Here is a 72089-nt window from a genome sequence, read left to right as displayed (position 1 = left end):
TTCTGCAGTGGTTTTGAGCTTCAATAACAATTCATTTATAAAACTTATTACATGGGTTATTTGCGTAACAAGTTCAGGCAGTGTTTTCGAGTCACTGCAGCTATTCCAGGTTAGAGCAGCTAAATTTCAGGGGGGTGATGATATCTCCAGCAAGATAGACTCCTCCTGACCTTACCGAGCCGGGACTGTGCCCTCAGCCCTAACACTTTGCTGTTTGAAGGGGCTGGTGTGCATCTTCGCTGCAGACATTACAACACTGGGCTTAGGAGATTAATTTTGCGGTACGTTACAGCTTAGCTTCCTGCAAGAAGAAGCAAAGACCAGAAAAATCAGGGGAGCAGACACGTTTAGGAGAAGCCCAGATCTGAGTAGAGAGCATTTTGGTCGTGGGAGCTGACTTCTTACCCAGCCGATGCTGAAGAATTTCAGTAGTTACTCCAGCATCACCTGCATAGGGGTTTTTTTTGAGCAAGCAAAAAAGTAAAGGCTGCTCTCTGCCCACTTCATAATGCTCAGCTGGGAAATCCCAAGGTTGTGAAGCAGAAATAATTGGATATAAAATGACAAAGCGGCATTATTATATATTATAGACTTTTTGCTGAATCGATACATGTCAGAAAGTATCTTGCAGCCCAGAACTACCAACAAAGAAAGTTCTCCGTGGTATTCCTCTACATTTAGTGTTTTTTTTTCCTTTCTGCGTAGACTGCATCTGTCGAAGGAGCCCACACCTCCTGGAGCAGCAGCCACAAAAGAGCAGTATGTTATAGAGGAAGGCGATAACACCCTTCCCTGCTAAAATTTAGTCTGCTTAACCAGTGTGCAAAGTACTTGGCCAGCTTTTTTTCCCCACAAAAACTCAAGAGAAAAGCTTTAAAGCTTTAGTGTGAACCTGACGGATGAGCAGATGTGCTCACCAGTGGTATTTTAAACCCACATTATTTGGATAATCTGGGAAAACACCGCTGTTTGTGCCTAGGTCCCCTCTCCTCAGTAAATTTCCACCCTGATTAACAAATAGCTTTACTTAAAATAGCATTCTTCCTCCGAGCTCCTCTCCGCACTGCTGTTTTGCATCTAAGCCCTCAATTAAGCAGGGCAGTGGAGCTGGTAGGTAAAAAAGAACCCGGCAGAACCACTTGCACACCCGTGACACGCTCAGCACGGTGGTCTCATCCTGCCGGGCACCAGGGGACCCTCTGAAAAATAACTAAAGGCGAACGTCCCCACTTCCCCCCTCGGCTGGACGCTGCATCAGAGCAGAAGTTGCTTTAATTACTGTTTGACGGCCCAAGGCACAGCTCAACCCCGACGAAGCTGACGAACTGGCAGAGCAGGCGCGTTGCCGCAACGGCTCTCCAAACTTTTCCTCTCCTGCCTGTACCGTTCACTGAGACTCACCTATCTGCTCCTGAACAACCCTCACTTTACAACCGGGAGCAAAGCCAGCCCTGTTTCACTACTCGGAGCCTCCGCAGAAGCTCCCCGCGGTCGGGGGAGAGGGGTCTCGCCTCAGCGCATCTCATTACCAGCAGATAACGAAATGCAGCAGCCCTATCAACGGTACAGAATTATTATAAGAAATAAAGTTTCTTTAGTGCTAGGTATTACATCAAACGCAACCTCAGCCTCTGTGAGCAAAGGTCCCCGGAGTGGTGCAGGCAGGAGGGAAGGCAGGATACCCAGCACTGGAGCTGAGCACCCACTCTGTTATTTAATACATACAGGTGACAAATGACCTGACTGTTAATTAAAAGCTGATTATGTTCTGCAAGAAATTGCTACCAGGTGTTCTGGGTAAATAAAAGGAGAGGCTGGGCTAGTGCTTACATTTAGAGAGCTGGGGGGAGAGGAGGGGGGGACAGCTGAGTGTAGCTGTTAGGCAATGGGTTCTGTGGGTAGATCTCTGCCTTTGATTTTAAGCAAATCATATTTATTTTATTAGAGCTTTCTTGCTTGTATCTTGGGTGCAGTGTTGTCTCCTGGTTGCTACTGCAGGCAGATGTCCTTTTCTTTTTCCTCTGGGATTCTCTTATTTGAGCAGATCTGAACATCCTCCGGTGTGTCTGTCTTCCGGAAAAAAAAATCCAAGAAATCAGGGAAAAAATTAACCTTAAAATAAACCTTAAAAAAAGCTGGCGATGCTTAATGCTTGCCTCTGGTTACCTGTCAGGTGTAACACAGCCAGTGGGTTGGAGCTGTTTTGCACCCTGGGGCAGCAGCGGGAGCATAGGAGGAAACCCTCTACCACTCAAATCTGGGGTGGTAAAAATGCCTCTGTGCTCTAGGTGAGGTTAAAAATTGCATTTCTGCTCTGTGTGAGCTGAAATGACCCTTCTCCATAGGGTGCAAAACCTAATCCTGCTCTAAATCCTCTGAGTCGTCAGAGCCCCCAAAACCTGGGCAAGGAAACTTTTTAGGGGCAGCGGTGGGGGAAATAAATCATGGGGGCTCTGGGGCATGGGGGAAATGGCAAATATCCCCCCAAGTGGCAAAACAGCCCCCAAACTATCCCTGGCTGGCAGAGAGGGGTCATCGCACCCACCTTGGCAGCTCCTGTTTTCAGGACCACAATCCACGGGGCTGCCGCCTGCAGAAGTGCAGCTGCTCCAAGCAGGTCCATGTACCAGAAAATTAACTATTTCTGGCAAAAATAGCCAGAATTTTGGAAACACTGGCTGTTACAGACATTTGGTTGTGATTCATTAACGGATGGGCGGCTGTGTCCTCTTGGCTTTCCTGCTTTGGCGATGGTAGAAGTGTGACAGATCTGAGCCATTCCTGGGTGAACGACACCTCGCGAGTGGAGTTTCTCACAAGCACCTGAAGTGGGTCTGAATAATACCTACAAAAAAAGAGCAATGTGAGTATAAAGTGGCACGTGTGTCTTGGTGTTTGTGCAGACATGGCACTATATATGGGCACATTTAATTTTATAAATAATATAAAAGAAAAATGAGGTTATCAGGAAGAAAAGGCAACTAGCTGGACTTATAATAATATCCCAGGGCAAATTTCCTTCAATATAGGCAATTCCCCTGCTCTCTGCCTTGTGCAAGCCAGGAGCCGCACGTACGGAGGAGAGGCTTTTGGGGAGCGGGGGGGTCGGGGTGGCTGTGGTCCTGGTTCCCGCGGCCCCTCCTGGGGGGGGACACGGCCACTCGCACCCTTCCCCTGCCTCCTCCGTGACCGCTCGTGGGAGTTTTCCCTCCGCCTCCAGCCGGAGCAGGCAGCTGTGACTTGGCAAGAAAGCACGCAGGTCCGCTGCTTTCCACTGGGTTTCATAAATCGCATTATTTATTGCGACAGGTCTGGTTCACTGTTACTCCCCTGTAATGAAAGTCCACTGTATTCATTTTACTTCCCCCTCGGCACAAGTAACTATTTATGTGGGGAGTGTAGGACTCTCTCATCATAAATGTTGTGTGTTACCCCAACTATAAGAAGTTTGTATACTTTTATGATCCTTAAAATGTGCAGCAAGGGGAAAAAGGGGGACTGGGAAAAATCACGCTGGTATTCATAGCCCAGGTGGCAGAGTTGGGTTTAGCTGTGAGGAGAGCCAAGGATGAACTAAATTTGGGGACAGATGAGAGGCAGGTGTGGTAGACACCTCCTGGGTGCCATTCAGCATCCCTACCTGTGTGTTTTGCTCCCCCCATGGCATCTGAATGCCAGAACAGAGTGTCTAGAATAACATGAAAAGTCAACAAGGACACTTTTATCTCTCACAGCCAAAAGTAACTGCCTGTCAGCCTGACCTGGCATGCCATGATGCCCCAAGGTATTAAGAAGTTATCTTGTGCAGCTTTTTACATCAAATACTTATTTGTCATTCAAATGCTTAATATCTGCTCAGGTGATTTGCACAGCAATATTACATTATTGTGTTCATTTATCTGTGACATTTCAAGGAAACCAATAGAGCTTTTAAACAAGTCTCTGAGCAGCATTCATGATGCTGATAGTCTAGTTTTCTCCCATTCAGAGTGAATTTGTATACAGCTCAGAGCTGGGAAAGATGTTACATTTTTAGCTCATTTTAGGAGAAATCTTTGTTCTAGCACCCAGTTACTGTAGGTGCATATTTCTTTTATTCAAGTCCCATATCAACCACTGACTGTACCAGCCAGAGCAGAAGCTGCCCTGGGAAGGGAACACCCGGACCATGCCATACCTCAGACGGTGCCGTAGCTGTGGGTGCTCACAGGATTACTCTTCCAGGCTTGGCACAATTTTATTTGCCCTTTTTGAAGGGCTGTGGGAAAGACGCCATCCTCAGCAGCAGCCACGCACATGTTTGAATCGTTCATGTGATATGAGCCCCTTTTCTTTCCACCCCTAAAAGTATTTCTTGTTGAGACTTAAAATGGATAATTGACTGGAACTAGCAAAGCTCCTCTGACGAAAAACAAGCTGCAAGATCTAAATCAATAATATATAATTCCCCATCTTTCTTTATCTCAACAAGATGTTCCTCTAAGGAGAGGGGAGGTAGCCATGGGGTGGATATAAGTGCTCTTTCATTGCCAAACCTTGGGTACCTTACACAGTGATGTAAATTTTGATCCCAATAAAGCTGATGGGGGAATATTATTTCCTTGATAACATGTTATTACCTGCTCAAGATATATGTATTGCCTTAGTCTAGCAAGAGATTGTATTAAAAGAGATTGGTATTAGTCGCTGCAGTTACATTTCCAGATATTTTTTTCTGTCCCTGTGCTGTTACAGCACAGGTCACACTGGGTTGTACTTCCCTGGCTCTATTTTGGGGAAGGGAGGACTTATGAAATACCTTTTATTTTGCTTTGCATATAAAATTATAAAATTTAAAACTGCTTTATAGGGAAACTGCTTGGGCACTTCCAGCTCATGGCATGTCATCTCCAGCTCAGCCCGTGCTCCCCTTCATGCCTGCTGCCAGCCTGAATCACGAACAGCTCGTTTGAAAACTTCCAGCTGGAATTTGTCCCCTCCCGTGCCTACACCCCTTCTCCAGGGATGCTCCAGCGCCAACACGCTTATGCAATTATTTCATGTCCCTTCTCCATGCGTGAAACGAAGCCTGGTGAAGTGCAGCGAGTTCAAGCTCTGCTGAAGAGTGTTTCTATTTCTGGTCGGTGCTGCCGAGCCTCTGCCCTGCTCGGCATGGGCTCACAGCTACCCAGGCGCTCGCCAGCGAGAAATACTCGTACGGTCATTTTTGGTTAGTGTTTAGCCTGGAAGGGAGATGTGCAAGCTCTTAAAGTTTGGGTAAGGAATATATTGCTCTGTCCTTGAAAAGTGAGAGGTGATGCTTGTGCTAGCACACATCTGCTTTGCCCTCTTCCAAGAGAGAAAAACACCTGAATCATTCATGCATCACCTATGCCCTGTGGCTCGCGCCTTGAATGTAATTCTCGGGATGCCTTAAAGTGGGATGTCCATTAAAACCGGCAGAGTTCCTCCTGTGCTTTAAGCAAAAGCAGCCTCGAGTTTGTCTTTCCATGCATTAATGTCATGTGCCATTAGCATGTACATGCCAGTCCTTGCCTGACCCCGTAATGGATCAAGAAAAGGTTGATAAGATTTCAGTTTACACAATTTATTTGTAATTTCAGATGCCTTTAAGCAACAAATTAACTAAATTCTTCATTATTCTGACTTAAACAGAAACCAGCAATCATTTCTTTCCTTTGAGTCTGGGAGCATGAAGTTATTTGCTTTTAAAATTCAGTGCATGCTTGTGGGTGTTTTTCCCAAGGTGTCTCTACTTGGTGACTGAGCACCCCAAATATTTACCGACTCACAGATGATAAAGTGGGAAAGGCCAACTTCATTTATTTAGCCTAAATCCCTAGGCAGTACACATGATGGGCTGCTCTGTTGCCATTTAAATATTTATATAGAGCTATCAGCTGCTTGACCCATTTCCTTCTATATTAAATGTCCCCCCCCTTGCTAAATCAATGTGACTTCTTCCATTTCTGTCGCGATTTAAAGCCAAATCCAAGAGTTTGCTGTGATTTGGGGGGGATGGCATATTTTGCGATAAGTAATCCTCTGGTTTTGAACTTTTCTCACCATCTGATGTATTGGTATTCCAACAAGCATTGCCTTTTCGGAGTGAGAGCCCACACTCCTCGCCTCTCTGCGCTGCCTTGCTTTAATAGGCCTTTTGGGAAGCCTGCATGGGAAGATGAAAATTGTAATATTCTGAATTTCTTAGCCCTCATTATATTTTAATGGATTTTTTCATAGCTTTCCTGATTGGTTTTGAGTTGGTTTTTTTAATACGCTTCCCCTCTGTCATTTTTTACATCTGTCTGAAGGAACCAGACGCATTCTGCAGCCTCTGCCCCTGCTCTGCCCTCGGCCGTTTTTCATTCAGCTCCTCAAACTGATTGACGGATCTTTCCACTTCAGGGTTATTAATCACTTGGCAGGATCCAAGTTAGCATCTCCACACAAACTCATAACAAATCTCTAAGCAGAGCTCACCATACTTTTTTTTTTTTTTCTTTTATATCCTCTATTATCCTCTATTATATTACATCTTCACACCTTGACAAAAGGTGGGAATTTCTTTTTCCAGTGGCGATGCGCGGCTGCTCCACAGGCGGGTTTGTTCCCACAGTCTGTTGCCCCCAACTCTTGCCGCGTGCTGCCTCCTGCTCCCGATAAACCCATCGGTGGGGATGTTCGCACAAGACCACGCGTCTCTTTTTTACTACCACGAAGCCGTTAGCTGCTGCCTGGACGGGTGTGCTGGGGGGGGGGCATTTTCACCCGTTTGCACAACCTGCTTCAGCTTCCACTTGCCTTCCCCACCTGCTCAAGTGTTTTCCACTATGTTGAGACCCAGTGCCCAGTGACTCATTAGGTCAAGTTTTCATTAATTTGCTAGGAAAAATGTCCTCGGCTCTGTATGTGTGGGTTTATAAAGCCCTCTGGACTCCTGTACCTGTTCTTTGGGCTTTTTTTTGGCAGTTTGTTTTATTTTTCAAATATTTTTTTTTGTTTTGCTTTAGGTTTCAAAACCCAGCTAAAAAAAAAAAAAAATTTTCAAACTGTTTTAAATATATCTGATCTGAAAAAAAAATAAAAAAAGGAGGCAAAAAAGGAGATGAAAGCGGTGACAGTTTTATTTCAGGAGACTTGCCTTCATGTGCTGCCCTGGCTCGCAGGTGAGATGCTTTCCCATCCGCTTCTCTGTGGCTCCAGCCGTGCGGGCAGCTCTCCTTAACCTCGCTGGGAACCGCACACCACCTCCGGCTGGACCTCCGAGGCGGACCTGCCTCTCCAGAGGCTATCAGCTGATGTTTCTTTGGATGTTGACTCAATACAGCTCTTCACGGCCATTTAAAGCTCCTCCACGTGGAGTGTGAAGGTTTGAAGAAGACTCGCCAGCAATCACAGAGGTGCTCCTCACCGGCGGGGAGAAATAGTTTGGTTTTAGAGGAATGAAGGCTTCTGGATCCTAATAAAAAGATGCAGCAAGGGCTGGTTTTGGACAACAAACTTTGCTGAATAGTGTAACTCAGGACAGGGAGGAAAAAATTGTATCTTACCAAGCAGGAGCTTGGAACTAAAAGGGCTTGGGTTAACGATGGCTCTGAGAACAGGCTCCTGCTTGTACTGAATTTTCCATGGATGGTGAGGGGCAGTGAGAATTAATGGCAGAAAAATATTGACAGTCCATTAACAGCTCTGTGGCACAACCCAGACGGCGTAAAAGGCGGATGGTCTTTCCCCATTTCAGCTCTCTGGCTCTCTCCTCGCTCAGCCGGGGTTCCCCGGAGCTGCCTGCCGTGAGCTGCTGCATCGCCCCACGCAGGGGTCGGCCACCTCCTCTTCCCCTGCCCAGGGGGGCTCTGGCAGTGTCTTCTGCACTTTTGGGGTTGACCTTGGGCATTTGACCCGGGGGAGCACTGGGACACCCCGAAGGTGTTGGCTCGGTAATGCTCATGGGACCATTTTAGCACCCCAGCTCCAAGAGTGAGCTGGATTTCAAGTATCATTTTCCTAGCTCGACAGTGGACTCTAGCATGAAAATCCTAAGAAAACGGGTAAGTACACACACCTATGTTCATTACACAGCCATTAACTAAAAATAGCCACTTCGTAACCTTCATAACCCGACTTTGGGAAGAAACAGTAATACATACCTGTAATAGAAGTGCATTGCACTGAGCTGCAACTCAGCTACGTCATGATCAGAGGGAAAAGTTCCATTTTATTAATTTTGCAGAAAATGTATGGTAGTCTCTGCCTAATGAATACTAATAGAACCTTTAAAGCTCATTTACCAAATACATACAATTAAAGGACAATGAGAGGCATTACTTACAGAGCACATTCAAGCATTACTGAAATATCCCATTTGTTTATCGCAATAATTGCAAAATAAAATACATTGATTGCTCCGTATTTATAAATTCAAGAGCTATTTGGGTCTGCGTGCGCTCTTCCTAATCTGTAATGAAGGTTATAAAAGGAACAAGCATCTTAATGCAAAATACAAGGAAAACTCTAAAACTGCATGAAATTTGAGAAATAAGGCATTGTGAGTCAGTCATTTACTCATGTTCTCTCCCACCAAAGTACATGGGCGATGATGCAAACAGGATGTGGGAGGATTTGTGGATATTTATGAGCAGGTGCTCTTCAGCTGGAGTCAATTCTGAAATAATTGACACCTGGGGCAGAGTCTGCCTGGGGGATTGTGGTGGGCAGCAGAGATGCTTCTGCAAAGCATCTGTGGATTTACACCGCCCTCAGGGCCAAATTTATCTTCTAGCCTTTTTTTTTTTCTTTTTAATACCCCCAAGAAAGGTGCTGGCTGTGTTGCATCTATGCCAGTGTCACTCTGGGTACGGCGCTGAGGCGTACGTGGAGGACGACAACAACGAACGGGTTCTGCTGGGGTGTTGGAGACCTTCAGCCTTACCTTCCCCCAAGGTCTTCCTTACGGAAAGCTGGGGGAAGAGCCCAAAACAATGCTGCTGCATGGGGTGACAGTGCCCAACCTCCCCTCCTGCTGGCTTTCTCAGGGCTGGGGCAGAAAGGGACGGCATCAGTGTAGGAACAGATGCCCTCAAGCCCCAACCTTGCAAAAAAAGGTTTCCAGTCAAGAGCCACTTGCTTGCTTTTATTTGCAGGCTTGAGTCATTTTGACATTGTTTCATCCACACAGACAGAAAGAGAGATCGTTTTGCCAATTTTTTTTTTTTTTTTTTTTTTTTTTTTACTTTAGACCAAGAAACAGCAGCAGCACAGATCAGTTAGAAGAACCTCGAGGACTTCAGGGGTTGTAAAGGGGTGTCAGAGGTGTGTGCGTGGCTGGATCTGGGGACATCCCATGTGGGGTGACAAGCGATAGACAGAGGAGATAAATATAAGCATTGTCAAAAGAGTGAAAAATCCCGTTGCATTTAAACCATGGAGCTGAACCCCTAATCCCCAGAAGAACGATCCAAAATTATACTATTTGTCTTCTGCTCAAAAACATCCACTGGGCAATTTGATTTATTCTTGGGGCTTTGGGCTCATCTCCATAACATCTATCTCCCCGTTAGTTTACATATTCCCCCATCTAAAGCTATGCTATCCCACCGTGGCAGCCCCCAGCCATGCTGGATGTGTTGGTTATCATCTGCTAGTGAAGCGATTCATCTCTCCCAGGCAGGGGAAACCAGACACAGATGTGGTTTTCAGTGGCAGTTTAGTCATTTTCTTTATTTTTTTAACTGATATCTCTGGTTCCACAAATACACCATTTTCAGGTTTCTGCTTTAGAAACCCAGCTCGCCCACCTCACCCCACACCTTATTTCTCCTATTTGAGAAACTGCTGCCTGCCACCTGCCACTCTGCGGGAGGATCAGCCTCTCGAAACGCTCGTATCACCCCAAAACCGCTGCCAGCCGCAGCCAGGCCGTGGTGACAGCATCTCTGTGAAATAGTTGGATCTTGATGAACAGCCTGAGACCCACCAGCCCATCCGTAACGGCTGCTCCTGGAACAAAATGGCTTTGATAAGTCTGCAGAGCTGATGTGTGCAGCCTTCAGGACAGGGATTTAATAACTTAGTATTATTTTTCTTTCAAGGATCATTTATTAGCTCATTACAGAGCTGTTTGCTTCTCACTCAGAAACTAAAGCCGACATTCTTCATGTGTGTGTGCGGCCATAATGCCATTCAACTTCGTGAAAACACATCAGCAATGATTTGGCCCCAGGTACATACAACTGAGGAGGAAAAAGAAGCAGCGTTTTCTCGTTCGCCTGTGGACTTCAGGAGGCTGGTGGGCTCTTGTTGCTGCGTGTCCTGGCTGGCCGTGTCTCTTGGACCTGGTCACATCCCCCATGGAGCCAGGGGCTTATGCCAGGTGATGAATGGTTTGGACACCCACCAAAATCTCCTCCAAGCCATTCTGAAATTTTAAAATTTTGATTGACGTTGCTCAGACCGATTCCGAAGTCCTGGGTAAAGAGGGAGGAAAGCTTTCACTTTGCTCTTGGGTATTTCTTTTTTTTTTTTTCTTTTAATGAATTCTTTTGCTTCCGTAGATTTTGAAACGGGAGCACTGTTGAGAAACGAGAGGCTGAAGTACCGCACATAGGGATGGCAGCGTGAAATGTTTCAGGGCAGAGCGTTTAAAAAATTTGACTGAATCCATGAGTGGTTTCTTGTCCACCAAATAGTATTTTTTAGCAAATGCAGAACTTAGATTAGCCAGCAAACCTGCCCCGGGAGGAGCGGCAGAAAGCTGTGACACCTCACCATGGTCCTGGTACATCTTGTGCTCATCCCCACCGAGGTGCGGAGCCGGGTTATTCCCATGGCAACGTTGCCAGCACTGGACCAGGGAAGGTATATGCCAGTTGTTAAGTGGTACTGACACTAATGATATAATTAGCTGTGTTAAAAGTCATGTCTGGTAGCATCTACTTTGTTTCCAGGGTGACTAAAACGCCATAAATAATGATGTCCAGCAGCGTTTCCACAGAGCCACTGTCCCTGGCAGGAGCGGGGCAGAGGGTCCGTCTTCATGGTCAACAGGCAGGAGATGGACGTGGTAAAAGTTTCCGTTCTGCTTCCCAAACCAGCAAAGCCGAGATTGCCAAATCTCGCCCTGACAAACGGAGCAGCTCCAGGCTGGGATCCTTCTTCCTTGGCTTTCCACAGATAGGTGGTGTGTAAATACATCGAGAGTTCGGTCACCAGGAACTCATGAGCAGGAGCCCAAACCTCAGTTCTTGCCTCCAGCCCTCCCCGAAGCTGACAGAGGAGAGGGAGATTCGCCAGTGAAAACCATTGATTTGTCAAAATGGGGAAGAACGTGGTTTTAACCTGCTTCAGCAAAAGGTTTTTGGTGGAGAACCACTTCTTTGGCAGCTTGCTGCGTGGGCAGGGGAGCTCAGACATCCAGATCGATGGGTATCATCAGCCCGGCATGTTCCCTGGCCCCTGGGAATCACTGACCTGGGAAAATCCTTGTGGCTCCTCAACTCTTCACACCTTTGCCATGCACTCACCCCTGGCTGCCGTCTATCTTCCCGGCTGTAGTTTTCATTTTAAATTGCAGGTTTGTTTCAGAAATGTGGAGTTTATCATGGATCTGATGTCCTGATGGTCCTTGTCTGGGGGATGCCCGTGCTTGAAATAAGCCAGGGTTTGGGAAGGAATCTGTCCACAGGAAAAAAATCACTCACGCATTCTCATTTTGCTGTGTTTCTAAGAGGTTGTGGTTTGCAATTTCAATTATTTTGACTTTTTGCTGAAGCAGAGGGCTCGATTCGGTTCAGCTGCTCCGCCACCTCCATTAACGCTGCGTACTTCATTTTCAGGTTGATTAAATGCACATATTGCCCTTCTCATTTTAGCAGCCGAGCAAACCAATTCACGCCAAGGGGTAAAAGCAGGTGACTGCCAGCCACGAGCTGCGGCAGCCGGGGTTGAGTCGTGCCCCTGGTGTTTGCACAAGGCTGAGCTGCTGGAGGGGTCGTCGGCGTGGGCTCTAACGACCAGCCCGCAGGAGGCTTCAAATGGGAAACAGGGAGAAGAGATGAGGAGGAGAACATGCGTTTTTCAAAGGAAAAGCAATTGCGAAATCTTCCGTTCGTGTCAAATCAGCTGCAGAAAGCCATGTGCACAAGGCTGAGCCTGATCCAACCCCCATCAATATTGAAGGGAGGATTTCTAATGACTTCCAGTGGCTCTAAAATTGGCTTTTACAGTCTCTAAGATGCAACTGCAATTGAAAAAATCCCCAAAGCCTCTGTCTTTACTGTTCTCTTTTTTACTGCAATCTTCTTACCTACTTTTTATTGAGCTCTACAACTTAATACTGTAAAACTGTAGTCAATCCCTGTTAGCGTGAGCTGCACGAAGCCTGTACATGCACAGTTTCCAGCTCTGCCACCTTTGCTTATTCTTTCAAAGCATACATGTATGCAGGGGAGGGGGTTACTGCTCCAGTTCAGGGGGTGGACTATGAGGGCAGAGCCAGGAAAGACTTTTCCACTGATTTTAAGCACAACCTGAGAGCCCTTTGGACTGATTGCCAGCCCTCTACAAGGATTTGAAGACCTAATGCCTTTAAAGTAAACAGAGCTAAACCGCTAATAAAATCTCTAATATTTTCAAGCAGGTGTTCAGGAAAATGCTGTACCCTTCAAACCAATTTCTCTCCACCATTTTAACTCAGAAGCTGTTCACTAGGAGAACTGCTGCTTCGGGGAAGGCAACTGCTGAGACGCTCTGATAGTTACCAGGAGGTGGCATTTCAATGGATGTATTTTTATTTTCATGCTGTCATTGCACAAAGTCTCCGCACATCAGTGAAGGAAGGTAGAGAAGTGCAAAATTATTTAATAAGGGATGATTAATGAAATAATAATAATTGAAAATAGCCCCAGGACTTGGGTATTCACAGTTATACAACAATAAGGAAATAGTTAAATTTATCACATCTCAGCTCCAGCAGTGACCACGTCTCTGTTCAGTGCACATATCCATTTGCCCAGACCGCAGCACGAGCCCTGAAGCAAAGCCCCATCCCTTCGCAGTCACGAGACCCAGCTGCCACGGTGACATTTCATTAGTCAGCCTTACTTTACAAAATAAATTATTTTCCTTTTGTTGTTTAACACAAACATGCATTGACTAATACATTGTTATGCAAATACAAATCACCGTGAAAGCCAAAATACCCTTCAATTATTTGCATTCTGCTATTTAACATCGCTAACAGGGGAGATCGATGAGGTTTTTAAATTTCCCAAACACTGAATTGTATTTCAGGTGACCTGGGGGTCACAGGGGTTGCCTGTAATATTGTCCCTGCAAAACCCTCGGGATGAGGTGCCAGCCCAGATGTATATACTGAACATGTAGGAGGGAGGTTTTTGACTCCCTGCTTGGTGTTTTAAGCCATAAGGACATCCCAGCACAAAAGGGGAGATAAAAGAGGGAGCAAAAGGGGGGGGGGGAAGAAAGTGTCAGAAACAAAGTAAGCGAGAAAGCAAACAAAAAATATTTTTAATCTAAAGATGGTAAAAGCAAGTTTTAATAAAGACATATCACTCAGTTTTTAAATCTGAAGAACAAAACCACTTCCCATTTAAAAATATTTTTTTATTATATATTATTGTAGCTCTGCTTTATAGTCTAACTTAATAACCTTGTTGACTCCAAGGGGAGCCAAACTTTTACCTAAATCATGCTTCTCCCACAGGTTTTTGTTAGTTTTTATACTATGACCTGTTTTCTTGTTATGACCTTGCTTAGAAACCATGGAAGAACCATCACATTTCAGTTCAGAAAAGCACATAAACGTACACCCGGATGAGTCTCTGTGGGTAGCCCCAGTGAAAGCCTGGCTCGCACGTTGGATGTAAAGACTACTGACGCTCGTTTCCTATAATAAGAGTCGAGAAATTCATTGACTGAATACATTATTTAACGAAAGAACTAATCAATGCAATAAATTATTTAGAGTTTAGTATTAGACCAGCTGTGCTTGTCCCACACTATTAAATTTGACAACTGTGATGCTGTTTCTTATGGTCATCTTTCTGCCTCTTGATTGAAAACATGACTGAGTGTCATGTTGGGCTGGAATTTACCGTTTAATCAACTTCTAAAGAAGCATAATGAGTTGTTTGTACTTTAATACGAGAAGTTCACAGTTCTTTCTGCTTACCTGATGGGGTATATAGGCCGTTCAAGGCAGGTAATGAATCCAGACCCTTGATTGGAAAATGTCATTACCTGGGAACTGCCAGGGATAAGCAGGCAATACAATAAAAAGAGATATATTTCAACATCCTTTTTTATCCTTTAGGCAAAACTAGGAGCTGCAATTTCAGCCTATTGTCTGGAGAATGTCAGGAGCCGATAAAACTCTGGAGGAAGAAATTGTTGGCATAAATGGTGAGAGCACCGCAGGGTTGCATCAACGTCTTGAGCCGAGACTTGTCGTGCTCCCAACACCAGCTCTCCTCCGCGGGGAAAACGGGATGGCAAAGCCGGCCCCGGGCATCTGCCGAGGACGCTGAAATGCTGCCGGTTGTGTGTGTGCAGAAATACAGGAACATATGGGCAGCATCATGTTCCTGTCTATTCCAGAAAGCAAAACAGAACGAGTGCGAAATAAATTCCTATCAACAACAGGATGAGAATATTTACAGGAAAATGAAATATAGGATGGGGGAAAAGGGGGCTCATATTGGAGGGCAGGGCTTGCGAGGGAGCAGGGCTGCGTCTCGGTGGGGTTTGCCATGCTGTCTGTGTTCACACACACCCAGCATACAAGGAAAATAGAATAAAAAAATTGCATTAACCTGTGTATGTACAAGCACACACTTGCCCATAAACATATATGCACGTGATCTGGATCCAGTTCTCTGGAGGACTTTTTTTAATTTTTATTTTGTAATACATAGCTGAGTGAGCAGCCTTCGAGTGTATTTATTACAGTATTGAATTGCTTTCCATGGTAACTAATTGTGATTTCAGAAACACAGGTTCTGCAATGGTACAAGATGAAATGGAGCTGAATATGGAAGCAGCTGGTAAGAAGAAAATCACTTGCTTATGAAATAGTATTTAATGATGGAGACTGATGGAGCAGAAAAAATGGGGGGTAGCAGGGACTAAAAAACAAAACAGCCCTCCATTACCTTCATGTATTTCCCTAGTTTTTGAATTCCTCAAGAAAGTGTCTGGTGAATATTTAAGGAAAGGAAAACCCCCTATGTGGGCTGCCTTCCCATTTCCCCACTTACTGTTTTATTAAGAGGCAAACTGTTAAAAATCTGGCTGTATAAAAGAAAAGAAATGGTCAGGAAATGAAATTATGATTAAATGGTTATTACTGGTTAAACAAATGGGAAGGCTTTTACAAAAATTCATCCATTCCACTATGAAAACCAGGGGAAAGAGCATGTTTTGAGCAATGTTAAAAAAAAAGAAAAAAAAAAAGATTTCCTCAGACTGTGGGTATCTCGCTGCCCTCCTGCACCCAGAGCTCAGGTCAGCACCGGGTGCCCAAAGGAGATCCGAGCAGAGCTGGCTACGCGTGCATGAAACAAAGTGGTAAAACATTGAAGACCATTTTGAGGCAATTTATGCGTGTCATTAAAGGAGAGAGGAGATTTGCAGATTCCCCTGCACAACAGACTGCTGTTCCCCTTCCCATCCCTTTAATCTCATCCGGCATTTGATAGCAAAGGGGTTTTGGGGAGCAGCTCGAAGGGGCTGGCGAAGGCAAGGGACCCTCTCCGGCATCCTCAGGCTGCTGAGGCACACCGATCCCGCCTGCTTTTCCTCCCCATTTCCACCAAATGGCACCATCTTTGCTGTATGCAAGTCTCTACTCCATCGTCAACACCGCAAGAGGCTAAAAGGCAATAAACATCCCAAGTCAGGAATTCCCAAGCTCTCACATGGGGCTAAAACCTCCGGCGTGTTCCTTCCCCTCCTCTCTAAGGCACCAGAGGATCTAACAGCGTATTGACACTCCCAGGAAGAAAGAACAATATTGTTTTATCCTTTTTAAAAAATATGATTGAATTAATAAGCAGTAGTCCAAAACCCAGCCCATGAAACAAAAAACCCCAACTAACCAAAAACACCCGAACTCCAAAAAAACGGAAAATCCAAGTAAGCAACCAGAAATCTAACTGTGAAGAATGCGGTTATGTCTCCCAACCAAAAACTCAGAATTTGTAGGAGTTTCTCTGACCTTGGTCCAACATCACTGGCATTGGCCGCGTTCGTACTCAACAGAAATTCTACAGCCTGTATAAATATGTGTTTAGATTTACGGGAATTTGCATTCAGCATAGGTAAAATGTATTTTTAAGCATATGTAAAGTCAAATCATTTGTCAAGTTAAGTATTTTATTTACCCAGCAGACAGTCATGTTTTTAGTATATAAATATATATCTAGGCACTTAAAATGTGAATATTTGACACAAGCCTGTTTGACAACTAGCGTAGAGCCATTCAAATGTATCAAAGATATTCATGAGAATCTGGTTGTTCTGTAACCTTCAGTGTAGGTCTGACAGCAGATCAGCGGTAGATCTGAGTTGGTGGTTTATTCACCTAACGAACCGTAGCCAAACCTTTTGCACTCTTGCAGTTCTAATATGCCAGTTTGGCTGCTAGAAGAAGTCTGCATGCTAGAATTGATGTCCAACCAGAAAAATGAAGGTATTACAAGCAAACCATACATTAAACAAGAAAATTATTTTAATGATTGCTCCCCAAATACCCAAAGGCACTAGTCGACACTGTGGACTAATGACCTACAAATTAGTGTGATTAGTACACATTTTTAGCATTACAATATTTTTTCAACAGCTTCAGATGGCACATTAAGTGAAATACTTCTTTCACCTGCAACAGCTTTGTCCTGAATACCCTTCCACTTGTTTAGTTTAATAGAAAAACATATCAAACAAAAACTGAGCTGTAAGAATCATGCTGACCTGCCAAACTTTCTCTGCTGTCCTTTCTCCAGATATTTCTACAAATCATATTGGATACACACCTGTGTAACTCTGAATTTATGTTGATGTAACTTCTCTAACATCAGTCAAACTACACAACGAGAAAATTGAAGTGACGCGGTGGTAAATCAGATCCATTATTTCACAGATCTGCAGGTTCAGTATAACACAATAGACGATATAACATATCGACTGAGGACAATTTTACATTTCTTTTATCCGTTGCAAAAACCTTTGTAATGTGTCGAGTATAAAGCTCACAAATTACATTTTAAAGGAACTACCATAAAGTATATGCTTCAAATAGACCTTTTACAATATAACACAAAATTCAAATGACATTTTTTAGGAAAGCACTTGAAACTTTAACACTTATGTCCTGACAACATTAGATTATTTTAAGCTGTAAACCTTAAGAAGTTTTATGTGATTAAATAAAATCAGCATTACAATTTCCAGGTATTATAATTGTTGAACAAATTGTAACAACAAGATATAATTATAATGTAAACATGAAGCTCAGGAGACTGGGACTGAGAAAACTCTCAATTCTTTGTAGATTTATATCTGCACGTAGTAAAATCAGTAACAACTGGAGAAGAGGTTACAGTATTTCATCTTACTCATTGATATCAGTGTTTTGCAAGCAGCAGTCTATACAACATCATTCCCTTTTTAATATTAGTTTACAGAATCACTACTACCTTGAAAAAACCCTCTCCAGGTCAAATAGTGCTGCCAGGTCAATATAACATTTGGAAGGAAATACTTCAAACTGTCAGATTTTGTTAATTGCCCCTGTATGTGTAGATATGTAGATTTTTATATATGTAGATATATATACTTACATATATAAAATCATAAACCTGACTTAACCTTCAAAACTGAACTACCTCTAGGTAAGAAATACAAGACCTTTTTCAATAAATTTAAAGGGTTTATTTATACCTGAGACATTTTTGCATATTGATGTCTTTGTACCTTTACCTCTAGGTACTCACATAAGTCCTTTACTCTTTTCTGGGTTCTCACACAAAGCCCATTAGAGTTAGGTGGATTCTTCCCACTAACTCCATGGACTTTGACTGAGTCCTTCCTTACCTAACCTGGATGGATAAACAGAGGCGTAACAGAATTAAATATATATATTTAAATAGCAGTTACTGTACAAGCAGACAGGCTGGTTTATGCAGATCCAGAGCTAGTACACCATTCCTGATACTCTTCACAACATCTGATTCAAAAAAGAATTACAGTCCTTTATACAGGGTGATACATGTTTCTACCTGTTGGTTAAAAAAAAACCCCTTTTTGAAATATTTCTTCACGAAGTGGATCATTGGCTATACGTGACATGTTGAAAATGCTTTCTTGGCTGACCTGTTTCCCGGTTCTTGAGAAGATCAACCCATTTCTCCACCCAGCAAGCGAGGAAACCAGGAGTGGAGGAGTAACAAGTTGATGTGGCTACATTACATTAAGGTCACAGGCCAGTGCAGACGGACTGAGATTTTTCAAACAAATTTAGGGAGTTTAGGAGCCCAGTTCCTCCTGAAACTCAAGCCATTTGGATACCTGACTCCTGCAGATTCCTTGGAAAGTCCCGGCTCTGCCCAGTCCAGTTTTCAGCTCTTCAGCCCTTGTTGAAGCACAAGCGTTAGCAGGGACATAACCTACATAAGGCTCTTTCAGAATTTCACAGTGCTATTTAATTTGGCAAATACCAAACTAAATTTAAAGGTTCCCTTTGTAATCTAAACAGCTCAATTAAAAAAAAAAAAAAATCCACCATGTTTCACTCCATTTTCCTTCTGACAGGGGTAATTCCCTAGAAGTGTTTACATGCAAATATAGTGTTATCATATTTGATAACATAGCAATTAGAATTGCCGATTTCATTAAATATAGTTTAGCCAATGGAAAGATACTAGTGGAAGTGAAATAAAGTGTGCTTTTAAACACAGAATTGGACATACTTGAAAAATCACCAAAAATAATAGTACTATTTTCATGAAAGACATCACAAAATAAATCAGCTTCCAAGTAGATTAGTACACCCTTCTTATGTTGCAGAAACATTGGTTTTTGCACTATATTTTACAGAAAAGAGTTGACTTTAGTGATGATGGTCAGCAAAGTTGTCTTTAAACAGCTCTTTGTTCTACTGTACAGGCATATAATGGGAAAAAGGAAAGCTACATTTCACTGGCAATAGGGCTTCATAGACCTTAGAAATTTTAGAAATGTTTGATTTAAAATAGTGGTATGTAGCATATTTCTGTGTAAAATAAATCAAACACTCTTTCCCAAGTAGAAGAAATTTCTAAAGCCTGACACCTGTTGTTAATAGACAAAATGCAGTCAATGTTTTTAAACATGAGGAGGATGAGGACATACAGTGAAGTACAAGCAATGAACTCGTAGTACGACACACTGACATGTTAAGCATCAGATGTAAGAAACTCTACTGCTTGCATTTCCAGTTGGCTGTTCCAATTTTACAACCGCACCCATTCTAAATCTCCTTTTCATACTATTCCTTCTTGTACCATATCCAGCATCTAAACCGGAGGAGTTTCAGTGGGAACACCTTAGATCCATCTGTCCCAAACCTGCTCATACTGAAGCAAGCAGTGCACACCTCTCTGACCATCAGTGCTACGAACGCTTTGCGACCCATCGGTGCAGTACCAAGGGCAGATGTTTCCCTTTCTGTAATTCAGGAGCTCTATAGCATGATTGCCAACAGCATTACGACTTTCACGGAGCAACTGGCACAGGGAGGCACTTATGTGACATGTTTAAAACTTATCTTTGGTAAACGCTCACACACACAAAAACTTGTAACTAATGTTTTACCTCCTGATAGAAGAGAACTCTTCATTTGCTACTAGCGTATGTGTGCAGGTATCTAAACATATACAGGACATTGCTAGTATAAAATATTTTTTTCAAATGCCACTGCCAAGGATTTGTTTTAATTCACCTAAAAACAATGCAGTCCTGGGCTTTTGGGGTTTTTCCTGACTCTGTTTATTATGCATTAAAGCATCTCTGATCAATAACAAATTAGCAATAGAAAGCAAGGCCTATGTGCTCAATTTTCACCTTCTTTCTCATTCTATTATCTTGTTTTTCAAGACTAATTTAATCAGAATCGTTGTACCTCTTACAACTTTCATTATCTGTGAGGCAGATCCTGGAGTCCAATGCTGCATTACTTAAGCAGTCAAATCTCTCACTCAGATCAGTGGAAATTTTGGATACACAAAACTGCTGAGTCTGCTCTTGGTAGGGATGTTTCCTATTAACCATTACTAAACAGTGCTCTGGTGAGGAGAGGGACCTCACATCTCTAATTGGACCTGAAGAGTGATCAGACTAGAGCCTGTAAAGCCGAGCTCAAACCACCAAGAGACAGCCCATCAATGCGTACTTTCAAAAGGTGCTGCAAATAAATGTTGCTGGAACTGCATGGGTATAACTGATGGATGATCTGCTTTAATGTACCCAGAACACTACCACTTCTAAAATCAGGCATTTCTACTGAGAGGTATTTTATTGGCTTAATTTTTCATTTACACTATTTAAATTTGGCTTAAGAATTTTTTTAGAACCCAGAACTTAGTGCATTTCATTTTATAAAATTAGAACAATTTATATCCTTCTCTTTTCATTGGAAAAGAAAAAAAGTATAGCCCAAACACACGTAGGGGTATAAATATTTCATGAATGATAGCTGTTTCACATATTTTACAATCTGCTTAAAGGTGATTTAGACATTGATGAACCAAATAACTTTGGCAACTTGCACAAAAATATGTCCTTAAATCAAAAGTGATGATATAACTTGCTTTAATGAGGCCTTTATTATGGAGAGAACTGGAAAGAGAGAGGCATGTAAGTGCTGAGGAGGTTATCGTGTTCCTAAACCATGCCGCTTTGCATTTGTATGTGAAATGGGTATGGCTGGTAGATGATAGGTGGTTGTCCGTGAGCAATGTAGTAATTGCTGAAGTTTCTGTCACTGATATATGGAGCAGGCTGATAATAGCATGTTACATTGGCTGCATTTGGGATGATATTTTGTTCTCCGAGTACTTTTAAAGCCAGAATTGTGATCATATTCAGAGTTTGTCTTCGTTCATGTCCCATGAGACAGACTGTGCTCTCGTTTACAACTCCACGCAGAGTCATCAAGTAGTCATACTTGCTTTTCTCTTCCCCAATGAAGTGGTTGCGCAGATATGACTCAATTTTCCTCTGCTGCTCAGCAACATCTGGAAAATCAATGAAGAACCTGGAGCACATGTAACGTTCCAGAGATTTAATTTCAGCCTCATCTGCTGGCTTAAAGTCACGAACCAGGAGATTGCTGTACTTCAGGAGGCCACCTCCTCTGATTTCCTCCGGGTTCCTTGTGGAAATCAGTTTGTATTTTAAGTGGTCCATTGCTTCGTTGAAGTCTCCATACATACTCTCGGCGATGACAGTGGGGTGAGAGTCTTCTGTCAGTTTGCAGTCTGTTGCTGTGTAAACATTTAGTATGGAGTCCAGTATGATTTGGAAGGAGTCCACGCTAAACTCAAACTGCCGTCTGAGCGAGTTCACAAACTTTAATTCTACATTCTTGCCGCTGTTGTTTGACAGCGAGATGAGACTCCAGCGATCATGGTCGGTAGAGACTTTGACCATCTTCTGCACATAGGCATCTTTCATGGTCTGAGCAGTAATTTTTTCCTTATTAACACATTTTGGCAAGAAGTCCAATAGGCAATTAAGAACTGCTTCCTTAACAACCTGGAACTCGAGCTCACTTGGAAGTTCCACCCCAAAAATGATGTCTAGGTCCTTGTAACTGGTTCCATTCTGCTTTACTAAGATGTGACTGGCTGTCGAACCGTTCAGGCGGATATCTCTAACATTGATTTGCTTTTCAATGAGCTGTTCCTTTACCACATGAATGATATCCTTTGGCTTTACATCCAGTGTTGGAAAATTTCCTCTCCCATGAATAGGTATGACCTCAGCTAAAACTTGATCCAGGATTTTAATCTGATCCCAGGTGAGACTACTGAATCTGTGGTCTGAGTCCTCAGTCATTGTGATGTCAGTTGGCTAACTAGGGAGAAACAGAAATTAAGGAGACGAATGTTAGAACTTACTCAAATACAAGAGAGCCTGACATTTCACTCAGTTATAACAAACATATAACTTCCTTCCTCAGCACAGTGACAAAGCAGTTCATTTTACAGAGACACAATCCCAGTTAATGGTCTGAGTCAACCACTACACTTGTCACAGGCTTTTAATTGAATTTTAATGTACTCAGGTTTTAATCCTGCTGAGAAACCATTGTGTTATTGTATAATCCATGACTCAAAGTAAACGCAGTAAACTATATAGATTTCATTTAAACCTACTCAAAGGTTAATAACATGAAATACTTGGTGGTTATAATGAAAGTCCAAATAAATTTCACTGTGAAGAGCTAAAATGAGCAAAATGAGCAAATTTGTTCTTTCTGCCTAGAAATCTCCCTCTATCTTCAGTGACTTGCATACTTAAAAATACTGAAAGATCAGGAAGTTTTTTTAAAAAGCAGGAATGATGCAACATGCTCATTGTTTATCTAGCCACATGTCTTGGATGCACTTTAGTCTCTATGGATCATCTATACGCATGTGTCCTTTAATACTACTTGTTACAGTTTAAGAACTGGATATCTGATAATTTTTAAGCTGTTTCCACTATGTTTCTGAGGCAAAATCTTTTCCTTCTAAGCCATTAACTGTGTTCCTAGATTAATGTGTCAATGCTGCAAGTTATGGTTTGCAAAACCGATAAGAAAACCCCTTCCAGTCTGCACTGATACTCTAAAACGTCTCAAGAAAGCCTGTAAAGTGGCACCTATAGAATACATGGGATAAAGCTCAGGCTCTGGAATTCCTCAGTTTAAAATTCTATTTTGTCTCCATATCATCATATTTAGCAATCAGAGAGACCTTAGCATGGATAATTTATTTACATTTTACAATGAGGAGAAAAAAAAGGTGCAAATCCCACCATATTGGTTTTAAAATGTTTCTGATTGATCATATGCAAACTTTAATTAAAATTTTGTAATGGAAATCTGAATGCTTTATTTTTGTAATTTTGTTTATGTATACTGTGAATATAATTAAACACAATCATACAATTATATAATTAGGTGTGATTACAGTAAGTATATAAGAAGTGCATTTAAGGAACTACAAAAAAGAAAAACATTGATGGGCATTAGGTGTCCGAGGTGTAATGAAAGATACAAATCTTCATCTTACTGTCTCCTGACATTAATGTCAGTATTACAGAACAGAAACATTTCAGAGGGCTAAAAACCTTCCAGACTCCATGGGTATCATTTCATGCTGTGCCCCCTCATGTCTGCTTACGCTTCTTCAGTTCTTTTGGGGTAGTTAATGCTCAGACGGTTAAATCAGAAAGGTTTATTGCTAAATCCTATCATACCATTTTTCAATACTCTTTCATAAATTGCATAATAACTCACAGGCAGATATTGTGATTCACTGATAGCTTTCTCATTAACCCCAGCGCTTGGCTGCTGTGCCTCAGTGCGTTGAGTTTGAAGCTGTATTTGCTGCTCTGAGCTACAGGTGAAGGAGGAGAACATTTATGGACATAGCAGGACTGTTCTCCATCTCTCAAGAGAGCAAAAATTCTTTAGTCAATACTGTTATTGGGGCATTTCTTTACTCTCCTGAGTCAGATGTGGGTCTCCTCAATCCATGGGAAGCTGCTGTTTAGACAGTTTATAGGTGGAGGTACAGATACTGAAAACAACTTTGATTACTAAAAGGAATTTCTTTTTTCTGCACAAATATTATAATTTTGCTTTCTCCTTTAATGTTGTGTGTGTTAGCCAAGGCTTATTTTAAGAATATTTCTGTTGGGTTTCTGCAAGCTTAGTCCAGTGAGAATTCAGGGAAACTAAAAATAATTTTAAAATAATTGCAATAAAGTATTGGCTACACAGAAAGGGTGTTTAGATCATTGCTGTTGAAACACTACCTGAGCACCTAAAAAGAAAACGGAAATAAAGATCACTGTATTCCTTAATACTGCATACAAACAGGATGGGAATTATACCATGACGCTGAACTTCATAATCTATTTTCCACAGAAGAACTATGAAATCCCTTGCAGGTAGATGGCTGTTTCTCAGAAGGCAGCAATCAGGACCGCTGCCCAGACAAAGGTGTGTCTCCCAGCCAGGCTGATGCAAAGCTGGAGTTTGGAGGGACTGAAGAAAAGCGACTGCAGATGCGAAACTCAGGTGGTGGTCAGGTGTGACCTGAAATGGCTCAGTGTGAAAGAAGTGACTTTCGGGTATCTGCCAACACTGCAAACATACTACTGACATCGAGAAGTGTTTCTGCAGACAGATGGCTAAAACATACTTTTTCAGCTAAAGCTCAAGAATAAAAATAAAATCATACTGAGTAATAACACTACCAAAAAGTCTACGCTGTTGTTTCTTAATCAGTAGTGACTACATGTGTACGTTGTCTTACGTTTTCCTTCCCTTGCCTTCAGATTCCACATTCTGGAATATTTTAGTAATTTCAAGTAACTTGTGAACTGACAAATGGCTTGGGAATATTACAGAGCTATTTTTCACATACTTCTACTAGAGTTTCAGCTCCCAAGTAAGCTAATCAAGAGCATACGTAATTTCAAGCACCTTTCTGGCCTCATTACAAAGAATGGAACTAACCATATGTTTGACATTAAATGCATGCTTTGAAAGTTGGCTAAATCAGGACCAAAAAGTTGGTAGTTTAAATGCCACTGAACTGACAGTGTGAAGCTCTTGGATTCAGTCCTATACTTCTGGCACAACCATGTAGTTCCTGGCATTGTTTACGTAGCATGTAACTCCATATACGTAACATACAAATATATTTATGTTTGCGTACATCCTCAGAAATACACACATTCCTGCAGGCATTTAGAAGATACGACATTTGAACTGAAAGGGAGAGAAATTGCCATCCATACCACCACCTATATTACATGCTTATGACTTCACCATTAGCTATTTATTATTATGATTCCACGCTTATTCCTTTATTACCACAAAATTACCAAAAACTTCTATCCATCCTTCACAGCCTTTATGACATCCCAGTACAAGTTTATCATAAAGAACAGCTGTTACAGAAAGCCACTGTGAATTTTGGAAGTAGCATAACACTGGATGGAGTGAGAAGGTTGGGAGGAGAGGTTTTTGTGTAAAATTTTTGCTGCCATGTTTGTCATCTGTGTTATTGATGTGTCAGATTATGGTGGACCAGCTCTAGCGATCTACTAGCAAGCTTACAGTTGTCAGAATTGTTGTATAAGCAGTAGTTTTTGTCATGTGATTTGTCTGATATTGCAAACCTTTGAGAGAGTTTTTTAATGTTAACGCTGTGGTGTCAAAGAAAGGGCTTAGAGAAGCCCTTAAAATTCAATCCCCTTTTTTAGCAGGGACCATCTTCAAACACTTTTTGAAAGTCAGAAGACGGACCTATCCCTAAATAAGCTTGGAAATCCTTCCTTTACTGCTACATGATTATAGTTATTTTAGATTTTATTGCAATATACTAAGATTTAAAAATGACAGGAAAAGGTAATGTCAGTAAATATCTCTTCTGTGTTGAAGAGTCATGCCTCAAAATATCAATTCTCTAAAGTGATTCCTGGAGAATCCGGTGATGCTTTGTGAGTTCAGAGCCTCAACTTTAATGTCTGGGAAATGTCTTATGATAAATACTAAGAATTTTGTGCTGAAATAATGCCTTCAACTTTGACAAGTAAGGAAAATGTCCTAGGAAAAACAGGAATTAAGTTGTCAAGAATATAATTAATTTATAGATAGACCTAAGTAAACCTTTTAGACCTAAATAAACCTTTTTTATTATTATTATTATTATTTACTGATTTGCTTCCAGTTTGCAACGCACTACACAATGCTGCACTTTCCTAGAAGGACTTTCTCTTGTTCTTTTCCTTAATCTTGTCTGGCAACAAGAACAATTTTCAGGCAATTTTATAGTCATTAGGAACCTTATTTCTTAAAGCAGTGGCAAATTTATTTACCAAGGTGCTCAGGCTAAAGTCAGGAGTTATTATTAATGCAAGTAAGCCTCAGTTACAATAAATCAGCAGCAGTATTGAGGCTACAATTAGTCAAAGCATTGTGTAAAACAAGAGAGATCAAGGCATGAAGGGAAGGCAACTCACTGCACGTGACCACAGCAGCCAGACGAAGCCGAACACAAGCAAGTGCTGAGGTTGGGTTGGTTAATGGGAAAAGAGGCTGGAAAATCGCTTCATTCTTTGGAAACTGGTGATGTTTGCAATGGACGATGATCCCTGGAGGCAGCTATATGTCATTGGCCCTTTGCCAGCAGCAGCATTATGCCATTTAGGGTAACCATATATGCGACACAGACTTTGAAACCTCTTACTCGCCAGCACCCACAGTCCCAGCCTTTGCTAGGTCTGCCCTGCTGCACTCTGTCAAAGAATTCAGTTTCTGTAACTTCTTCCACCTGAATACCTAAAAGCATTTAATGTGTTTCATATTCAGTGTTTTCCTATCTTAAAGTCCATACATGGGCAAATGGAAGGCTGCATGAACACTAGCACCACGGCAGTGAAAGAAACAAATAGCCTTTGAAATTGTGTATTGTAAAGAGGGCGGGTTTTTCCTCATTTCATCAGTATTTCTAACTTACTGAGACTATCTCCTAGTGATTTTTCTTAGTTTTTTGTTTATGGGATTTAAAATGTTTCTGTAAACTGCAATGGACACTGAATCCTGCCCGATTTAAGATCTCTGTCAGATAAAGTGATGAGGAAAAGTAGTTTTCGGGATGTTTTCTTTTACATATACTGGCTAGAGAAGCACAGAATAAGACGGATCAAACCTGGTCAAGTTTTGTGATATATTATCCTTACTATAAGTTTAGAAAAATATTTCCCTGCTTCGAGTTCCAACTTGTCCTTTAATGGTCACCTTCAGCTGATGAAGTGGTTGCAATGTGGAAAAATGCTTAGTTACTGTGGGATCATTAAACATAGTTTTGCTAATTTTTATTATTTATTTTTATATTGAAATTAGAGGCTCTAGTTTTCTTCAGCAGGGTTTGGACCAAACAACTATGAGTTTGGTTTTACAATGATGCTAAAAGATTTAGTTAAACACCTCTTAGCACTCTGCCATACACCAGCTTCATCAAAAAAATAAAAGCAGATCTGGTTCTATATCTGAATGATGAAAATCTGCCATGCTAATGATAGCTTTCGCATTCCACACAACTTTTATAGAAACAGATACAGTCTGGAGGACAGTCTCATCAAATTTAGCTCATATTTTACCAATAAACTATTTACGATTCTCTTTTTATATACCCTATAATGTTGCTTCAGTGTATTTTCAAAGGTTTTCAATGTGCTGGTATTCTCAAGCAGAATACATCTGAAATAGTTTCTGTACAGCTGTGTTAGCTCCATTCTCTTCCCTTTGCTTTTATCTGCTCCCCTATTTGTCTGTTTTACAACGATTATATGGAATACTTTAATGCTCCAATTGTCTTTCTTTGCACTCGAAATCGGTCGCAAAGGGACCTTTTACAGATCAAGCAAAATGTCTTGTCAGCTGCCGTAGTTGCCTTGCTTTTGGGGGTTACCCCAGAGATGCTCAAAGTAACTATTGCAATTCTCCCCTTAGATCTCTGTATTGGTTTTCCTGCATACACATTATATGCATCACTAATAATTTCCCTGATGTCTTGCTAAAGCTTTATTTAATTCAAAGATACATTTCTCTATTAAGCTGGACATTTTAAAGTATTCTGCATGCTCACTGACTTAAGGACTGCAGCTGGCATAAGCTCTGAAGGCAAGAATGTCAAATGCAGAAGGAGTCCCAGTCATAATTTAAATGTGTATGAGACAAGTAGAAGCAGTAAAGCATCTGGGGCATCCTAAATGGGGACATATTTAAACTGGTTTGACAGTGTTTTTTCATGAGTTTTTCCTTCCATTAATGTTAATGCATGCAGTGAAGATACTGTTTATTTATCCCGTTATCATGAGATAACGCATGAGTTGCCATAAGTTTTCAGTACAGTTACCATCTAGTTACCCTGAAATAACAAATAATAACTCAAGGCCATATGCTCTTCTCCTGTGAGATAAGGTTGCATGGTGTGCAAAATACACTTAAGCTGCAAGCAGTTTCCATGGACTATGCCACAGAATATCACCTTCAGGGACAGAACAAGTAAGCAGAAAAGAAGGACAGACTTTATCAACAAAAATGTGTCCTACCTTTTCTCCAACCCAACCTAAGGAACAGGGGAAAGCAACAGAGTCATGTACCAGCCTGCACTGCCCCTTCTCCCAAATGAAAACGATTTGCAGAGAAGTACAACCCAAGGGCAGCCATAGTCTCCCATAGCACAAAGCTGGGAAAAGGAACTGAGTAGCCTACACATCTACTGGAACGTTACATGATATTGGCTCAATGAGCTGGGAGTTCTCAGAAGGGACAAAATAACTAAGGAGTTTAATTTGGGCAACCAGTACGAATACATAATCTGTGTTACGTCATCCTGGAGATTTGGGTTTTTTTGGATGTCAAATTTTTCCATCATGACTCACAGTACACTTGTTCTTAGATGCATGTGGATCCCCTCACAGGGCAACATTTTCAAGGCCAGATATATTATGCCTTCGTATCAGTTCCCACAATACACAAGGTTCCTTCTTACACGGCCTCCAGCTTCAAACAAACCAAGCCCTTGCAAATAGCATGGTATGAAGCACAGTCAAGTCTTCTCATTTGCTCTAAAATACTTCAATAACTTTAAAGAAAATAGGTGTGATATGGAATATTTGGTCTATCTGGGGCTGTGGTCATCACTGAGAAGCTACTGCTTTAGGTAAAGATTATTTGTACTACTGAATGCGTACAATGGACTAACTCCTGAATAACATTTCCAGACAGAAGGCAAAATCTCACAGACTTACCGTGGCAGGACAATTGGCAAGCATGTATTTCAGCGGAGTTAATAGGATGACTCACTGGATCCTTTGGTAAAAAATATGAATTGTCATCTTGTCACTGACAAAAACACGGACCTCCCGGGGAAAGCTGCAGGAAAAAAAAACCAACAAAAAATAACATTCATTTTGAGATAAATGTTAACTACCAGTCACCTGCTGTACATAATAAATCATGCATTACAACTTGGCAGTCCTGCAGTCATAACAATAGCCTTTTAAGTAGGAAATGATAAGGTAAAAGCAGTGGAAAGGCACAGAAGTGCTTATAAAGACTCTGGGTTTCAGGTCATACTTAATCTTCTGCAAGGATGTTAACAAACTTGCTATTTTCTCTATGGGATATTGAGTAAGAATTTAATATTATTAATAGACATGCAGATTAGCAGGGACATAGTGGAATCATACTAAAAAAATAGGACTAATAACAACTCAGCAAAATTAAATATTATGAATTGTGTCGTGGTTTCATATTCTTTCTAAAAATGCATGCAGATGACTGGAAGGTCTTGTTTCCTGGCAGACTAGGCTGTTGGTTCATTTACGGTAAGCCCAGGATTCAGCCTGTTGCTGGAATTTCCATGCACTGAATGGCCCATTGGCTGGCTATGCAGGAATTACAACTATTTTTGTAAATACTTGTATGCTATCATAAAGGCACATTTTTATATTTGTTTCTCATTTCAAAGACGTGCTGACAGCTAGGTAGCCTTTTTTAGGCTTTCCTTCAAAGACCTCCATTCCAGCACCCCATCCTACAAAGTTCACACCACCTACACAAGGTTCCTTAACTTCCCAAGTAGGGCCCTGTCCCCTGTATGATTTGATATACATGTGAATTTACTCCTTGTTGCTGAGTTGTGTTCCACAATCTCAACTTTTATGCTGAAAGTATATATGCTTCTGAGTAAAGATAACTTTGCAAGTATGACTTGAGTGTAAATATATGCATAACCTGCAGGAAAAGCTGAAATGATAGCCCAAGGAGGTATGGACTGTATTATTCATTTTACTAAGAATATTATGGATTTTTCCTCCACGCTACAGCAGTCAGAGTTTTATCACTGAATATGCTATTTTACTGCTGCCAGAAGCCCAGTACTTGTTTTCCTCTCTCTGTGAGGACCTGACTGCTGTGCCAGGACCTGTCTGCAGCTTTCATTTGCTTTCCAGCTCATGATGGGCTACTAATTGAATGAATGCACGTTCCCTGACTTGGTCCCCAAATCCATGCAGTGGTGGCTCATATTTGCAGCTGGGAATAAAGGGTTAAGACTGGCAAGGGCTGAGCTCCGGTTAGCCTGAAAGTGAGAAGCCAGTTATGTCTTCAACGGCAAGGAAAAGAGGTTCTGGACTGCTTAGGTAAAAGAGTCTCAGTATGTGGAGTCTGGCCTCCTGGAGGAAAAGTCTGACAAATACATAATAAGTTAGTTAAAAAAAAAAAACCCTCACAACATCATTTAGTCTTTTTAACAATGAACTATTGTTATTTCTTTCTGTGTGAGGGTGGAAGGTTTAATGGATATGTGATACCCATTAATGGATATATCATCATGATAGAATAGATTAACACTAGAGTAGAATTAATGGCTTCCCCTGGTGATATTTAGGGGAAGGAGAGAGAGACCTTTATATTTTTTTTTGTAGAAGAACACCCATTATTATATAATATGTTCATAGAAGCAGCAGCTGTGATTGATGAAGTGCTTTGGCTGTTGGGACATTATTCTCAATGGCTGCCTTTTATTGGCTCCATCATTACAGGAAAAAGTGCATAATTTCATTATTCTGTACTCCTGGTTTCCAGGATTTTTCTAACTCAGGTAAAAACAAAAATAAAACTGACTATGTATGTCAACAACTACCTTGTGCCTCAAAGACAACATTTCCCCATTCCTGAATTCAAAATGTAAATTGTGATGAGATGCACCAACAAACTCATTTCAAAGTCTTGAAAGAGTGTCGTGTCTCTGTGCATAACGAGCAAAAGACTATAATGAGAACCAGCAGGGTGTACGAGATAACGCATGGCTCTGCGCCTTGGGCTTCCCCCCCTGACACGCCGTGCCATGAATACTGCTTGAGAGCACGTCCCTAGTCTGTCACTGCTTTTGGGTGTCCCCACTCCCAGGTCCCAGCATGAGGCATATTGACCCTCAAACCTATTGGGTGCCTGCACGTCCCATGGGCTTCAGTGAGCGTGAAGGTTGCTCGGACGCCTCATCAGCTGACCCGGGGCATTTCAAGGTGATTCCCCAAGTCGGCAAGAATGAGAGCCAAGGATTGCCTCCCCTCTCCAGAGATGCTTGCCTCCCCCTTTCTGCCTGCCAGCTTCCAAGAGCAGTGCATGATTGCTCTGCTTAGCTCCTCAGACTAATACCAAAATCTATTTACTCACTCAAGATACCAGTGACTCAATCCAAAGCTCACTTATCAAAAACTCTCATTATTATGACTAAACTGCAGCAAAAGCAGGCAAGGTAAAGAATGAAACGATCCTCCTTTTCCATCTATTAACCATCTTCATAATTATCTCTCCTCTTCAAATGCCAGAGGAAGAAGGATGAGCTATGCAGCGTGCCATTACAGTCCTAATTCTGGGCTGTTTTCAGGGGATAGAGGGTGTTACAAAGTCAAGGCGCCCCCCAGAAACTCTCCAGAGGCTTCCCCCCCCGCCCCCATCTACACCAAAGGAGACTCGGCGAGTTACAAAAGTGGCAGAATGTCCCCAAGAACCTGTCTTGTGGGATGGCCTTGGTCATAAAAGCATTAGAGGATACTGCCAGGTTTGCAGTCACGTCTGTTTTGAGAGGGTTCCAACATGACACACGCAGTAAATTGCATGCATTTCTTTTTTCTACTGATCATACCAAAAAATGCTGTGCCTTGCTGGAAGCTGCATTTAGTTCATTCAATCAATTTTTTTTTTTTTCTTCTGAATCAGTACTGAGCCAATGAAGTATTGAGGGTGGATGTTGATAGTACATACAGTAGTACAATGGATTTGGACAGTTTTCCTTGGCATGGCCCAGAAAGCTGAAGACAAATGCACTCATGTTCCATAAAGCCCTCTCCACATCACTCCTGCTCTGCTCTGCATATTTTATAAAAGTATTTGCTATTAAGCAATTATCCTGTTTCACTCCAGAAGTATTTTCATTTTATGGCAGAAGACATGAACTCTGGGCACAGGCTCCAGGTTGATTTGTTAAGCAGTCTAGGACCCCTCCAAATAAAGGCTCTTTGTGACTGCTACAGCAAGTGGTGAGTTTAAATTGAGTTGGAAAAAACGTCTGTATCCTGGACCAGGCTTGGCTGGCACCCTCCACAGAAATGTGTCTCACAGAACTGATAAGAGGGCAAGCTGGGATCCTATTCAAATGTTACTGTCTTCCACTGTTTGTTTATATTACTATTTGTGTTTATAATGTTAACATATAATTCATATTTTTATGAATTAATTTCCACGCTTATATAAGAAAGTTATTCTTTGACTACACGATACAGTAGTGGGACTTCCTTTTAATGCTATTTTCCCAATTTTATGAGTTACGTTGTACAAGTGGGGAAAAATATATGAATTATTTATTAACTTCAAAGTACTTGCTGTACAGGAGTTTATTCTTATTTCTGCATCAGTAAAAGCTAGGTTCCCCCTAGAAAACAGCTTTTTGATAACTGAAATGTTTTCTAGAGTTCTGTGATACAGTAACAAACTGCGTAACTCCACTCAAACTACATCAGGAAAAAAGATTATGGCTGCAGCACCAGGACCAGGGTACTGCTACGCTTTCATGGTGAAGGCTGCATGCGATGTCTCTGTTGACATTATTACTAAAATGCAGAGAGAAGATAAAGCAATGATAAACCAAAGAAAAAGGCTAAGGCCCTGCAGCAAAGATGTGTGTATTCGTGACTTTTCCATCACTATCAATAATGCATAATGACCATCATGTGGATGACGACACCAATTTTTGAGAAAGACTGAGTCAAGCTTTCTATCACCAAATGCGAAAAAATATTCAACATGACATTGGATGTCAAGAAGACAGGACCTGCTAGATAAGCAAAGATCCAGCAGAAAGGGTAATGGAGAAGAAAATCAGCTGATGTTGACATAAATTGACATCTGCTGTACCAGTTTGTAGTGTTTTATGGAGGAAAACCGTTCTTTTGTTAATATGTACTGAACGAACAGTTTTTAGGACCACAAATATATCTTGGCTAGAAACAACCTGAAAGGATAGTTTATCTGTGAGCAATTCTGCAACATGAAGAAACTATGTTCAATATTATGCTCAAATTTTACAGCTATCTATGTTCTCCCTTTATGTACTGCACTCTAATGCTGCATGGCAGTAGACAATAGGTACATTGCTGATTCCCTGTGGTATCTTAGATTCTGTACCTATGCTTTTAATAATTATTTTTGCATGAAGATCGTGGTGGCAAAGGGGAAAAGCCAGACTGTAATTTTGAAAAGATTTCTTTCCTTTATGTTTGAATCCCAGTGGCATAAATTCAGTTCTCACACAAGAAATTGCTCTGGTGTAAATGAGAGCTGAACTGGCCCAGCATGCGCATGGCTGGGCATCTGACTTCAGTAAGATAAATTCTGACTTCACTTCCACTCTATGTGGACCATCCCTTACTCCATGTTACCTATCGTTTGATGGTGAAATTTGGGTTGGAGTTTGCCTACAAAGCTTTTAACTGTGCATTGAGCTTCATCCATTAAAACCAGCGGGAGTTAAACATAGACATGTGAGATATATATGACATGTAAGACATACATATGTCCTAAATCCATGAGACAAATTCTATCCCCATATGCAGATGAGTATCAAGCTAGTCATCACGGGAACTCAACAAACACTGTCAATAACCTCAGGGTGACCCACCAAGGGCTGCTCAACATGAATGAAAGAGACAAAGCAGAGCACAAGCTACCAATACTTTCATCCCTTGCTACGGCCAAGCACTGATGGCACAGACCAAACCCATCCTGGAGGTGAGGAGCCCTGATTCACACCCAGGAGTCCCACAGCTGCAGCTGAGAATGGAGTCTGCTCATAAGAGCCCAGAACAAGGAAGGCCAGGAAACCAATCCAGATTAGGAGCATTTTGAAAATACGGGTAGAATTTCACTCCTTCAAGCACTGTTAATTAATGAATGAATTTCCACTGTCAGCCTAAGTGCTGCTTAATTTACTCTCCAAAATAACTCAATCTCAATGTGATTTCAATGTGATCTTTCAAGGAACTTGGTCCACTTATCTCTCCCCGATTTATAGTGGATTCATAAATGATCGGACTCTACTGCGTCAGCAGTTACTCCTGAATTTGAGCAGGAGCTGTTGATACGCTCTCCGGGGCAGGAATTTAAGTTCAGGCCTTTGCTTGCAAGGGTCGATGTTAGACGTCTCTCTTTCTGGCAGCTGAATCATTATAGAGCACATAGTCCTTACTACAGTGCTGTATGTCTGATGCCTAATGAGGCAACAAAACCAAATTTGCTGTAAAGTTATGCCTCTAATGAATAGCTGAGCAGGGACGGTGTGCAAGCAACACTACCACGAGGTCAAAGGTCTGCAGCAACTGCAAATTAAAGGAATTATTACTGTTCTCTTTTAACTAAGCTGTGGGAATGCAAAAGGGCTAAGATATAAAGGAGTCAAAGGTATAATCCAGACTCTGCTATTCTCCCCTCCACACATCAAGCCCTTATTCCTCACTCCTGGATGCTGCAGCCACAGCACACAGGAGGATGAAAGGACGAGGGGATCGTTTTGACACTTCTGAATGGGACATACACAAATCACATCTGACTCTACAGCTTAAGGAGAACACAAGAGCATAAAGTGTGGGAGAGTCCCTGCTCTCGATTCGCTTTCATTTGTTATTCATTTCTTGGCCTTTAACAGTGATGCACATCATCATTCATACCTACCTTGTTGCTTTTTATGGGAGCCATGAACAAACTATTACTGTTAATGCAGCACGCGGAAGACAATGTGTACGCCTGTGTAGTCAACCATGCTCTTTTTGATGGAGTAATAAAAATGGTTAAAGATTTGCAGCGGCTTAACAGACGTATCAAACAGACATGCTTGTGGATGGGAGAAGGCAGTGAGCACAGGAGAGCGATTTCCTGGCTGGGAAGACACAGAATACCAGCCCTGAGTTGCTGGAAACCGGTTTTGCTCTGCGTGCAGGCATACTCGTTTGAAGAGCACTTGCAAATAGTTTAGGGCAGACAATCCCAGCTCGCTGTCTGTCACCGCCGGGCTCTCCCCTCCCCGGGGGACGCGGATGGCCCTTTCTGAACACCTGGAAAAGGCCTGAGATGCTAGGGCTGCTTGATGGCATCCAGCTAGGATGATACAGCTTCCACCACCTAATCGGACAGTGAGTAGGGAATACTACGCTTCTACCGCTTCTCCTATTAATTTGGTGGGAAGCTCTTGCCCAGAATTCAAGAAGTTTTTAGGATTCGTGCAAACGAACGCCCGTAGTGAGACAGAGCTCGTGTGCAACGAGAATCCCCCCCCCCCCCCCCAAAGCACTGTCAATTCGCCAAACTGCTCTTTTTACCAGCTGATACAAGTTTCCCTGGAAAACGCCTTCCAAAGAGAGGCGAAAGGCCAAACCCGAGGCGACCGTGCCCGGTTTTGCAAAGTTTTATAACTGACGCCGGCGGACGCGGAACGGACCGATCCCTCAGACGCTCCACCCGCTCCCTTCCCGCCTCTCTCCTTCCAGTTCTGAGGCAGCCGGACCCGCCGACCTCCGGCAGCTCCGCCCGCCCAGCGCTCCCCGTCCCGCTTCCCTCCTCCCTCACCGAGGGGCCCACGCAGGTCACCCCACACCCCCGCCGTGGGGTGGGCACCCTCGGGCCCTGGGTGGCCGCCGGGACACACACACACACACACACACACACACACACACGTACCGTACAGGGAAGCCCCTCTCCTCCGCCGCAGGCCCCGGCGCTGCTCCCCCTCACGGGAGAGCCGCCGCCGCTGCTGTCCGCGGCCGCCCTGGTGCTGAAGCGGTCCGCCCTTCCCTCCCTCCCTCCCTCCTTCCTTCCTTCCCGCCCCCGCCGGCCCTTGTAGCGTAAACCAGTGGCCATGGCAACCCGCGTCACACAGCCCGAGGTGGGGCCGCCGCCGCCGCCGCCGCCGCCGCCGCCGCCGGGGCTCCCGCCGACCGACCGCGCTCCCGCCCGCCGCCTGACGGGGGAGGCCGCGCGCCGCCGCCTCACGGCGGGCTTCTCCTCAGCCGAGGGTCCCCGTCCCACCGGGGCTGCCGCCGGCGACCTCCGTCTTCAGCCCTCCCCCGCTCCCTCCGAGGCCTCCCCCAAGCCCCGCGGGTCGTTGCGGCGGGAGGTGAGGCGCAGCTCGGGCGGGGGAGGCCCGAGGCGCGGCGGTTGGGCGGGAGAAGCGGGACCGTGGTATTTTAACGAAGCCATCGACTTTACGGCACGGTTTTTCTCTGCCACGACCCGGCGGGGTGCAGACCCCTGAGGCAGGGACGTGGCGGCCACCGGCCCTCGGGCAGTGGGATCGGAGGTCCCGTCACCTCAGCGGCCCGGGGAAGGAAGGTCCCAGTCGCTTGGTGGCAGACGGTTTCATCCTCTGGTGACCCATTTCTCAGCTCATTCGCCCCGAGAAATGACAGAACAAAACTTGCTTGAGTTTCGAGAGCCTTCCTGCAGGAAAAGCTGGTGGGTCTGGCCCCGTTATTGGTATTACTGGAGCACTGGGAAGGCTCGGCCGAGGTCGGACCCTCGCCTGGTTATACGCTGGAGATAAATAGACAGATACACTCTGCATACATACATACGCATAGCAAGAGGACATAACGTTGCCGAGGGAATCTCAGTAAGGAAATCTGAAGTTCCAGGGATGCAAACAGAAGGATTAAGGTGACTTAGCTAAACTCATGCAAGAAATCGGCGACGTGAGCACCAGCACCTGCGGTTTGGTCACTCAAACCCCCGAATTCTGCCTGACCTGCAGCACAGTCCTTCCCGCAGCGGAGAGGCGCTCGGCCGCTGCGTGGCCTCCAAGCTGTTGGACCAGGCTTTCCCTCCACCACGGCTTTGCCAGGAGACGGTCCCTCTCGACACGTTCCATATGCTCCTTTATGTGCGATATGTGATGTCACTGACTCGGTTCTAGTTTTACATGGCAGATTTAGAAAACCAGGCTTTCCAGCCGTGGGCTTCCAAAATGTATTATCTTTGATCAATTACTTAACTGGATGGATGTAATAAAACCCTGCATGGGATGAGGTTTTGGCATTTGTGCCTTTTTTGGTCATTTCCATCCCACTGTAGTACTAAACACCTTACATTTGCTGTTGTACAGTGTCTAAGTTTGCTTTTTGCCACTACACAGAACTAAATGAGAGATAATTTACTTTACTGTTCTGAGAACCTATGCTGAATGGGTAAGCCATGATTATTTTTGAAAAAGTGCAGATTTAGTGCTACGGCGACTCATAACGATAAGCATACCTTGGCACAAAAAGGTTCTGCAAGTATTTTAAGCTGAGTTTTATCATAGGCAAATATATATAATAAACTTAAATAGCAGTGTCTGTACTTCAACTTAGAGCACCCAGATACTTCTAGGCTGGCTCTTTGGTATTATGTCAAAGCAAGATTTTAACCGTTTATCTCAAAAGAATCTACAGCAATGATATACGACCCTGGTTAAACATAAAAATCCCCAAACCAGCTGTTATTCTTTAGGGCCTTTAAAAACATCTTCAATGTCTCTTTCCTCTTGAGAACATTTTTATGACTCTAGTGATAGAGCAATTCCAGCAATTACAAAGCACTTCACAATTAAAGAATCCCACTCATGAGCCAACCTCATTTTATGTCATAGACACCGAGTTAGTTTATATTATTTTATATTCCTAGTTCTGAAAAGTATTTATATTTAAATTAGATTATAGTATTATAGTAGTTTATTATTTCTTTTCTTAGTTTATTATTTATTATATTAACTTATATTCCTAGTTGTCAAAATAGAAAAAAAAAAAGGTGACGAGACTTTTGTAACTCGCAAATCCTAAGAAACTCCAAACACAACCCAAATGTCAGCTACAACAACTGTATTTTCCGGTTGCCTGGCTCTGGGCCACCGCAGCCGAGCCAGAGGCCAGTGGCCCTGAACAAGCAGCACACTGCCAGAGAGATGAACAAGGAGGGAGTGCGCACACTCAACCTGTGCCAGGATGAAGCCCGCAGCTCTGCCCAACCATTGTATATCTAGCTATTGAGTGATTAATTGGGCAAATTAATTAGTTAATGGTTCTACTGGGCTTTGAAAACAGTGAATTACTAAGTAAAAGCTACATATCTATCTTTTTTTTTTTTTTTCACTCCATATCACTAGGTAATTGCCAGCCCCATGGCATGGCTGGATAAGGGAATAGTGTTTAATATACAGAGAAAAGCTTATGTTCGACAGCTGATAAACCTAATTTAATGTCAGGCAGGGAGAGCTGGCTTTTCTTGGAATTGTGCCTTTACCTCTTTGCGCATTTTGGGGGAGGCGGATGTAAGTCTGTGCCATCATGATGTCACCAGGCTGCTGTGAATGGCCACAGGCAGGCAGGCCAGGGACGTGGTCACAAGGCTGGCAGCAATATATTTTTCAACACGTAGAAAAGTGGCAGGAGACTGAACGAAGGAGAAGGAGGTCTGTATGAGGACATCCTGGGGCCACTGACGTTGCTGGGACTATTGCTACTGACTTCGGTAAAGCCGGGATCTCACCCAGAGCACTTTGTTTGGGAAATAAGGATTTTAAAGGTAACCTCTGAGGACAGGTCTTCTCTGCCGATGTGATGTACAAGAAACGCTCTCTAAAGCCTGGACTGTGGCTGCCCCCTCCTACTTTGGCCCTAATTCAAGAAAGCAATTAACATATACATAAATACATTTCTCATCAGCAAAGCTTTGGGGCAAACACCTAGTTTAAAGATTCGCTTATCTCTAATTCATTGGTTAAGAAGTAAGGTATTACTTGGGAGGAGTAAAAAGTGGGATAATCTAGCTGTAAATCTTTATCGTTATATCATTTATAACCAGAGCTTAGTCATCTTTTGACCAGTGACGCACAGCACTGATTTCTTGCTGAATAAAATTTTAGAAGCACAGCCAATTTTTCACAGAGGCTTGGAACTGTGCCCTTTATCGGGTTTTATGAATGCAAAGCTCAAGGTTCGTAGCATGCAGTGGATAACCTAATGCAAGGTCATGTTTTGCTAGAATAACAGCACCTAAATCCTCAACTGCGACGATGAGGTCCAGCCCTAATTTCAGATTTTATCAAATTTCATAGGGATTTTGATGTGCAGAACAAGTCCGAACTGTGATAGCAATAAAGGCAGTTGCAAAATGCTGAAGATTACCAAGCTTGGAACTGTAAAGGTCAGATCCTGATCTACACTTCCCCAATTCTCACGTGTATTTAGATCTGAGATATCCTGCACATTTAGCTCTCCATTCTGCAGTTCAGCAGGGTGGAAGAAAATCATCTTTACCTTTGGAAAATTCCATCACAGGACTACCTTTTCCTTCCAAAACTCCAGAATTTCATATCATGAATGATGCATATTCTGTCTCAAAGGAAATCATCTGAGAAAAAAAAAAAGCCCCAGGGCCTTGATTTTCAGTGTATGCTTGTGAGACAACATGGCGGGGAAAGTGCACTTTTCAGGTTAACTAGGCATTCACTTTTGAACACACACACACACACACACACACACACAAAAAGAGAAACACAACCGTAAGAAATTTTCCTTTCCCTCCTGCCAGGGTGAAGCCAGAAGATTGCACAAACGACTTCAGAGCACTGTAAGCTCTTTCTCTCATCACCAGGCACCTTGCATTGAGTGCTCGGCAGATTCTGGAGGAATTTAAACTGTCCCTGCCTGTTTTTTTCCATTTGGTAGCCATAGCGGGATAATTGGATCTTACTGAGTAAAAAAAACTACTGCGAACTACTTGATGTGCAAATTCCTCTTAAAGGAAGTGGAAGGAGAGAAGTCCACTGAGGTCAGGGTTTTTATAGCTCCTGCTACCCTTTATGGAGTTTTACTCTTAAATGTGAAGAGACTTGTTAGGTTTATTTATTGCCTGAACCTAGAAGTGGAGAATGCTTTCATTCATCCAAAAAGGTCTCTCTGAAGACAGAATGCAATTCACTTTTTCTTCTGCCATCGGTGCTCAGAATGAAAATGAATCAAAACAATCAAAACCATGAGATTAGTCAGAATTAGCTCTTTTCCTGTACTGATGCTCAAGCTCTGGTCTGCATGAAGTAATTTCTCGACCTTTGGCCAGAGAGGAAAAAGTTAAAAAGCGCAAAATAAGCTATAAAAATGACCATTAAAACATTTCCTCAGGAAATCTATTTAAATGCTGATGTCATTTTCTACAGTAACTACTTCAATCTGAAATAGCTTCTTTAACTGTGGGAAACTAGAAAGGCACCGCCAGAATCATAAGGAGAGGAAGGTTTGCCGACGCGACAGCAGACACACTGTGAGACATGTTGAAGGAGTAATGCATGTGCAAGGTCCCATGTGGAAGGGATGTGAAGAAGACCCGGCTCTGAGATGAATGAGCAATCTGAGGAAAGAGGCATCTCCCTACTTTGTAATTCGAGGTGGATCCTGGGACATTCAGCAAACTTTGCTCCAGCTGTCCAGTTTTGGAGAAGCTCACATAAGCATAGAATTTAAATGGAGATTTAATAGTCCAACAGGTGAGAGCCTGCAGAAAATCCACTTGGTATCGTTACTATACGTTGGAGTGAAGAAGAGGCTTCTAATTCAAGACACAGAGTAGTGAACGTTAGTTTATTGGGAAGCCAAGGGAAACAGAAGAAGATGTGGCCTCATAAATCTGGTTATACTTCCAAAAATATACCGTAGGAACATTAGATGCCACTGGGAACACACAGAGTAGAGCTAAGTGCTCAGCAAAGCATGCTAACCTAATTTCATCATTACATGACAGAAGAAAATCCTGACTCATATTTTATGAAAATTATTACCGTGAATCAGCAAATTACTTCTGTTTATCTCCTCCAACGTCAGCACACTGAAGTCTGGAGCAACTTGAACTAATCTCATGGCACTTGTAAATAGAATATATTCAGACCAGCTGAAGCTGAGCTAAATGGAAACAAGCAGTCATTCATCATCGACAGACAGCTGGGAAGCTCAGAGAAATGCTATTTCCTGACTGTCCTGTCAGAAGGCAAGACAAGCACTGTGTGTGCCTTTCACCTCTGACTCCCAAATAAAACTGTTCACACTTAAGAAATGTTTGGTCCTTATAACAAGGTCTCCCTGCATGGCAAATGCTGGTGGTTTTATAGATGTGCCCCTTTGGACATATCCCAGTGGTGGCAGGGAAGAAAATAAAACTGCACGGAAATGTATAACCTGATCTGGCTTGTTTAGCTAATCCAATCTTCTCTCCTAGTAAAGCTCAAATAATTTGTTTGCGTGTGTAGGGCACGCTGGAGCACCTGAGGGATGAGAATGAAATCCTGCCTAAATACTGTAGACTAGCAGAGAAGCTACTGAAAGGCCCTCCTGCATCAGTACTCGAATGATATCATGAAATTTCTGCTGGTCACCCTCAAACTCCAGACGGGCTGCTTCTGCCCTGGGGACTGTTCTGCAACCTGGACCGTGCACTTCAGCTACGGACTAAAAGCAGGAAATGTCCCCAAATGTGGTAACGCCCGGCTGCACATCTTGCTGCACATTTCGTAGCAGCCTCTACTCATTTGTGCTGTTATAACAGCATTAACTGGCTGTAAATTCACATTATCCACTGAAAGGTTTCTCTTGCAGAAAAAGATCCTTGGGAATCACGGGATGGCATACCCTCTCAGCCTTTGCCTGTCCTCTGGCACAAAGATTAGGAGCAAGACTAAAGGTCCCATAAAAATGCCTCAAGGTCCATGATTTCTGAAGCACTGATGGTGACTTCACGGGATCTGCAGGCTCATGACTCCGGAGTCAAGCAGCCTCTTAAAGTTTTCTTCCTACAAGAGGGACAGAGGAGGAGAAGAGGATACAGCCCCAAAGGGTACCTGCGCAAAAAGGCAGCAGTAAAAGCAGGCAGGGAGTATAGGAAGGCATACAAAGAAATTAGGAGTAGTGAATGTGTAAGGAAGGAAGCAGCTGCTGATTTAGAAGATGACTTGGAGCAAGATCTGCTCCCGTCTGAGTAATGCATGTCCTAACAGCTACTTTGTATGGAGAGGGGAAAAAGAGTCCAGATGGCCCCTCCGAGCTCTCCCCGCAGGCAGCACAGGAGCGGGGCAGAGGCTGGGGGCTAGCCTGTGCCCCGGCCCCAGCCCCGGAGCAGCGGCCGCGGGTGACGATGGCACTCGTGCCCGAGGGACTGCGGCGTGACGGAGCGGGCGGTCAATCGGAGGTGACAGGTATGCAGCTGGGCTGCACGCACTGACTTCGGGGCTCAGCTGCCGCTTCGGTGCATGACGCCAGCAGCGCATGATTCACCCGGGGTAGACAGGAACAATGTTAGTAGTTTCCACATTTACAAAGCGGAAAAAGCTTACATCAGATTTCATGGTATTTTTAACAGAGGAACGGCTTAGTGAAGCAGCAAGGCTCCTTAGTAGTATTCGTGTGCTACAAAGGATCGTTACATGGGCTTTGTATGAAAAGAGCTATATTGGAGCTTGATATTATTACTTACTATGTTGTGCAATATTGTAGCAATCAAAAAGAAAGACAAATACAGAGCAAAAGCGATTCCCTTAGAGAATAAACCATTCTGACACATACTGTGCAGAGAGTAAAGATTTGTTTTGATGACCATTGAGAAAACATCTTTTAAATACTCAGTAAAGCACAGGCAGGCTCGGTAGCAAAACTCTCTTAATCCCCAGAGCAAGAGAGCAGTCACACAGGCTTCTTGGCGGTACCCTGTCACAGCATCCTAACTCGCGAGCTGTCAGCAACCCCGGGCATCGGAGCTGCCGTGCCAACTGCAGCGGGGGCCAGTGCCAGCTGCGGCAGGACTCCTTGCAGGATAGGGAAACTGCCAGCTCGGCCCCAAATCTGGTAGAAGTTTGGTAGTTTCGGCTGAGAGCTAAAATGTACGGCATGGAGCGGTGAGGATCACATCTGCTGTGTCCTACTGCTCTGCCGGGGAAGCTGGAAGAGGAGAAGGTCTTCTAGGCCTCCTGCGTCCCACTGTCTTTTCCCTTCCGAAAATGATAAGGAAAGAAAGGGTCTTCTCTTCCACGCTGCACATGAATAATGTGTTGGCCCTGTAGGGATACAACAATCCTTCTCTTTCTGAGCCACATGTCTATCTCCTGCTTGAACATGAGAGGACCAGGGAACGCGGGAGATGTCTTGCACTGGGACCAGCCCCTACATAACTCCTTGAAGACTTATCTCTTGGAGAGTATGAATCTTTTAAAATTGGCAGTAGGCTACAAGGGCAGCAAATGTTAACTCAAGCGCCAAAGCGGCCGGGGGTAGCCGGAGCTATCTCCAGCTCAGTGGGGCACTTTGAGCTGCAGGATGGGGCAGCTGTAGCACAAGTCAGGCTATGCCTTTTTCTTCCCTTGCCCTCTCTGGTCTTTTCCCAAGCCATGAGATGCCTAAGCAGGGCTTCCTGCTCACCAAGGCCTCCAAATCTGAAACAAATATATTGCATTGTGCAGAAAGGAGAGATCTGTAATACTTGCAAGCTACTTTCACAGCTCTTGTCTTACAGGCTGCAACCTGTTGCAGTGAAGCTGACAGAACTGTAAAATAGGTTTATTGCTTCACCCAGCAAGAAAGAACCCAACCATCAAACCTTAAAGAGCTTGAGAGGAGAATAAAAGTCCAGATGCTCTGTCCTTTCACTGTAAGAATTCCTATATGATTTCTGAGACTGATCACAGAGCAATTGCTCTATGGGGAGCTGGCGAGTTGGTTTAGGATGTTCTTATTTGATTTAACTGTAAAGATTCCTGCTTTTCATCGATCCCCACCAGTGGCTGTCTGCACATAACAGAAATCTGCAGCTTCCTTAACAAGCAGAAATATCCTACGAAGAGGCTACAGAATGGGATCTTAACTGACTGTTAAGCAATAACACTTATTTCTAATAGAAAAGGCTGATCATAATGATGAAGCTATCATGCCATCTGTGAGGAATTTTAGGAGGTGCTGGCACAAGCCAGGTTGACCTGGCTTGTTTCGTTAAGCAGAGGTTGTGTGAAGCATCACTGACCGGTCAGAACCACGATACCACTATGTGCCCCAAGCAGTTACTAAGCAATATATTGTGTTCTGGTGGATGCAAGGGGCATATTTGTTCATTTTTGTTATATTGCTTTCACCCCCACATTTTCAGAAACTCTTGCAAAAAAAACAAACTCCTTTGAAAGTAAATCACTTTCAGCACAGGAGCTGAAGGTAGGTGATGTGAGCTGCATCACGTGAAATACCTGTGTGACTTCTCAAAATAGCAGTTTTAGTAGCTTGGAGAGTCCAAACAACCTCCCAGAGCTCAAGAGACACAACTGTAACACAAGCTTTCAATAATACAACTACATAATCCTCGGGCCACTGAGAAATGGTGTGATAGTGTTTTCTTAGTTACACTTCCTTGTTGAGAGCTTGCATTGGAGGGCACCTACCGTGCTAAATCCTGTTCTGGTAGCTACCTTGCCAGCCGCAACCGTGTAACATCTCTGTGCTATTCACCAGAGGAGGGAAAATAATGAACTATTGAATACACTTTTTGCCTTCTGGTACAGTCTTCCAGCTAGAAGCCAGATAACCACCAAGAAATGCTTTGTAGAAAGCTGGAGTCCTGGAGTATTGTTTAGGTGTCACTTGAAATTAAGGTTTTAAAAGCTGTTCTTCAAAAACCAGTAGTAAATACCATCTGGTGCATAAATTTATATATAAAAATAAATTTGATTTTTTATTACCACCAGGTATTGCTTTTCACCTGTAGAGCAAGCAAACATAAAAGTTGCTTAGGAGAATCCAGAAGAGTCCAACTAAATGGTGCTATGTTTATTGTAAATCTGCAAAATGAAGGCTTGGGATTTCTGGCTTGTGCATGGTTAGAAATCTCTAGCATTGTTTGAAACCACTCAGCATTTAATTATGCAGGAAGGCACCGGTAATATTAACACCAGTTGCATTGACATTGTCAAGGTACACTTTGTTTTTTTCATATAGGTATTTTCTTCTATCAGGGAGTTGAAAACAGGAAGGCTGATGAAAGCAAGGATCAAAAGCTGATGCGACCTGGATTGTGTTGGCTTGTTCTTTCTATTACGCTGACATCAAGGCTGCCTCAAGGATGAGAGAGGCACTGAGCACAGCTCTGATTACAGGTCTCTCCCCACAGCTACAAACCAGATTTGTAATGGCAAAGCCTGGGAGAGCACAAGACAAATAAACTATGAATGATGCTCTCCGTCCCACGCTCAAACGATCAGATCCACTGAGCACGGGATGGAGAGGCGTCTTAGGAAGGACAGGTCACCCTGCAGCAGATCCAGCCTGGCAGGACTGGCCCCTGGATACGCAGACGTGTCCCGTAACACACCCAGCCTGCACGTACGATGCCTCCACCGACGTGAACTGCTGCTTGTCCTGCTGCTCCCAGGTGTCCAGGGAAGCAGTGGTGCCACGCGGATGAGGAAAGGCTGTGCCTTTCCACAAAGAACAAAATGTGAGTGTGTTATGTGAGAAAAACCATACTATACAGGGCATCCACCACTCTCAACAGTAGCTTATGGACCTGGGTCTGAAGATGGCACTGACGGAGATTTCTGAGGTTTCCCAGTCACTAGGAGCTGAGGAAATCACCACCTCTGAAAAGGCAGTCCTGAAGGATCTTCGGGTCTTGTCCCAGTCTACCCTCTGCTCTGTCAATGATACCTCTGCTGCAAAAACAACGGCTTTTTTCTTAAGGCAACCAATTTCAGCTGTTTTAAAATTGATTTTAGAAATATATAACAATCTTTTTTTCCCCCCCGAGCAAGTAATTACAGATTAAAAATTACTGAAACTTCAAAAAACTTCGGCTAATTTAGTCAGCCTAGCTTTACAGTGTCATTCGCCTCGCAGAGGAGACAGCTAGCTGGGAAAATGTAGTTTCAGCTGTGAAAAAAGGGGGAAAAAACCTAAAAGTATTGCATATGATTATTTCTCAAAAGTGGCCCAAAATGCAAAAATGTAAAGCAAGGACATTAAAATATCTTTGTCATTTGAAAAAATATGCTATTCCAGATAAAAGCTTTTGCGTCCTGCAGTCTCCATGAGCCTTTGGAGGTCCTTGTCTTCCTCCGAGGCAGTGGCTGTATTTAACCACAGCTACACAACCTGTTAAGCTGGTAGGGCCACTCCTGGGTATTGTATTGATTTATTATTGTAAGGAGCATTAATTTCTTTAAATAAATATTTTTATAGTTTTTACTTCTACACAGGTTCTTTTAACTGCCTATCTCCTCTAGTCTTTTTCCAGAAGAAAAATCACTTCCCTGCCACATTAACTGAGTTTAATTTTCTCCTTAAATCTGTCCCAGGCTTCTCATTTGTTCAGTGGTTGACAGAGTATTTTCAAAGTCTAAATATTAATCCATTTAAGAAAAGAAATGAAGCATTTTGGGGGAAAAAATAAACTTGCAGATCTTTTTCAGAACCAGCAGTCTATTTTCTTCAATCTCTTTCTGATTTGAGTGAAACCCCATGTCCTTATTTTAAATTGACTATCAACATCCCATTACAGAACACGACAGCTCTGTAGAAGGTTGTGTCAGTCTTACTGGCAGAGATAAGCTGGAAATGAAGCTTATTCAATAAATTCATGGTAATAGAGCAGGGGCAAAATTTATTAAAAAAAAAAATCACCCCCGTGATGTAAGGTCCCTTGGTTTTCACTGTATCATTGACTTTCAAAAGGATCTGGCTTAGATTTACACCAATTCTTCTGAAAACTACATAATCTGGGAGCATGAAAAACCTTGACTGCAATTATCATGGCAAGAACATGTATACCCACACCCTGCAAGTCAGCACGGCTTGTTTTTTATACCCCCGATGTGACCTACAAGCAAGCTCCTGTAGCTGGAACGAGCTGTGGAACGAGCTCTGGGGAAGAGCGAGCGGCTCTCAAGGGCCTGAGCAGCCTTCCCATATGTTAGCAGGCAGGTTATTCCCCGGTAATTTCCCATATTACCTTATTTATACTTTAAAAGAGTGACCTGTTTTCATTTTCAAATCAAGTGCATTGTTCTGGTGGACCTCAGAGGTAGAGAATCAGATAATTAATGCCAGTATTGGACAGTTAAATGGTTTTATTGAACTGATTCTTTTATGCCCTCTGGCTGCCACTTTTCAGATCCTGGCAGGTTAGGTCTGAATACCCAAACAGTATATCCAGTTACAAAGGTTTTACATTCCTGTTTTCCTTCTTGTTCTCCAAAGAGACAGGAGAAATCCCTCTGCTACTTCATATAAATAATGCCCATATTGGAAGGAGTTTTCTTTCCATGAAACTTTGAAGGAGAGGGTGACACTTCAAAGGAGAGCCAGAAGGAGAAAGAGGGAGAAGCTGGCACAGAAGGGTGTCGGGAAGGGACACCAGGCACCTCTGAACCAGTAACACGAAGTGCTGCCTTAGCGTCTACCATAAGCATGTTCCCCATACTGTGTTATCGCCCATCCTCATGTCACCTGTATGAATTATTGAAGTGATAGGAAATCACTGGACATCAATAGTCCAAGCACTCATTTGCTGCTGCCTCTAGCCCAGCGTTAAAGATATCGTATATAAACTTATCTGTAAAAGCACAAGCTGGGCAGTATGAGTAGATAAATTCTGTTTTTCAGTGTTGATCCTTGGCTATACATCGCTTCACGCCAATGAACAGTGCCCCAAGGAGGAGGTGGATTTCTCAGGAAAAGCCGGAGATTGCACACCCCACAGAGGCTCCCACAAGGGCTGCTGGGCATATCCCAAAGGGAAAAGTATCTGAGCAATCATCAGCCTGGGTCTACTACCAGCGATTTTTGCAGGCTTGAAGGACTAAATTCTTACGTGCACGAAATCTTGACATCTGTAGAGTCTCCCAATTGTAATTTTGTAATTTGTTCTTCAGCCACAAAAATACAGTTTGGTTGTGTGTGAATTATGGATCAAGATGTGCAGTTATTTACAGCGTGTCACATAAAAGAAAAGCTGTTTGTGGTCACCAGGTCTGTCAACAGCACTCTGGTCTTCTAGAAGAACTACTACATAGCAATCCAGGGATTTGGGGAGTTATTTGTTTGCTTAGCACTGATGCTATGTACTCCAGGGTCTCCTGATTAAATTTATGCAGCTTGTTATTAAATTAATACCAGCTGTGACAAAATAAAACTCTGCTGCATGACCAATTTGACTCACAAAGCACAGAAAGTTCTCCTGTTCCCGACTTTGTTATTTTCCATTCTGCATCCTTCCACTCTTTACTTCAGCTGGCGCAGAAAAGGCCAAGACAGAACACCTCTCTGCACCTCTCCGCCTAAGTTTCTTTCTCCTCTTGAGCGTCATCCAGAATAGCCCAGTTGTACAGGGCATACAGTGCTGCCTCCTCTCCAAGTTACAGCATCGCCCTTCCTCTCTCTTCATCAGAGCATGCAAAAGGGAAGCCAGGTGGCTGCGGGCACTTTCCTTCTTCAGGTTGCTTTTGGTGTTGTGTTTCCCTCAACAAGAAAGTCTACAATGTTTTAAGAGCATGAAATATGACTAAGAGGAGTTTTTGAAATACATATATATATATATATAAAGATTTATTTATAAAAATAAAAAAGATAACAGAAAATGAGCTTTTTCTAAAACATGAATTGTTGGACGCTCCTTTCCATAGAAAGTTTCACAGTTTCCAGTATTCACTCTAAATGAGAACAATTTTTGGTGAATTTTCTGTGGAACAGAAACTCTTAGTTTTGTCCAGTTTCAGTGGCATCTTTTAAGTCAAAATAATACGGAAGTATCTCTGTGAAAGAAGAACCAGTACTTCAGTACTGAACGAAGCAACATTCATATTAAGTCACCATCAGTAGCAACCTCATTGTCTCCTGTTGTTGCCTTGTACTACTAGCGATTGTATTGAATCATGGAAACGCTTATTTTGTGATTTATAATCACACAGCGTGTGGTGCAAAAAATTGCCTGGATTAACAAGCCTTTTTACATCCACAGGTACATGGTCCCCTATAGTCAGAACATCTGCATTTACCCAAGTATAGAAAGTGGGCAGACCTATATTTTGCCATCATCTCTCCACACTCAACCAGGACTAATTGCACTGTCGTTAACTCTTTGAACTTGACTCACTGCAGCTGCCGACCATTTGCAATGGAAATCTGGTGTGTCACCAACGTTTCGGGCCATCAGTAATTCTCACTGTTTCAGAGTCCATCTGCTGTAATGAATATTGCTGCAGGTAGAAGAGCAAAGTAGACAGTGGGCAACGCGTGCACGTTCCTGTGCCAGTGTTCCTCCACCAGAAAAGACCGAGGAGGCCAAGCTGCCTGGCTCACCCCAACGGCTAACATCATTCAGCCTTCTGTAGCCAGCTGCTTTTGCTTCAGAGATGTACAAATGCATTGGCTAGCGAATATCCCACATTACCTAATGTCTTTATCACTTTAATTTCTTTCTGCTATATGTAGACTTTCAACACAATGTGAGTCAAATCCTTGTATTGCTTTTACTTGGCATCTGCTAAGAAAACTGCATTTTAATTACAACAGTGTTCTCCACAGCATTACTTTTAAAGTTCTCAGTAGTGTTTGTATCGTACCTGGATTTACTTGTTCTAACGTTCTATCCCCTGAATTTCTTTTTAACGGTTACTTTCTTTTGCACATCACGCGTGACTGACATTAGGACTGACTAAGGGTACAGATCAATTATTGTGATTAAAATTGATCCTCACTGCAACGCACTCCTGGCGTCACAGTTCACAAACGAACGCACATGAGCTCATTTGGCTTGGTCTTGCAACCATTACATATGGTGAGAATTTAATTGAGTCAAAAGAATTATTACTATGTTGAAATTACAGTATTTGATCATCAGGAGAATAAAAAGCAAGCTGTGCTTATGTACTTTATACCTAGTGGTAAAGTTGTATTTGGTTTTGAATGCATTTTAGAAATGAGCTATTTTATAGCAAGAGCCAATGTTTGGGAGGTTTATGCAATATGGGACCTCAGGTATCATGAAAATAAAATGTGCCTTTGTTTCCTCTTACAAAACATGAAGAGTAACACCTATTTCTGTAGGCTTAGCCGAAAGGCATCAAACAAATGCTAACTATTTGTAACACACTGCATTACGAGCTCATTATAAACAACCAACCTGTGACAGCTACTATATTGGTCTATACCTGCATGTTAAAGCACATAGGAAAGGGGAAAAAGAGACAGAAAAGGGGCAAAGGAAGAATAAGAGGAAGAGAAAGATTGAGCTGAAACACCATGGACAGAGAGGGAGAATTTTGTTTATGTAACGAATGTTTTAAGCCTCACTGCCTCACTCCTGTCCTAAAAGCCATCACCACCTGTAAGTGTATGCATTAAAACGCCAAATCCATACACCTGCGTCGTGTCTGGAAATTGAATTCTACTGTAGTTTTTCAGCACTCATTTAATAATTTTTTTTTCATATTTTCAGTTCACTTCTTTTCTAGCTCATCCTCTTGTGCAGCTTAGTTTGTCAGTTTTATTTCTCAAAAGTGCTATGGAGGGAGCAACATATAATTCACAACTCAATAAAATTTAAGGAAAAATAAATGTTTGCTGCATCAAAGATGAGATGGAGATTGTGTAGGAGGGAAGGGAAGGGGAGGAAGCAGGAGGTAGACTTTAAATTGCTTCTTTTGGAAGAGGTTTGAGAATTGAGAGTTGGTAACTCACAGTACAAAATGGCTGAGGCTCTAAAATGGACATATCAAGAATTCAAATGCAAAAAGCAGGAGGAAAGCATTCAGAAATAGTGGCTGTGCAAGGTGATTTCAGCCTAATGAGAAGTAAGCACTCAGTACTGGAAATCTATGATTCGTCTCAAGTAAGGTAAACCCTTTTGTTTACAATTTTATTGGCTGGAAAAAACCAACAACTGCATTTTCATATTTCAAAAACACAGGATACAGCAAACTCCTCCTCATTTTACAGAGGCAGAAGGTCTGTACTGATAGTTCAGAGATTAGTCAACAGCTTTATTCATCTCAAAGAGAAGGTCATTCAGATGCCAAATAACAGTGACTCAAATGTCAAAATTATCACTGTTCCTTTTTTCTAGATGAGACAGGCTGGAGGGTCTTAGCACTGACTTAACCTAAGTGACGTCTCATTCTGCCCCCAAAATACAGCTTCTGGCCAGCTGAAGAGTTACTAAAATGGAGCTGAAATGGAAAAGCCCAAAGGCAACCCAGCTGCACAGCACAGGTATTCTGTTTAGGTATGTTACGTACAAGGCATTTATGTTGCGGGGAAACTTGCCAAAGTAGGGCCATTTCCCTTCCACACCTGTGACAGTATTACAGCTTTCCAGACACCAGCAGGGAGAAGTCTCGCAAGGAGGGTCCCCCGCTGCCTTCCACGTGCGGTGCTCTCGGGGGCTGGCTGTCGTTGTATTCCTGGCATCAGGGATGCTGCTAAGAGGATGGAAGAGAAGCTATGAGTCTTCTTGCAGCACTCTGCAGTGCAAGCTGGCTGTGCCAAGGGAGTAAATCAAATCAAAGTGGTAATACAATTGAAGGAGTTTGCTTTCACTGGATCTTTCAAGGAAGACTGGGCATTTAAGACATACTGGCTTTTTCCAGTCCCCTTCCAACCTTTTAATCTGGATAAGCAGCACCACACTGCTATCCTGCTACGACAAAGAGTCCTTACTGTCTTCTAAGCACTGGGTTTTTACTTGGACCCCCAATTAATTAAAAAAAAAAATAAATTCAGAAGCAGATTCCCAGTGCTGTAGCTTTTGTGCAAACAACTCCAACTGCAATGGCAGCGACAGAATGACCTTTGGTTGACAGCAGTGCGAGGAGAAACAGAAGTTGTCCCATTTTTGCTGAGGAAAATGTATCCGTCAAAGTAGACTGAAAGAGGATGAGGTTCCCTCCATGTGAGCCAGGGAGGAGGGGAGAGGAGGTAGCAGCTGCTTGCAAGAACCGGGGAAGAAGTCTCCCTGTCTTCCTATGCAGTGAAGAGTTGTGCTCCCCTTGCATCAGTCCCTGCACTTGGACCTTTAAAGCGGAGAACCAAAATGGTTCAAACTCTGCCTCTTCCATGCGCAATTCCCTGCAGGAACGTGCAGGTGGAACGGAGATCAGAATTATCCCCACGCTCCTGGCAACGGCACCCGACTGTGTATCTGCAGATTCCCCCAAGCTGCAAGATCAGCATCTTAAGAAGTCTCAGTTGATATAATTTGTCCTGCAATATTTATTCCTTCTCCGTGAAATAGTAAATTTCAAATGAAAGCATGCAGAGAATATGCAATTTATATATTTTAATGTACCTTCAGTATGTTGTTATAATGAAAATGTTTACAAATATATAAAATACATAAGTGCCATTGCAATCTCTGCTAACATCTTGGTATGTCTCTACATCTGCATCCAACAGTAGACAAAATATTTAACTTAGGTTGCTGAAGACAAATGCTGGGTAATGTGTTTCTTCCAAATTTCTTTGTGGTTTTTTTACTCATGAAAACTCAGTGATGTATGTCAGGAAAAAAACAATAAAATATATTTCCCTAGTAATGCTGCTTGTCTCTTAATCACTGCAACACTGATAGGATTTGATAATAAACAGGTCAATAATCCTTAAAATCTTCTCTGCAGTTTAATCTTCTTAAAAGCAACAGGACTCTGTAGAGAATAAGCGACACCATCTGCAGATAAGATCAAAAATAATAGGTGGATGAAAGAGTGGAGACCACCTAAAGCGTTCCCTTCTGCAGTTAAATGCTGTACTCTAGCATAACTCTACTTAAACAGCGTGATGCTTGGGGTGAAATGCATCTCCCATTGAGTCAACAGAAATTCTAGTACTTCACATACTCTATACTGACATATAGCCGACCAAGTAATTGCAAAGCAATAAAATCTATTTTTCTTGTGACACAACCGCAACCACAATGTTGCCATGGCAATGATTGAGCTTCATTGGCAATATTTCATTTACAATCTTCCAGCCATTTAAAGGTTTTTTCCAAAAAAATGAATAAATGATAGTGCGAGTCAAAAAAAAAAAAAATTAGGCTACTTTCTCTAGACATTTACTACTTTAAAATTAGAAAGCAATAATTTGCCATTCTTTATAGGTGTGATACCTGGTTAAGCTTATTCTTCAAACTGTTCAACTGGCCAGCCTTCTGAACTTTGTGATGTTAAATTTCACTTGCACTAACACCCAGCTTTTAAAGAATATCTTCTCTATTGGTGATGTCACGGTACTAACATGTTTTTCAACCTGCAAGGATTTCACAGCTTGATTGTATCTTTCTAAATTTCCTCTGGCTCTTTAATAGGAGAAGCTAGCAGTGAAGTCAGAGGCAAACAGACTGATTTCTTGGGGGCATCCATAAAGTCCTCTCCCTCCTGCCTTTGTTTTTCCTTCTAATGCCCATGCAGGTTGTTAGACGAAGGATATGAAACAGTGTCCAAGCTATGTCTGCTGCTGCGAATGACGTAAGAGAAAAGAGAGGAAAGCAGTTGCCATGCGTTTGTTTGTAATTGCTCAGCTTTGCAGGTTTGTATTCTCGAGAAAATGGGAAAGACAAGGAGGAGCCCATCACCAGAAGGGTATTTTTTCAGCAGTTGAAAGGGAAGAGGGATTTAAGTTGGAATTTGGCTCTGTTAGCTTTATGTCCTGAGCAGCGCTGAAGAGGTTGTAGCCTAGTTGGCTCCCTCCTGTGTCAGCTGTGTGAATCTGATTTATACTTTTTCAGGTTTGATTGAGGTAAAGCATTGTATGCTCCTATTTCTGAGCAGTTTTTGCTGCTTTGTTCTCTAGCATTGTTGTGGATAATTAGGTCAGTCTTACTTCTCTTTGACATCACTGAAATGAATCTTTTTTTTTCAAAGGAGATGATCACTCTAATAGTTCCTATCTAATGTTGCTGCCACCTCCAAATCACATCCTAATTAATGAGTTCCAGTAATATTATAGAAAAAAATGTGGATATTCAATGATCTAGTGTCTGTTTCTGACCCTGGAAAACCTTATTCATTTAAGTAACTATTACTCATGAGAATTATTGTGCAGGCTTCTAGGAGGTTGATTTCAGTAGGACTGTTCATGCAGGAGCAGTCTGCTCACAGTTAGGTCTCTATTAAACATGTTAAATCTCTGCTACATCTCTTCACAGATTTGGTTTTAAAACCATAGACAATAATACCTGCTTCTGTGAACTTGTGATACTGAGACTTATCTACCAAAGTGGATGAGATCCTGAAAGTCATACACCATAATTGCATCTTTTCCCATCTCCTGAAAAGGTACTTTACATAGACCTCTCCTGTTAAAAACACAAGAGCAGTGCAGCTGCTAGTCACCGCATGTCTGTCACCGGTAGGTATTTAAAGCTTTTACAGTCAGGATTCAGCAATCTTTATCATTATGAATTCAGACTCCCGAGACACAAGCTAGAATAATTACTGTTACTAGCTTTGCTCAGAAGTGTCTTCTGCCACACTTATTACAGTTCATTTGCTATAAGTACTCCTACATTATTACCGTATCTACAAGCTATTCATATATGAATTTCGCACAGTGGGGGTAAATGAAGAAGCTGTCAGTTCAGATACATCACTTTACTGGCAGGGCTTTGGCTGAGATGCTTCAGCAGAACACAACACTGAAAATGCAGCAAGTGAGCTGCCTTTCCTGGCGCTGCTGTGCCCGTGCCCAGCCTGCGGGGCCATCACTCCTCCGCTGCCCACCCAGAAGCTCCCACCATCACGTACGAAAGTAAGTCAGGGAAGTCCTCTGGACTCCTCGACCCAATCTCAAACTTCGTGTTCTGGCCCCAACTCCAGGAATGAAAGGTTTTCATTTATAATTGTTTTTATATGGTCTTTTCAGAAGTAACAAAATGAAGGAAGTGATTTATTCCTGCTGTCTTCCGATAAAAAGCAACAGCTAAATAATGCTCCTAGGCATATCTAAGAAATCTTATTCACTATGTCAAGAATTTAAAAGGCATACAGATTGATCCTAATAAATAAATACAGACTTGAATTATCATAAAGCAGGATTAAATTTCCTGTTCCAATACCTTTTCTGAACACCCTGTTCAGGAAGAATACAGATACCCGTGTTTAGGACTGAGAGATAAGTTCATTCTCATGAAGAAAAAATGTGATTTCATGTTTGAAAGCTTAGCTAGCTATGAAGTAATAAATCAGCATTTTTTCCAAAGCATTCTGGTATCTGAAGAAAGCCTCCTCTGACGGAAGCAGTGAAGAGCAACCTTCTTAGCATTGTCCAATTTTCACCGCTTCTAACAGCTTCCAATTACCAGCCTTAAGACATTGAAAGACTACACTCACTTCGGAAGAAAAATCAGAGTCTTAATATCTATTTGTGTAACAAACAGATGACTTTGCAGTAAAAAGGACTATTTGTACACTATAGAGTTTTATACATTCCATTTGAAAAATGCCATCCCTTCCCTATTCTGACGGCTAATGGCACTCAAAGTGAATCAGTCAATAAACCAGCAAGAATGTTCTTCAGGTTTTAGCGGGATTAATCTAGTTATGTTAGCTAGAAAGATTTGTTAAAGAAAAAAAGCCCTAGTCTAATAGTTTATTTCATCTAAATTTAATGATGAATGAAACCTAAAACCTGCCATGGAAGACCAGGTCTTGAAGAGAAAAGGATCTTGGCCTAAGTCTAACTGCAAGCTATACTCCTCTAAAATATGGTGCGTTTAACTCTGAGAACCATTGTTACATTTACTCTGTAGCAAGCAAAGTCTGACCATGAAAAAGTTAGAGTTTGAACTTAGGGAGCAGAACATGTTCAGTAGGAATAACAATACTTTTAGCTTTTAGATTGAGTAGCTGTCAGTTTTGAATAAGTCAAATGTTATCAGAAATTAAGCTTATGACACTTCTCAGATGTGGGATGTCAAGACTCTATCACTTTCAATCACCAGACAGCTGATTTTTTCCCAATTGCCACTGCCAGACGAGATGCGAGTCAAACAGTAGTGATGGCAGCTCTGCTTCTGGGAATGGTACTGAGAGGATTATTAACTACCCCAGCGTTCTTCTGGGACAGTGACAGACATGGAGATTTGCTTTATGCTTAGCTGAAAGTTAATAAATGATTGACTCAAGAGGTCTTTTAGTATCATAAAAGATTAGAGCCCAACTCCTCAGTTGCTGTAAATGGCTGACGTTGTTTGGAATGCCAGCAGGTGAGACTCTAGCCCTATTTATCGAAAGAAGGCAACGAAAAAAAAATTGCATCTTAAAACATATAACCTGTATTTTATATCTAACTAGGATGTATAACTTCCTACTAAAAGTATTCATTTTACTTCATCCTGATAAAAATAGTTATTTAATTAAAAGCTGGAGGCAATCAGAAATCTCTTAAAGTGATTTGAAGGGTGAAAAAAGCCCTTCAGCTAACGATATGCTTGTGAACTTTATTTTTGGAAGTTCTGTTCCTATAATTATGTTCTATCTTGCAGCAAATTCAAAGACAGAAGATCTTATTTTTTCATTCTTTTCTGGGTGTCAAACAGTTTATTAGATATGATGAACGCTGCTGTCATTTTGTTCTTTCTTTTTTGGAGAGGAGGGCTTTGGGTGGGGGTCTTTGTCTTAGAAGAGGTCTGTACATGTTATGCTGTTGTTAACATACAATACAATAAATGAGAGAGCGCGCTCCTTAGTTCTTTCAAAATTACTGGTTCAGACTCTTGATCTTTTAATAATTAGACAGCACAGGACTTTAACAGCTTCTGCCTGAAAGATACAACATCAGGAAAAAACCTGCATCTCAAGATATCAGAGTGACTCAGCAAGGTGACTCAGGAAAATAATTTAACTTGCTGGAGGACTTAACCACTTATTAAAGCAGACTGTCATGAGCTTATAAAATGACATCTCCAGCAATTCAACAGGGAACACAACTCATATTCAGGATGGCACAGAAACGTGTGGCACAGGAGGTACCTACATCACCAATTTCTGCTTGGAGAGTCCCCTGGGGAAATGCCACCCTCTGCTTGCCCTGTCCTTACACTGCTCTCCGGACAGCCAGCCAGACGTGGGTACTGCTGTGGCTTGGCGTGCTCGCTCTGACATTCCTACGGTATGAATTATCACGCAGATGCACGTGTAACCAGTTCAAAGTTATACAACAGTTTTCTCGACCTCAGATCTAATATCAGTATCTGTCCTCAAAAAGTTACTAACATCCTTTGTGTTTCCTTAATGACTGCTAACATCTCACTCTCTGAAATGCACTAGTAACTCACTCGAGCTCCCATAGTTGCTCTAGATACCCACTAAGCAGCCCTCAAATATTACAAAGCAAAATTTACTGTTCTTAATCTCTTTGTAAATTGATAGACAAGAGCTAAGACTGCTGCCGCAGGAAATCACTTCTACCTGCTGGCGCTTCCAGGCTGCGGCCGCACAGCCGCCAAAGCCAAAGCAAACCCCTCACGCCACCGTCCTACCGCTTTCCCACCCGTCATCCTCTAACCCCACGGCGTTTGTGCTTGGCGTTTGTGCTCTCCACTGCTGGGCCTGCTGCTGCGAGGGGCTCTTCCACCTCACCCCTCAGGCAGCCGAGCCCGAGCCCCCCCCCCGCCAAGCAAGCGCCCTGCCCGTCCAGCCCAGAGGCTGCACAACCCAGCCCGGCCCTTCCCCGGTGCCAGCTGACCGAGCCGGCTGAGGGAAGGAGAGGGAAAGAAGCGCAGAGCACAGCCCCTCAGCCTGAGGCGGCCATAACCCGCCCTGAGGTGACCAACTGCCACCGCGCTCCCGCCCCGGTCCCGTGACCGGAAGGCGGCGGCGGCTCCGCGCGTACGCCCCGCCCCGCCCCGGCGCGGCTGCGTATAGCGTGGCGGGGTGGCCGGAAGCCGGAAGTGGCGGTAGTACCGGGTGAGGGGACGAGCGCCGGCCGCACCGTTCCCGGTCCCCTCCCCGGGCTCGGCCGGAGCCAGCGCCGCGGAGCCGCCCGCCGCCGCCATGTCCAACATGGAGAGTATCCTCGGGGCGCAGGTCTTGTCCTTGTGGCCCCGCCGTGAGGCGGTGCGGCCTGGGTTGGGCTGGGGGCGAGGGCCCGGCCCGGCCCGGCCCGGCCTGGCCTGGGCTCGGCGGGGGCCGGGTCGAGGTGAGAGCCGGTCTGGCCCTGGGGCGGGGGTGGGATGCGAGGCCTCTCCGCCCGGGGTGAGGGGGAAGGAGGAAGGGAGTCCCTTCCCTGACCGCGGGGGTCGGTGGGGGACGGAGGCCTGGCTCCTGAGGGAGGAGAAGGAGGAGGAGGAGGAGGAGGGTGGGAGTGACGGGCGTGACAGGGACAGGAGCTGCGCTTTCATAAACTGGGGGGTTGTCCTCTCTGCGTGGATGGAGAAGAAAATGGGAAATTCGGTTTCACTTTCCAAGGCAAGATCAGCTAACCTCAGCTGGGGTGGGAAGGCTGTGGTGCACGGAGGGACAGCCCAGCCCCTGGGGCAGAAAAAGCAATTTACAGCGTAGAGCAGTGCAAAGCGTGCACCGCGGACATCTGACATGCCATACATCCAGCGCTCTGTACAGACTGGAATGATGTCAGTAAGGCTGACTCGTCAGCCGTCCCCCCAAATAGCAGCTGCTGTCAGCTGAATAAACCCAGCTGTTTCCTGCTGTAGAAAAGAAGTTGCACGTGGGGAAAACCCTTGTGGGCAAATTTAAACTTCCTTGCTGTATAAAACTATCGTAATGCGCTGGGGCAAAAAAAGCCTTAAAGATTACAGAGGTCTCGGTGTGGTTTAAATGAGCTGGCAGTGCTCGGCATTGCCAGTTGTTATGGCAGGGACCAGTAGCAGTGCTGGAGCAGGTGACTGTGAGTCACGGTTGATGGTGGAGTCTGGTTTCACTCGGGTTATGGCACATTGAGAAAGGCACTTCAAGGGAGGAGCGAGTAAGTGCTCATCATGGGGTGGGAGGGCTGTGGAGGTGGCGGGGCGAGCTATTGTAATGTCAGAGGTAAATGTCCCAAGTGAGTAACTGAGGAAGTTATTTCAGAATAAAGTGCTCTGAAATGCTGTTTCAGTGCAATGGCTGTAAATAGGTGATGTCATGTTTTACCTGGTTGGTCTGGTCTCTGACCTGAAGTGTACTGTTCAATGAACAACTTAAAGGTGTTTTCCTGTTTGGCAAATTACCTAATCTGTGGCTCAGTGCAGTACGCTTACTGCTGCTGAAAGAGATGGTGACCTAGGCTTTAAAGCAAAGAAATGTAAACACAAGCAGCAATTTTAGCGTTACTGGTAGCTACCTTACTAGATGTCCTAGGTGTATAGGCACAGCTGTTGCCTTTTTGTAGCCTGCTTGTGATGTTTATAGGATAGGATAACAAATGCATCAACAGACTTCCTAATGTCTTCAGATTGCTGTCAGAGCTCTGAGATGCATGGCTGGGCTTTAGAGGGAAAAAAAAACCCAAACAGTTCTGGAATAATTTATATACTTGAAATATTAAAGAAGCCTCAAGTACCTTATAATGTTTAGCTTTATGTGCTTCCACTTAACTGTTAAGCATCTTAGTACTTGCTGCATCTTCCTCTTGGGATATCAGAAGGTGGCATGAAAGAAGCCTATAAAGCTTTGTACTTCTATTTTGTTTGAGAAAGACTGATATTATTATTTGGAAGCTTTCATCAACAGTATTTTAAGAGTATGGTTTTTTAATTGTTATTTTTACAGCACATACTTTGTCAGTAACAGTTTAATGCAATCATTCTAAGTCACTGTGAAGGCTTGTTCTACTGTCTTCTTAGAGCTTTCAGCTTAAGCAGGACTTGAGCTTTACAAAAAGAAAAGTTTCTCTTGCTGACTTAAGTATTCTCTCCCCAAAAGTCAGATGACAGAGCTGTCAGGGACCCCAGAATCGCTCACATGACCCAGGGCTGGGAGGCTGCTCTGTAAAGGAGCTGCATGAGCAATTTAAACCCAAGATCATACTGTGGCTTGAAAGGGCAGCCCTGCCTCCTGGTTTGTACCTGGGCATGGTCAGTCAAGCCAGTTTGCTATTACACTGTTAATTTGGCTTGTTCCTCAGTGGCTTTTTTTTTTTGGATGGGGAGGTTCCAGGCAGGCCAGCAAACTGCACTTCCATTTCACTGAGAGTCAAGGACTCTGGGTGTGTAAGTGAAAGTAGGCGGTAGAGTAAGGCTTGCAGTTCCTCTTCAGCGATGTTTGGTTTGTTGTGTTTATCAGTCTGAAGTAGGTTTGATGTTAAATGGAGCCAGTTTGGGATCTGAACTTACTTTTTATGGCCTCACATTTTAGAACTCAGATGGTAAGTGGCATTATAATTGTAAAGCAGCTTAGTAGGTCTCCTTATTGTGAGAATTTCAAGGGCTTACTTAAATAACATTTTCCAAGTTTTAATACCACTGATGGGGAAACACAGTATACGCTAGGTTTGGTAGCACTTCAAACAGGAGAGCAAAATACTACGATGAAAGGATAGATCCTGTTCTTGAGCCCTTAACTTGTGCTGCAGAACATCTGTTTAATTTGAAGTTTGCTGCAAAGGAACTCAACAGGAACTCAAAAAAATGCGACAAAGAAGAAAAGGCTGAGAAAGCTAAAATTAAGAAGGTAAGCAGTGGCTCTGAAACAAGCTCTTTGGGTCTGTTGTTTACATATTGTAGCAGGAAGATATCTGGTGGTTTTGCCATTTTCCTGGTATGCATGCTAATAATACCATGATAGATGCTTGTGATTTAAAATACATGACTGTAAATCTTCCCATACTTATTAATAAATGTGAGGATATGTTCTTGTGTATCCTTTTGTACAGCTTGTGGCATTTGCTTCCTGAGAAGCTTGTCTTGTATGTATTTTGTTAGAGACTGTTGTTCTCAAAGTTAAAAATATTTAATCTTAATGTTTATCATCTTGTATTAAAAGAACTTATGAAGAGGAACTTGAAAATAGTTTTTGAGTCCTTGAAGTAGTAAAGAGAGGCTAAATTTATTTGACTGTATTTTTGTCCATGAGATACAACCATACCAACTGTATCTTTTGGGGTCTTGATACTGAAAATGTTTTTATGAATGAGAAAAGTATGTTTCTATAGCTCTGTAAAACCTTCTACTTGAAGTGCATGCTAGATACCTTCCTTGGAAAGAAGCTAGGGGTTCACATAATGAAAAAGTTTGGGAACTATTGGGGGAGGAGGGCGGGTTTTATTTTATCTTTTAATAGAAAAGATATTGTGATGAATTGATGCTTATTTAAAAAATGAAATAGGCTATTCAGAAATCATGTTTACAAGAGCAGGGAAGGTTAAAATGCTTTTTCTTTTTCCTTTTTTTTTTCTTTTCTTTTTTTCAATAGGCAATTCAGAAGGGCAACATGGAAGTCGCACGAATACATGCGGAAAATGCAATCCGCCAGAAGAATCAAGCCATCAATTTCTTGCGCATGAGTGCCCGGGTAGATGCTGTAGCAGCAAGAGTTCAGACTGCAGTGACAATGGGCAAGGTAAGTCTGTTTTCACAAATCTGTTGCAAGGATGAGACCTCTGTTCTTCTTAGAAGTGACTTAATTCTATCTATAAACTGAAACTTTTCAGCTCATTTGGTTTCAGATGTAACCAACAGTAAATCAGGTACTGGAATCCCCCCTGCCCCAGCAGCTGCTCTTTAAAAGTAGATTGCTATCCACTATGTTTTGTAGCTAGTAACTTCTGTGAGCTGTTATTACTCATGCTCGTAAGGATACAGTGTGTTTTACTGGTTACATTTAAGATTATCATGTATTTTGAAGGGGAGCAGTATCTTTGCAAAAAGTCATGGTGTAGGACTTGTGATTCCAGAAACCTTTTTTAGCTCAGGTAGTTTTTTAAGGTATGCTACTGTACTGCTCTTCAGCCAGAGAGTTTATTCTGCCATATGATCTGTATGCCAAATATATACCTTAACACTTGACAGGTCTCGAGACCTACAACAGTTAATGCCATATATACCTCGGTTCGTAGCAAATTTCAGCTCAGAATGCATATTTCAAGTGGTTGAGTTAATTTATAGAATTTGAAATGATAGGAGCTATAAAAAAGGTGTTCTAGATGGCAATCGTGTGTGCCCTGCTATTTGATACTTTAGAAACTCTGTGGATAGACATAAGAGAGCTTGGTAAGAAACTGGTCATTTTTCTTTCTTTGTAATAATTTCCTTTACCTCATTTCAGGTAACGAAGTCGATGGCAGGGGTAGTTAAGTCTATGGATGCCACGCTCAAGAGCATGAACTTGGAAAAGGTAAATAGTCTTACTTTTCTTGGAGCTGCACACCAAAAAGCAGAAAGGGCAATGGACACAAGTTTTGAAAAGGGAAATTCCAATCGAGAGAAAAGGTTTTGCAGTGAGGTTGGTAGATCCTGGAACCTGGGCAGGGCCCTGACCAATGTGCTTGAACTGTGTTAGATCAACTTCAGAGTTGATGCTGGGAGGGGATGGGGACAAGCTTCTGATCTCCAGAAGCTGCTTGCCCTTGTAGTGTGATTCTTTCTTTGCCAGTTGAGATATATTTCTCGTTCCATTATCTGCAGATCATTGATTTGATTCAATTTTTTTTTATAGATATCTGCACTAATGGATAAATTTGAGCATCAGTTTGAAACACTAGATGTTCAGACACAACAGATGGAAGACACAATGAGCAACACTACTACGCTGACAACACCACAAGTAAGAATAGTACATTTTTTTTAAAAAGGGTGATCTTAAATTATGTGTCTAAACTGCATGGAAATGTGTGATTCTCTTCTTTCTGCCTACTTTGAGACATAGCAGCAACTGAAGCCTTTTTACTTTTCCTTTGTGCTTCTTTGTGATGAAGAGACTTTAAAATGACAGTCACAAGCACAGAGGATCCATGTATATGTATTTCAGTCTATTTCACTCTTATAGCAGGCTTTATTTTATATTATATGTTGAAAACTTTAATCCTCTTACTGAATAAGCAGCGTTTTGATGAGTTCTCAATGAACTTCTGAACCAGAACACACTGCAGCATTAATTATCAAAGCAGGATATGCTGTGAGAAAATCAATAGTTCTAACTCACTGATATTAACAAAAAGACATTAGTCACCACCAAATTAGTAGTAGTATATGGAATAGAAAGGTTGTTAATTACCTACTTTCAATTTATGGACGTGTTTACTAAAATAAATCTTTTAAACAGTGCTTGACATAGTTAAGAAAATTCCTAGCACCTATCCCCTTGTGCTATTCCACAAGGAGCTATTCCAACAGAAGTTTTGTCAGAGAGAGAAAGTTACTGGAGATAGTGCTTTGTGAATAAAATAAACAAACAAACCTAAAGCCAAATCCAATAAACCAAATCTATTTGGAGATGGGCTTTTTCCCATGTTGTGCAAAGCAGTGTTTTAGTAGCTAGTAGGCAACACTTGAAATATTCAGGTATATGTTTGGGTTTTTTTACAGATAAGTTTTAATTCTTCAGAAGCATTATTTCAGAAGCTAGAGTTCAATTAATGGGATTTTAACAGGCTGAGCTCCTCTACACGTTACTTTTGAGTTCATACAGGGCCCTCTGGTGGTTAAGCACAAAAATGTTCTGTAAAAGCCATTTACCTTTAAATCAGTTTTGTTAAAATAATTTCTGCTCTCTCAAGATTTAACAGAAAAGGTTGTCAGAAACTACAACATGCAACGATCAATTTTGTTTTCTTTACTCTAGAACCAAGTGGATATGCTTCTACAGGAAATGGCAGATGAAGCAGGGTAGGTAAAATTTTGAGTGACTATTTCTTGAATAAATCTTGGTCCCAATAACCATTCCTGGTCAACTTGAAGGTCAGATACCGTTGTTTTATATGTGTGTCTCTTGGAAGCAGAGCAGAATCACCATTTTCCTTTCACCTGTGGACATTATTCTCGTAATAGTTTAGTTGCCAGTATTTCATTCTGTTTTCACTCAAAGCTACTGTGAATGTCAGGATGCAGGGATGGTTGTGCACGAGCCTAAAATCATATGTCACTTGTCATGTCAGGGTAGCATTTTATTATTTACTTGGATTGGCTTTAGCATTAGCAGTCCTTGCCATGTTTCTGCACACTTTTCCTTTTTTCCCCTCTTACCACATTAAAACTTCCTGTAGTTCTGCTCTCACAAGCTAGACATTGCAAAACAGGTTGTCATGACATATTTAAGCCTTTGGGGATATACTGAATTATTTCAGAGAATTTTACTTGCCTTCTTGGTGACGCATAAGTTGGAAGTGTCGCTCTGTTGGCTTGAGGATAAATACTTGTGACAAATTTTTTAGTAAAACTTTTTTTTTCCATGAGTGAACTTTTTGTCATTCATATGTATGCCATGTCTGATATACCTCTGTTAAACAGCAATCTTGCTGAGTCCTGATTAAGCAGAATTCGTTTAGCTATTGTTAATTATAATATATGACTTGTTTTCTTGGTAATGAGTCAAATTTACTGATCAAGTTGTCTAACTAGCTGGAGTACAGCATTCATGGGATGCTGGTGGCCTCATGCTACCTCACTATTCCCCTGCTTGTCAATTATTGTGCTTCTTCCTTTAGCCATGTATGCCTGACTTGGGTTTGGTTTTGTTTTGTTTTCTCCTATTAGTCTTGATCTGAACATGGAACTACCTCAAGGACAGACAGGTTCTGTTGGTACAAGTGTTGCCTCAGCAGAACAGGTAAACATTAGATTCAATTGAAATCAGTGTTTTCTAGAGAAAAGTGGTGTGAGAATTAATGCTTCGCTCGGTCAAAACAGACTTGCTAAATTGTAATTAGATATAAGGTGTCCAAAAGAAATAGTGTGTAGTTAAAACAGTCTTGCAATCAAAATAATTTTAACAATACATTTGTCTGCTTGGTAAATCCAGAAAGTTTAGCTGTTTGAGGTGTATTTTTGCATGGTTATTTCACGGAGTTGCAAACAGTTGGCTCTCCTACCTACTCCAAATTTAATGAATCCAGCTATCTCCCATAGCATACACGAGGCCTTTGGGGTCTTATTTTCCTTCCCTTTAACGTGTGAAAGGTCTTACGGGACTAGTGCAAAGAATTCCACATTTGCTCTAGATGAATGGCTTAGAATTTCTTGTGTATGAGCGGATCCTGATGTCAAGGTTGCACAAATCTTTTGGTGAGTTGCTTTTTCCATTCTAGGGGAATATATTTGAGGGAATGGAAAAAGTACAGTTTATTCCTGTCATCCCATCTTTGCAGAGAAGGCTTTAGGAAGCCTTGTCTTAACTGACCAATCTTTGGGAAGCCCCATATATTCCCCATTCTTTGAAAAGTCCAGTTTCACCTTGTACTAGGCCCCCTAAAACAGTTAGACCTACTGCTATCTCGCTGTAGCAGTTCAGTTGGATACCAGCCTTGGTCAGTCAAGGCTGCACCCAAATAAGGATGCAGTTCTGTAAGAGCTGATTTGCACTTGCAAAGATGATATATTAAGAAAAAAACAAACCCAACCCTATCTCTACTTGCCATGTTCTTAAACTCCTTCCTAGGTATCCACTGCTGGAGATAATATAGCTGTATGGACTCTGGTCTCAGCTGGTACAGCCATTCTTGAGGTCTTAAGCAAATCTTGTTAAGACTTGCACATGAGATAATTTCATATCATCTGAACATGAGATTGCTTGACCATTGCAGAACTTTGCAAAAGTTAATTTTCATATTACTGACAGGTGGTTTCTTTGTGTTTTACAATTCTGCAGGATGAGTTGTCACAGAGACTGGCCCGCCTACGTGATCAAGTTTAAGTTGAACAAAGCTGCGGTTCTTTGTACATGCTTTCAGAATACCCTTTCTGTAACTAACCCTTCACTGCACTAGAAAGGTGTATACAGTATGGCTTAGGTGTTTGAATATTTGTAATATAGGGTACTTCACTCCTAGCTTGCTACTCTTTCTAAAATACATTAAGTAACCCAAAAATTTCTGCTCTCTAATGTCTTTTTCTGTACAATTTGAAGTTGATATATTTTTTGCAAGCTTTTTTTCACAAAATCAAGTTGATATTCTAAGTCAGCTAGTAATGTTGGTACATTCTAGCTAAAAGAAAAGCAGAGTGTCGTTGATATATATTTTGAATTATGAAGTGATTTTTTTAAATTATGCAAACTGTTTATGGTTGGAGAACTGATGTAGTCAGTTCAGATGATTGTTGCAGATAACTTTCTTACACAGCCAAACTCCTGGAACACGCAAAATTGGGCAGTGTGGACTTCATGGAAAATATGCTTGTTAAAACAAAGTAGTGGACTTCAGTCTGAGTTTTTTAGTCTTTTAAAGCTAGGGTAATTGTGCTGAAGTTAGGGGTTTAGTTAAAAAATGAGTTACCAAAAGCTGTTTTCATATAATTAGGAACTTGTACAGTGTCATCACTTTAGTACAGGAGGAATAAAAAATATTTTTCAACTTTTTGTCAGTTCTGTTGACTGTTGCAGCTTGCTCGTTGTTCAACGTCAAGTGCTGTAGCTTCTCCATTTTCCTTTCTTCTCAGTATCCTGGTGTGCAGCCAGTTATGCCACTCACAGCTCTATTCTATCAACATAACATCTAGTTCCTGTTAATAGGGGATTCACGCTATCCATTTTTATAGATTCAAGCTGAGAAGCCTTACATGAAGTAACTGAAGCCTGCTCTTCTCCATTCCTTCTTACTCTGTCTTTGCTTTTAATCTAGTCACCTTTTTATACGTAAGGACAAGTCTTGTGATCATATTCCACACTTCAGTGTTCTTCCATACATGAAAGACACAGCATTGCTCTCCCTCGGGTTCAGATCTTCACAGTCCTCCTTTCATGAGTCAAGGTCCCAGCCCTGTCTTCTCTAACCGGGACACTCCCTTAGATCAGCTTTTCCTCCTCTGCACCTCACAGCGGGTGAGAAGTGGATGAGTAGCGTAGGCCAGCTCGGTCAAAGGGAGTTATGTTGGATTAAGAACAGCTGCTTTATTTTTTAAGGTATAATGTTGCTCTCTACACGTAAAATAACGTGATTTGTAATATTGCAGTTGTATGGAGAAGCTAGTTTGTTTTAGTGATCCCTTTGTATTTCTGCACAGTAAGAGAATCTACTGGCTGCTTTCAGTAGCTTCAAACTCTTCCTGCAGTTGTAAAGTAAAGAAATGGTTATAGAAATCTGTAGCTGAGACTACTTGTGATGTGTTGTGATAAATAGTGATGTTAAAATTCTCTTTTGGACTTTTTGGGCTCTTTTTTTTTGTTCTGTCTTTGTAGGGGTGAGGGAAGGTGTGAAGCACTAGACTTGGAATTAGTTCTTAATTTGCTGGTGTTCAGGATCACGTGGGTTTTCCAGTGTTGGATATAAGAAAAAAAAACAAACCACTTTTTTAGTCAAGCAGGATTTTTTCAGTGAAAATGTGCAAAAATGGTGAAACATTTCAGAGCAGTTTCAAACTCTATTTTTAATGTGTTACTCAAATCGCTTTGAAGGTTTAGCAGGATATTACATACTGAAGTATTCAAGGCTACTGTAAAAATAAGATAAGGAAAATAAGATACACAAAACAACCTAAATTGTTGTGGAGTTGTCTCTCTCATACTGGCAGCCTAAACTAAACCAGTATGTTTAAAATGTGGTCTTTTCACTTGTTTACATTTATTTTCAATGCAGCTTTCTTTTAAACACCTTGAATGTTCCTCCTGTAAATAGGAGAAATGGGAAGATGTTTAAAAAACATGTACTCACAGCTGTGGTCTTGGTACAATCCTTTCAAATTATTAATAAAACATCTTGGGAAAGGGGCTATATACTACATGTTGGGTTTTTTTTCCCTAGCTCCTTCTGAACAATATAACAAATTGTATAATGGTATATCTATGCAACCAGGTTACCCACAACTGGTAACTGCTTGTGTGTGTGCCTTTGCCTTGCTGAACTTAATTCCATTTTTTTGATCCTCAGTTACTTCATATCATGATAGGATTGAACACTTTCTGTTGTGCAATAGATCCGCATCTGAGTTTACTTTGTGGTTGCTTGTTGATGGACCTGTACCACAAAGCACTGAGGTTTTCAGTGTTTGATATTAGACAACTTCAGCTAGCTTGTGTGGCTTATTTTGCTGTTAAAGATTATGCTGCTTTTAGACTGTTCCTGGCCATTCTTAAACTATTTGAGGGGGTAGACAGGGATTCTGAGATCCCATGTATTTGATTTTCTGAGTATGTTGCCTTGCTGTGAGCCTTGGGGCTTTGGAGGAATTTAAAAATAGAGAGAGATGAGACTGATTAGATTGCTGCAAGGTAAATTTTAAATAAGCTTATCTTACTGGCTATACATAGCCTGTTTCATAGTTCTGATTTTGTCCCAAACTTGCTCACTCCAGTACCGGAATAGATTTCCAGTACCATTCTTTTAAAGGGATTAACAAGTAAACATAAAGGCTTGATTGACTTCCTCTGTGGGACTATGGTGCAAAGAGGTAGGCAGGTTTATCTGACTTGTGGAAGAAATACGTGTTTGAAACAATGAGTTTTTGCCCTGCTGACTTCACTCTCAGAATTGCTGCGTATTTCAGCAGGGCCAGGATTTTGTATCGGTTACTTCTGTGTATAGATCTCCTGCCCTCTCCTGGGGAAAATGATTTCTTTTCTCTTTAGAAGCACTTGTGTATGAGAGCTGGCATTCAGAAAGTTTTAACACTTACATTTTGAATGTATATATTTTTCTCAAGTCTTTTGGAAATGCTTACAACTGAAAGTTACTCTTAGAGCAATATTTGAGTTTCACGTCCTTCCTCCATTCAGGCTTTCCTCAAAACTTTTGCTCTTTTCTGAACAACTCTGCCTCCTCACTCCTACGTTGCTAGTGTTTCTTGTAAGTTGACTGTATGTGTTTGTGGAAGTTAATTTCATGTTAAATAAATTGTATGCACTTTTATGTAACCTTATTACCAGATACTATTTCAATATTTATGCTTATGAGCAGGCACATCTAAAGTGAAACATTGCTTGAAATGTTGCAAGATGGTTTTGCTCAACATTTTTTTCCTTGGTTACTAAAACTGCTAGTGTTTGGTAGTATTAGTCTTCATTCATTTGAATTGCAAAACTGAAAGCCATGAAGAGCTTCAGATGAAAGGAGAGGGAAGGAAAGGAAGAACAAGAACTTTAACGTTCTTGATTGCAACGGGATAAAATGATCAAGTTGCCTTTGTGGAGATCCTCAGAGCCAAAATATAGTGAAATTTTGTTAAATATAATCAGCAGTTGTGTACAGAAATAAATTCTGAAGCTGGTGACATGTGTAGAGAAGAGAATAATTTTTGGAGCTCTAGTAGAGTTCATTTTGAAAACTGCTTTACTTGTATGGGACAATTTGTAAATGTAACTGCAAGTGGTAAATAAAATTGTACAGACAACTTATTTCAGATGTGTTCCTAGGTTATATGGCTGCTTGCTGGTGGGGCTTAGTACATGGATAAACAAGCAGAAGTCATGATGCCATCAATATTTTCCTGTGAGAAGATAATCAGAAAATAAAATCTTTATGCAGACAAGAAGAAAGTAAAAAATTCAGAAAGGTTTGGGAGAACAGTTTAGGGGAGTAATTAAGTATAGCAACATAAAATACAATCTATTTAAAATTTTATAGTTTGGTTGTTTTTTTTTTTTTAATGTTTAGTCTAGTCTGGTGTGGAGTGTATCCCTCATGCTTAAGCATCTAAGAGGGTTTTCTGTCCTTGCCATATATAACAAGGGGTCATGTGGAAAACTGGCAGGAGACGGTGTGGTTTTGAGTTTGTCCTCCCCAGAGCTAAAACCCTTCCATTTTTATTTTCCCCTTCCATTGTTGTTTGGGAACCAGCAGAGGGAGCCTCAAGCTTTGTTTTTGCATAGGTCCTACATAAATTCTCTTTTTTGGAATTCTGAAAGAGGACTTTCACAGAGTCCTCACTAGCTGGTTTAAGGAACTCTGTCTCCTGTGGAACCTTTGGTTCTGGGCAGTGTCAAGTCTCAGAAGGACGTGCCTGTATCGGGACTTTGATCTGTGCCTAAAAGCTGCTTTGTTGCACAAAATACAACCTGGAAACGTGTTGCACAGGGCCATCAGCTAATTTGTGTCAACACCTGGCCATCTTTGCTAAATGCACTTCAAAACGGTTTTCTGTGGTCTTTAGGCATTAATTTGGGACTTTGAGATCTGCTGTTATGAGTATGATAGTGAGTAACTTTGTGCTTAAGGCTTGTTTTAAATTGTTTAGTTTTTAGTTAAGTCCTTTGGGGTTTCTTTAGCTGTCGTGTTGTTCTTATTTTTTGTCCTGTGATAATTATTTTATACAGAAGGAAACGTACACTGTGTACTGGTGGGAAATGTATTTTAGTAGAAAATTTCATTTTCTTATTAGAAATATTGCCCATGTTGAGATTTGATTTGATGAAGTATTTATTTTGGTTTCAGGATTCTCTCTGTCTGTATAGTGTATTGCATTTTTTGGCTTTAGCGTTAGCATTCATCTGTTGCAAAGGCCTGGTTTGGACTAACAGCAGCATACTGCTCAGTACTTTCTTTTTCATCAAACAATATTTTTTCAATGAAATCCCAAGAAGGGTCAGTGGCCTTACTTGTATCGGAAGCAGCTCTCTTCATTACCATTCAAATAAAGGAAAAGACCGATGCGAACAATCTGTAACTAATTTCAAGTGCCAATTGAGCCTTTTTAACTTGGGAGAAGATGCAGTAAGTGAGTCTTACAGGCTCTTGCTTGACCTTTACTACTCTTTATTAAGAAAGTCATGCTGAATCAGCTGTGATACACAGTTCAAGATAGAAAATCAATGGGCCGTGGGATCCCAGCTCTTTCCAGTTCTTTGGAAAGCTTTCCAACGTCTTCCGACGGTGCTGGCTGCCATGAGAAGCAGCCAGAACCAGACCATCTCGCAGCAGACAGGCTGCTTTCAAGCTCTTATCTAGACAAGGGTGATTTGGGAGAATAAAAGTACTTAAGTATCACATATTTCTAATCTAAAGGATGGTTTGCTGTTGCGACAACTTGTGCGGATTGCTTAGGATATTCTAAACTTGTTAACTCTTGAGTGAAACAATCTTTTTGTGGAAGTCTGAAGCAATAAATATTACGTACCAACTAATATGTGTATCTGACAAGATAATAATCAGCTTAATTTAATTTCCCTACTATCTGATTCATAATTCTTTATTACAATCAGTTTCTGTCAAAATGAGCTGTCAGGGGTAGTAAAACATTTTAAAACTTCCTTTAAAGACACTCAATATTTTTCGTATTTAATTTTTTAAGAATTATTTCTTTTTTCAATGATTAGTTTAACAGAATCCTGGAGTCTCCATACAAGATATTTCATTCGTTCTTATTGCAGTCAGGGCTTTGCTTCTCTTGCTGCAAAATGGGTTAATATTGGAACCTTTGAGCTCTATTTCTGTTGCTGGTGATTTTTCAGTTCCAGGTACCAGTATGAAGCCCCAACATTTGACTTGAAATGCATAGGAGAAGCAGGCAGTCCCATTCAGAGTGTTGTAAATTAGTTCCAGTCTCCAAGAGACTGCTGTAACTAATTGATATGACCTGGAAGTGGATAAAGTCCATAACAGTAAGATCAACTTTTCCTCTAGTAATTTGA

The 72089-nt window shown here is 42.1% G+C and overlaps 2 protein-coding genes across 3 annotated transcripts; one reads left to right on the top strand and one right to left on the bottom strand.

The window, feature by feature from the left end:
• Positions 1–16725: 16725 nt before the first annotated feature.
• Positions 16726–58221, bottom strand: TENT5D (terminal nucleotidyltransferase 5D). 2 transcript variants are annotated; one of them, XM_029996926.2, is made up of 4 exons: positions 57415–58221; positions 51736–51860; positions 29092–29215; positions 16726–22129 (listed from the first exon to the last, which is right to left on the bottom strand). In XM_029996926.2, the coding sequence occupies exon 4, from the start codon at positions 22108–22110 to the stop codon at positions 20935–20937; it is 1176 nt and encodes a 391-aa protein (XP_029852786.1). In that variant the 5' UTR covers positions 22111–22129; positions 29092–29215; positions 51736–51860; positions 57415–58221; the 3' UTR covers positions 16726–20934. The 2 variants fall into 2 exon arrangements, with proteins under 2 accessions (XP_029852786.1, XP_029852785.1); XM_029996925.1 differs by lacking the exons at positions 51736–51860; positions 57415–58221 and adding an exon at positions 36077–36184.
• Positions 58222–58307: 86 nt separating this feature from the next.
• CHMP1B (charged multivesicular body protein 1B) lies at positions 58308–69857 on the top strand. The gene is made up of 8 exons (XM_029996928.2): positions 58308–58449; positions 60952–61049; positions 61791–61937; positions 62643–62711; positions 63033–63140; positions 64158–64201; positions 65069–65141; positions 66180–69857. Exons 1-8 carry the CDS (start codon positions 58434–58436, stop codon positions 66222–66224), a joined length of 600 nt encoding a protein of 199 aa, XP_029852788.1. The 5' UTR covers positions 58308–58433; the 3' UTR covers positions 66225–69857.
• Positions 69858–72089: the final 2232 nt, after the last annotated feature.

This window comes from Aquila chrysaetos, chromosome 21 (genome assembly GCF_900496995.4).
Source record: "Aquila chrysaetos chrysaetos chromosome 21, bAquChr1.4, whole genome shotgun sequence".
Lineage (NCBI taxonomy): Eukaryota > Metazoa > Chordata > Aves > Accipitriformes > Accipitridae > Aquila > Aquila chrysaetos.
Note: the sequence above shows the minus strand (reverse complement) of the source record. Positions and strands in the feature narration are given on the sequence as shown.

Excerpts from the sequence above, each read along its gene's own strand:
- TENT5D (XM_029996926.2), bottom strand. The coding sequence starts at position 22,110 with ATGACTGAGGACTCAGACCACAGATTCAGTAGTCTCACCTGGGATCAG.
- CHMP1B (XM_029996928.2), top strand. Across the intron at positions 63,141-64,157 it reads CTACGCTGACAACACCACAA|AACCAAGTGGATATGCTTCT; the intron begins GTAAGAATAGTA and ends TCTTTACTCTAG. Across the intron at positions 64,202-65,068 it reads GAAATGGCAGATGAAGCAGG|TCTTGATCTGAACATGGAAC; the intron begins GTAGGTAAAATT and ends TTCTCCTATTAG.